The sequence below is a fragment of the Caloenas nicobarica genome, chromosome 1 (assembly GCF_036013445.1).
Source record: "Caloenas nicobarica isolate bCalNic1 chromosome 1, bCalNic1.hap1, whole genome shotgun sequence".
Lineage (NCBI taxonomy): Eukaryota > Metazoa > Chordata > Aves > Columbiformes > Columbidae > Caloenas > Caloenas nicobarica.
The window spans coordinates 214,948,909-215,008,461 of NC_088245.1; the positions used below are offsets into that span (position 1 = coordinate 214,948,909).

General features: G+C 61.9%; 2 protein-coding genes across 4 annotated transcripts; both read right to left on the reverse strand.

Annotated features, from left to right (window-relative positions):
* Positions 1-563: 563 nt before the first annotated feature.
* On the reverse strand, positions 564-35,512 carry ARAP1 (ArfGAP with RhoGAP domain, ankyrin repeat and PH domain 1). 3 transcript variants are annotated; one of them, XM_065629274.1, is made up of 34 exons: positions 34,877-35,512; positions 28,407-28,495; positions 27,155-27,225; positions 26,204-26,301; positions 24,489-24,605; positions 21,799-21,868; positions 21,419-21,539; positions 21,119-21,324; positions 20,582-20,688; positions 20,294-20,493; positions 20,059-20,144; positions 18,924-19,106; positions 17,732-17,906; positions 15,599-15,733; positions 15,359-15,494; positions 13,512-13,614; positions 13,239-13,434; positions 12,496-12,541; positions 12,119-12,282; positions 10,935-11,147; positions 9,971-10,076; positions 9,561-9,708; positions 9,145-9,228; positions 8,916-8,984; positions 8,650-8,767; positions 7,464-7,577; positions 6,491-6,633; positions 5,553-5,585; positions 4,530-4,612; positions 1,902-1,952; positions 1,617-1,680; positions 1,311-1,466; positions 1,096-1,133; positions 564-974 (listed from the first exon to the last, which is right to left on the reverse strand). In XM_065629274.1, the coding sequence occupies exons 1-33, from the start codon at positions 35,506-35,508 to the stop codon at positions 1,116-1,118; spliced, it is 4,335 nt and encodes a 1,444-aa protein (XP_065485346.1). In that variant the 5' UTR covers positions 35,509-35,512; the 3' UTR covers positions 564-974; positions 1,096-1,115. The 3 variants fall into 3 exon arrangements, with proteins under 3 accessions (XP_065485346.1, XP_065485333.1, XP_065485339.1); XM_065629261.1 differs by lacking the exon at positions 34,877-35,512 and having other exon boundaries at positions 28,407-28,427; XM_065629267.1 differs by lacking the exons at positions 5,553-5,585; positions 34,877-35,512 and having other exon boundaries at positions 28,407-28,427.
* Positions 35,513-46,170: 10,658 nt separating this feature from the next.
* STARD10 (StAR related lipid transfer domain containing 10) lies at positions 46,171-56,218 on the reverse strand. Its single transcript, XM_065637771.1, has 6 exons — positions 55,936-56,218; positions 50,386-50,533; positions 49,682-49,785; positions 49,349-49,466; positions 48,317-48,369; positions 46,171-48,231 (listed from the first exon to the last, which is right to left on the reverse strand). The coding sequence occupies exons 1-6, from the start codon at positions 56,095-56,097 to the stop codon at positions 48,004-48,006; spliced, it is 813 nt and encodes a 270-aa protein (XP_065493843.1). The 5' UTR covers positions 56,098-56,218; the 3' UTR covers positions 46,171-48,003.
* Between the last annotated feature and the right edge of the window lie 3,335 nt (positions 56,219-59,553).

Sequence of the window (59,553 nt, forward strand, 5' to 3'; positions counted from 1 at the left end):
CTGTGGGTTTAGGGTGGGTTTAGCATGGATTTGGCTGTCGGTTTAGTGTGAGCTTCACCACGGGTTTAGGGTGGGTTTGGCCATGGGGTCAGCGTGGGTTTGGCCCTGCATTCAGGGTGGGCTTGGTCGTGGATTTAGCCACGGGTTTAGGCTGGGCTTGGCTGTAGGTGTGGCTGTGGCCTTAGGCTGGGCTTGGCTGTAAGCTTAGCCTGGGTTTGGCTGTGCTTTGGGGGTGGATTGGGCCATGGGCGTACCCAGTGCAGCCCCACGGGTGTCCCCACTGTCCCCAGGGCCATTCTCACCCCAGTGACCCACGATGACAATCCCAACCCCCCACCTGGCCCTCCTGCACCCCAACCTTCTCCCTGTGCCCCCCAGCACCCCCTGTGACAGCACCAGCCCCCGTCCAGGGCGCATAATGAGACCAAGGGTGTCACCGCTCTGTCCCCAAAAGCAGCTCGGTGGCACCTGGGGGGTGCACCCAAGGTTGTCCCCCACCCATGGGGTTCCCCACCTCCCGCTGTCGCCCCCACACACAGACCCGGACACCCCCACGCTGTGTCCCCAAGACCTTTAATTTGGGTGACGGGAAGTGGGGGCAGCTCCTGCCACCCCCCACCCTGTGTCCCCCCCTCTCTAGTCCCCAGTTTGGGGGGAGTGCAGAGGCTCTTGCTGCCCTGCCCGGCATGGAGGGGGGGACCCCAGGATGGGGTACCTGGCTGTGACCCCCCCAGCCCTGCGCTGTCACAGCGGGTGGGTGGCCCGGCTGCCGTGTCCCCTCCTGTGGGTCACCCTGGGTGGAGGCGAGAGGGTCCAGAGCCGGCGGGACCCCCAGCGGGTGTCGGGATGCGGGGCTGGCGTGGGTCCCTGAGGGTTGTCCCGTGTCCCCAAGGGCTTCCCAGTGTCCCAGAGGGCTGCCCTGTGTCCCCAAGGGCTGTCCCATGTCCCCAAGGGCTCCCCGCTTGCGGATAAACCTGCGGCACAAGCAGAGCAAAGGGTCAGCATCACCTCTGTCCCCCTCCCACCTTGCAGGGGGACATCCGTGTGCCCATGTCCCCAAGACGGGTTGACACTGGGACAGGCAGGGACACTCACCGGAGTGTCACATCTCCAGCTCAGACGTTGCGCAGGAGCTGGGGACAAAGCACAGACATGTCCTTGGTGTCCCCTCGGTGTCCCCCAGCAGTGCTGGGAAAGGAGGGGACAACCCAGAGCAAGGCGACCCCTGGCACATCCCCAGGATGAGGGGACACCGATGTGTGATGCAGGGGGGACACAGTGTCCCCTCCCCGGCCCGAGGTGTCACTCACGGTCAGCGGGTCGGTGGCGAAGGCCGCCACGCTCTTCCTCATCTCGCTCTCATCCCCCCGCAGCGGGATGAGGGACACGTTGCCCAGCCTGGCGTCCTGCTGCCACCGCGACGCCCGCACCTTGGAGCTCTCTGAGGGCCACAGGCTCCCCCCGTGCTGGGGACACAGGGGACAGGGGCTGGGGATGGGCGCTCTGGTCCTTGGCCACCACGGAGACCTCTTATCCCCATCCCCGGGATGCGGGATATAGGGATGCTCGGGGACCACGAAGGGCTGAGCATCCTTCTGCCCCTGCCTGCTCCCTACCTGCACGTAGAGGAAGGTGGCGAACCACTCCCGCAGGTCGGCCTGGGTGTCACAGCACAAGTACCTGCAGGGACACGGTGTCAGGGGACACCCAGGGACTGTTGGGGACAGTTGGGACACCAGCCGGTGAGGTATGGTAGCCCCCAGCATGGGGGACAAGGGGGCACAGTGACAGCCAGGCTCTGTACACAGAAATCGCCCTCTGCCCGCGCCCCCCAGCAGCGTGTCCCTCTGTCCTAGGCGGGTGTTTATTGTCCCTGTGTCCCCTCCTGCCCCATCCCGTACCATTGCTGCTTCTCGTGCTTCTCGTTCTCGTAGAAAACCGTGAAGCCCCAGCTGGAGGAGGACAAGTGACAAAGTGAAGGTCGATGTCCCCAACTGCCCTGTCCTTGGATCCAGTGATCCAGGTGCCAAAGTGTCTCTGTAACCCCCCTGTCCGCAACCCCCCAGCTCTGCAACCCCCCATCGCTGCAACCCCAATGGCCCTGCAACCCCAATGGCCCTGCAAACCCCATCTCTGCAACCCCCCATCCCTGCAACCCCAATGTCCCTGCAACCCCCTGTCCCTGCAACCCCAATGTCCCTGCAACCCCCCATCCCTGCAACACCCCCGTCCCTGCAACCCCCCCAAAGTCCCTGCAACCCCCACAAAGTCCCTGCAAACCCCCGTCCCTGCAACCCCCCATCTCCACAGACCCTCATCCCTGCAACCCCCCTGTCCATGCAACCCCAATGTCCCCACAACTCCCTGTCCCTGCAAACCCCATCCCTGCAACCCCACACCCCTGCAACGCCTCCATCCCTGCAACCCCGTCGTCCCTGCAAACCCACTGTCCCTGCAACCTCCCGTCCCTGCAACCCCTCCATCCCTGCCTCCCAGCAAACCTGCACGGCTCATCACACGCACTCACGTGCACACAGACATGCACTCGTGTGCACACACATGCACACTCACATGTATGTAAGTACACACATTGCACGCACACACACATGCACACACACAAATGTGCACATATGCACAAATGCACATGCACACTCACGCAAATGCACAGGCATACACAACTCACTGGCATGCCTGCACACACCCACATATGCCCATGAATTTGTGAACACGCACACGCCCACATGCACAGAACTTGCTGACATGCACACACACACATGTTCACACGCACTGCTGTGCACACACACGCTGACATGCATGCACGTGCTCACAGATAGGCACATAAACATGTGCACATGTGCACACACATGCACACAACTGGCTGATATGTGCGCACACACCCACAGGCGCACACGCATATGCCCGTGCACTGATGTACACATGTGCACACAGGCTGACAGGCACAACCCCACACATGCACATATCCATGTGCACACACGTACAGAACTCGCTGACATGCCTGCACACACATGCCCATGAGCTCCTGTCCACACACACACACTTGACATGCACGCACACACATGCACATGCACACACACACATGCACATGCACACACATGTACACAACTGGCTGACATGCCTGCTCATGTTCACATACATGTGTGCACACACATGCCCATGCACTGACATGCACACACACACTGACATGTGTGTACACACACATGCACAACCTGCTGACATGCCTGCACACACATGCACCCGTGGACTCATAAGTACACAAAGACATGCATGCACGCGCTCACACGCATGCATATGTACATATGCACACACACACATCTGTACACAACTTGCTGACACATGCACACATACACGCACGCACCCACGTGCACACACATGCATGCACACACGTGCATACACCCCCCCACATGCACACGCACCCTCTCACATGCCCATGGTTCCCCCCCCAGTGCTGCATCCCCATCAGGCACCAGCACCCCCGGTCCCCCCCAGCCCTGCAGCCCCTCCCTGCGGACAGGGGACGAGAAGGGGACAGGGCTGGGGACAGATCGGTCCCTGTGCTGGCAGCAGGCTGCAGCAGCGTCCTGCGAGGCTGCTCTGACACCTGGTGGCAAGAGGCACGGCCAGCAGGAGATGTGTCCCGGCAGCCAAAACGTCCCTGTCCCTGTCGCCATCCCAGTCCTCGTCCACATCCCCATCCTCATCCCCGTCCCCATTTCTGTCCTTGTCCCCATCCACATCCATCTCCATCCCCATCCTTGTCCCCATCTCCATCCCAATCCACCTCTATTCCTGTCCCCATCCTCATCCCTCTCTTCAACCCTGTCCCCAGCCCTGTCCCTATCCCCATCCATCTCTATCCCCATCCTTATCCTTGTCCCCATCCCTGTCCCCATTCCCATCCATCTCGATCCCCATCCCCATCCCCATCCCTGTCTCCAGCCTTGTCCCCAGCCCTGTCCTTGTCCCCATCCCCATCCTCATACCCATCCCTGTCCCCATCCATCTCCAGCCCCATCTCCATCCCCATCCCTGTCTCCAGCTCTGTCCGCAACCCTGTCCTTGTCCCCAGCCCTGTCCCTATCCCTGTCTCCATCCCCACCTCTGTCTCTGTCCCCATCCCCATCCATCTCCAGCCCTGTCCCCATCCTCATCCTTGTCTCCATCCCTGTCCCCATCCCCATCCATCTCCAGCCCCATCCATCTCCAGTCCCATCTCCATCCCCATCCTCATCCCTGTCCCCAGCCCTGTCCTTGTCCCCATCCCCATCTTCATCCCCGTCTATCTCCAGCCCCATCTCCATCCCCATCTCCATCTTCATCCCCATCCCCATCTTCATCCCCATCTATCTCCAGCCCCATCTCCATCCCCATCCCCAACCCCATCCCCATCTTCATCCCCATCTATCTCCAGCCCCATCCCCATCCCCATCCCCATCCCCATCCTCATCCCTGCCCCCGGCCCTGTCCCTGCCCCCAGCCCTGTCCCCACCAGCCACCCTGTCACCTCTCACCACGTCGGCGGCCGAAGCTTCTTCTTAATGCCCAGATAAACCTTCAGGTTCCTGACAGGCCACTCCTTCTCCGGCTTGTGGCTCTGGGGACAGAGGGACATGACAGTGAGTTGGGGACTGCAGGGCCACCACCAGACCCTTTGTCACCTGTCCCCAACCCCACCGATGGGTTTTGTCCCCAAGGCGGGGAGGGAGGAGAAGCTGTAGGGATGATGGGGACGGGGCTCAGCCCAACCAAGGACAAGGGTGACAAGGATGGATCCAAGGGGACAGGGCAGAGTGGGTGCCCGTCACCCCTGGCAGAGGGGAGGGGACACAGGAGCTCTGTCCCCACAGCGGGGTCCCCCAGAGATGGTGCTGTTTGCCAGGATGGGGTGTCAAGAGCCTGGCACCAGATGTCCCCCATGGGGACACCCATGTCACATCCCTCCTCAGCATCACAGCCATGGCAGCTGTGGCCCCAACCACGTCCCCAAATGTCCCTCCCTGTGACAGGTGATGGGTGTCCCAACCCCCAGTGTCACTTGGGCTGTCCCCTGCTTCCGAGCATCCCTGGGCGTGCTGACACCCACCCCTGCACCGAGTGACATCTTGAGAGGAGCGACAAGGGACAAGTGGGATGTCCCCACAAAGCCAGTGACACCAGCCACGTGTCACCCTTTGCCGGGGACATTTCGAAGTGACAAAGTCCCCCGTCTCACCCAGGACCTCCCCAGTGCCTTGCCATGCACAGGGTGACACAATGGGGATCCGCCCCCCACCCCAATGTCACCCCCCTGCCTTCGTGTGACTTACAAGCGCCCAATCCAATGCCCGCGGGATGGGGGGGGCACTGGCCCCTTCCCCATCTCCCTGATACCAAGGGCAGTGGTGGCCCCAAATCGGGGGACCCTGGATAACAGGGGTGCACGGGGCGGGGTGACGGTGGGGGCACATGGCGGGATTGGATTTGGGGGTGACCCTGGGCAGCCTTGTAAGGGCAGAGGGTGCGGGACCCCCCGCGGCTGCGCCCCCCCTACTCACGTTCTCCGGGGGGGGGCTCCGCTGCTTCAGGCTCTGCGCAACAGAGGACGGGGGTTACAGCGGCCGCGGGGACAGGGATTGGGGGACACGGCCCTGGGGACCCCCCGCTGCCTGCGGGCAGGGGACGGGCAGCGATGGGACAGTGCGGTGACAGAGCGGGGGGGGGCAGCTGCATCCCTGCCTGCACTGCCTGTGCGATCCCTGCCTGCACCGCCAGCCCCATCCCTGCCTGCACTGACAGCCCCATCCCTGCCTGCACTGACAGCCCCATCCCTGCCTGCACTGCCTGCGTGATCCCTGCCTGCACTGCCTCTGTGATCCCTGCCTGCGCTGCCAACCCCATCCCTGCCTGCACTGCCTCTGTGATCCCTGCCTGCGCTGCCAACCCCATCCCTGCCTGCACTGCCTGCACGATCCCTGCCTGCACTGCCAGCCCCACCCCTGCCTGCACTGCCTGCGCGATCCCTGCCTGCACTGCCTGCGCGATCCCTGCCTGCACCGCCAGCCCCATCCCTGCCTGCACTGCCTGCGCGATCCCTGCCTGCACTGACAGCCCCATCCCTGCCTGCACCGCCAGCCCCATCCCTGCCTGCACTGACAGCCCCATCCCTGCCTGCACCACCAGCCCCATCCCTGCCTGCACTGACAGCCCCATCCCTGCCTGCACCACCAGCCCCATCCCTGCCTGCACTGCCCGTGCGATCCCTGCCTGCACTGCCCGTACAATGCCAGCCCCATCCCTGCCTGCACTGCCCGTGCGATGCCACCCTATGTATCCCACATCCTCAAGGACACCCAGCACACTGTCACTGCACAGCTGGGAAGAAAAGCGCAGGCAGGGGCCAGACAGGGGCAGGAAGGAGCGCTGCCAGGCAGCAGGCAGGGAGCAGGCAGGCAGCAGGCAGGCAGCAGGCAGGCAGGCAGCAGGCAGGGCTCACCCGCACTTCCTTGTAGAGGCGCAGGCAGGTGTGGGTGAGGATGAAGTAGCGGTCGTGGAAGCCGGTGCTCAGCCCCAGCCCCAGCAGGTTCCTCTCCTCCCGGAACTTCATCAGCCCATGCTTGCAGTCGCCCACTCTGCTGGCTGGGGGGCACATGCCTCAGTTTCCCCATTCCCTCTCGGAACAACGTGGGGTGCAGAGAGCCCGTCCCGGGGGGCAATAGCAGGGGGAACCCCCCTTTGCCCCCAGCAGATGCTGCCTGGCCCTCCAGTGCTCCTCCCCCAGCCATGACCCCATGCTGGGGGCTGTTGGGGGCTACTGGCCACGTGCTAATGGGCTGGTGCCCCCACAGTATGATGCGGCCCTGGGGTGGTGGAACCTGTGGGGATTCTCTGCAGGGCACAGCTGGCAGGACAGGGAGGTGTCCCCATGCCCATCCCTGTCTCCATCCCATCACCATCCACATCTCCATCCCATCCCTGTCCCCATCTCCATCCCAATTTCACATCCACCCCCATCTATCCCAACCCCATCCCCATTTCCATCCCTATCCCAATCTCATCTCCATCCCCGTCCCCATCTATACCAACCCCATCTCCATCCCCATCTCCACCCAATCCCCATCCTCATCTCAATCCCCACCCCAACCCCATCTCCATCCCCATCCCCATCTCCATCCCCATCTCTGTCTCCACCTCCATCCCAATCCCATCTCCATCCACATCCCAACTTCATCTCCATCTCCATCATCTCCATCTCCATCCCCATACTCATCCCCTTCCCCACCTCCATCCCAATCCCATCTCCATAGTGATCTCCACCTAATCCCCACACCCATCGCAATCCTTTGCCCATCCCCATCTCCATCTCCATCCCAATCCCATCCCCATACCCACCCTCATCTCTATCCCATCCCCATCTCCATCCCATCCCACCGCTCTCCCAGCCAGGACCTCGGCTCCCGGTTCCTCACCGAGGTAGATGAGCATGTTCTCCATGGCCAGCTGCTTCTTCACCACCAGGTAGCTGTCCGTCCCCAGGCCATGCAAGATGGGCAGGACTTTTTCCGAGTAGTGCAAGGGCCGTTCTGTCAGGCAGGGGGACAGGCAGGGCTCAGGCAGCATCCCCAGGGTGGCACCCACCACGTCGGGGGGTCACAGGACCAGGGTCCCATCCTGCCCACATCAAGCTCTTGTCTGCTTGCTGCCCATGGGGACCCCAGGGCCACTCCTGTTGGTGGCCGGGGAGCCCAGACACCCCCCACTCCAAGCTTCAAGGGCATTTGGACCCCCCAAGGATGCAGAGAGATGTCCTGCAGGTGCTGGCCCAAACCACCCACCCTTCTGCAGTGCTTGGCCATGTGCAACCCAGATGTGGCACCACAGGTGCCATCCCCCGAGGGATGGAGCCCAGCTCAGCACTGCTCCATGGTGCTGTCCCTATGGGAGCCTTCTTGTCCCCATCACCATCTCCATCAGTGCCACCATCACTGTCACCATCTCCATCACTGTTGCCATCTCCGTCACCATCACCATCATCACAGTCACCATCACCATCTCCATCGCTATCTCCATCTCCATCTCTGTCACCTTCATCATCTCCATTTCCATATCCATCTCCATCACCATGTCCATCTCCATCTCAGTGTCCACCCCATCACCATGTCCTTCCCCACCTCAGTCTCCACCCCCATCTCTGTCACCATCACCATCTCCATTTCCTTCTCCATCTCTTTCACTATCTCCATCTCCGTCGCCATCTCCATCACGATCTCAATTTCCATTTCCATCTCCATCACCAGCTCCGTCACTGTTACCATCTCCACTCTCATCTCCGTCATCAACTCTGTAATCACTGTCTCCATCATTGTCACCATCTCCATCGCCATCTCCATTTTCATCACCATCTCAATTTCTATTTCCATCTCCATCACTGTTACCATCTCCATCCTCATCTCTGTCACCAACCCTGTCACCATCACTGTCGTCATCATTGTTGCCATCTCCATCACGGTCACCATCTCAACCACCATCATAGTCACCATCTCCATCATCGCCACCTTCACATTCACCATCATTGTTACCATCACCATCTCCATCATCATGTCACCATCTCCATCACCATCCCCAGCCCCACCATCCTCACACCCCCACACCAACCTGCCTCTTCCCTCTCGTTTACTTCAAAGCAGCTCCAATAGTCCTTCTCCTTCATGACGATTTTCCTCCGGTCCAGGATCTCGAAGGTCAGCTCCTCAGCTGTCATCGTGGCCGGGATCTGGGAGGAAAGGACAGAGGGAGGTGACAGTCTCCACCAGCCGGTGTCCAAGGCTGTTCCACCCTCATGCCATAGAGGTGCCAGCTCAGAGCATGTCCCCAGTGCCACCATGGAGGTTTAGGGGTCCCTGTCCCCTTTGTGCCCCCACCTTGACGTGCTGCTCTGCCTCCGTCTTCTTCTCCTCCAGGTAGACAGTGCAGATGAAGTCCCCGGCTTGCTGGAGGGCAACGGGAAAGACCTTCAACCCACGGCTTCCCACATGTGGGCTAAATCTCCCCACACAGCATGGACACCACCCTGGGGCATCCCCAGGAGAAGCTGGAGTGGGTCCCATGTGAAGAGGGTGCTCCAGGAAGGTCCCCATGTCCAGGACTCACCTGCGTCCCACTGGATGCTGCCTCCCGCATCTTCATGATGGCCATGATCTCATCCTGCTGCTTCTTCATCTCCTGGTCATTGACCTGCCAAGGAAGAGGAGCCATCAGGGCTGAGCAGACCACTCTTGGGTGGTGGGTGGAGGGCAGCAGATGTGGGTCCCCAAGCTCCAAGCTTGGGGATCTCCAGGGTTTGCAGGGACATGGACTCCCTTCCCTTCATCACAGAATGGTTGGGGTTGGAAGGCACCTCTGGAGATCATCTAGTCCAACACAAGCAAGGAGTTCCTCTGAAGCAAGGAGATGTCTATAGAATAGATCCAGCTCCCTCCTCCTCCCACCTCTCCATCCCCTGGGAGTATCCACACTGATCCAGCCCCTCACCCTCAGAGCAGTGCGGTGGGGGGTGGTGAACCTACGTTGAAGATCTTCACGTAGTGGCTGATGAGGTCCTCCACCACGCGCCCGGCCTTGTAGTCCTTCCCGTCCGTCTGGAAGAGCGTGGGTCCGAAGACGATGGCCAAGTTGTGCGTGTTCATCTGGTTCTCCCCGGAGAAGCGCTGGACCCTGCGGGGACCCCCATGACAATTCCTGCCCCTGGGAGCCCCACTTTGGTCTCACCAAGGGGAATGTCCCCCATGCCAGCACATGATGCTGAGCTTTGGGCAGATCTTGACCCCGAACCCCCCTTCTTCCCTTCTGTGGAACATGAGCCAAGGGATGAAGGTTCTCATTCGCCCCAGGACCCCACCACGGAGGGCACGATGTGCCCCAGGGGCTCGGAGACCCCAGGCTTGGCCGCACCATGGCCCCGTGGCCCACACCATACCGAAAGAGGTGGTTGATGAGTGCCTTCAGCGTTGCCCGGTTCACCGTGGGGAGGGCACCCAGGAGCCGCCAGTACTCGCCGATCTTCTCCTCCTCGTCCTCCAGTGCTGCCAGAGGGGCAGGAAGGAGAGAATGGCAGGGGGATGAAGGTGAGATTGAGAGTCACAGCCCCATCATCCCCTCTCCAGACCCCACCTCGGAGCCTCCTGCCCCACTGTGGGGATGGAGCATCCCAGCTCCATGGAGCTGGAGCACTCCAGGGCTGGAGCATCCCAGTTCCAAGAGGCTGGGACACCCCAGCTCCATGGGGTCAGAGCATCCCAATACTGGAACATCCCAGCTCCATGGGGTCAGAGCATCCCAATACTGGAGCATCCCAGGGCCAAAGCATCCCAGTCTCATGAGGCTGGAGGACCCCAGCACTGGAGTGTCCCAGCTTCACAGGGCTGGAGCATCCCAGCTCGATGGGGCCAGAGGATCCCAGTACTGAAGCATCCCAGCTCCATGGGGCCAGAGCATCCCAGTACTGAAGAATCCCAGCTCCGTGGGGCCAGAGCATCCCAACACTGGAGCATCTCAGCTCCATGAGATTGGAGCATCCCAGGGCTGGAGCACCACAGCTCCATGGAGCCAGAGCATCCCAGCTCTGCAGGGTTGGAGCATCCCAGCACTGGAATGTCCCAGCTCCATGGGACTGGAGCATCCCAGTTCCATGGGGTCAGAATATCCCAGCTCCATAGGGTCAGAGCATCCGAGCTTGGTGGCTCATGGCTGTTCTGCCACTGGGGGCGTCCATCCCCCATATTCAGTGGCCGGATCCAGAAGCAAAGGGCAAGGGGGGGTCCAGCTCTCTGCCCTGGCTCAGCCCCAGCCCACCAAGCTCCTCACCCACCACCCAAGTCCCCCGCAACACCTGGAGCCCAGATGTGCCCCCCAACCCCCACATCCCCCATCCCAGGGCTCACCCGTCGCTTGCAGCCACTCGGGCCCCCAGCGCGCGGTGAAGAGCCCGTCCCCGAGGTCGCGGAAGAAGCGTTTGAGGGTGTTGGCGACATCGTCCACCTGGTGCTCGCCCTCCTTCAGGCGGACACTGCGGGCGTCCCGGCGCAGCATCTCCAGCAGCCCCGTGGTTTTCGAGTTCTGCCCGCTCTTGCGGTAGATGCCCTCGGACGTCAGCCCTGTGGTGGTGACAGTGGGGGTGAGGCCCCTTGTCCATGGGGGACAGGGACCTGTTCAAGGAGCTGCGGGCTGGAGCAGGGAGCCGGAGCGCTCCCATGGAGCTGGAGCTCAGGGTGGGATGGAAACCTGTCATGAGTGTGTCAGGTCTCAGCCTAATGCGCGACACTGATGTAATGACCCGAATCATAGAAACCCAGACTGGATGGGGTTGCAGGGCCCTCTGTAGATCCCCCAGCCCAACCCACCTGCTCACGCAGGGTCACCAGAGCAGATCACACAGGATCCCAGGCGGGTTTGAATGTCTCAGAGCAGGAGACTCCACAGCCGCTCTGGGCAGCCTGGGCCAGGCTCTGGCACCTCCCAGCAAAGAAGTTTCTCCTCATGTTCACATGGACCCTCCTGTATTCCAGTCTGTGCCCGTTGCCCCTCACCCTGGCGTTGGGCACCACTGAACAGAGTCTGCTCCATCCTCTGACACCCACCCTGGAGATATTGATCCCATTGATCAGAACCCTCTCAGCTTCTCTTCTCCAGCTCAACAGCCCCAGCTCTCTCAGTGTCTCCTCATCACAAAGATGCTCCAGACCCCTCAGCATCTCTGTGTCCCTCCCTGGACTCTCTCCAGTGATTCCTGGTCCTTAAACTGGGGAGCCCAGCACTGGCCCCAGTTCTGCAGATGGGGCCTCCCCAGGGCAGAGCAGAGGGGGAGGAACAACCTCCCTGCCCTGCTGCCCACACTCTTCCTCACACAGCCCAGGTACCGTTGGCCACCGGGCACATTGGTGGCTCATGGTCACCCTGTTGTCCCCCAGGACTCCCAGGTCCTTCTCCACAAAGCCGCTTCCCAGCAGCTCAACCCCAACCTGTGCTGGTGTCGGGGGTCGTTCCTCCCCAGGGACAGGACCCTACATTTGCTTCGGCTGAACTTCATTAGTTTCTAACGCTAATTAGGTGCCGCACCGGCGCGTACCACACTGGGTGATGTAGTCGATGCATCGATCCACCAGCAACGGGACGTCCGACTCCGTCAGCTGCTGCTCCGACAAGGTGTCCCCCGAGGTCCCCGCCGCTTTCTGGATGGCGTGGAGCCAGCCCAGGAAATCCAGTTTCCTCTCCCCCTGGATGTACAGTGTCCTGCCGGCAAGCCTGGCTTTAGCGGCCCAAACCCCACTCCATGGCTGGGACCCACCCTGGGGTGGTCCTGGGGGTCTGGGGGTGGTCCTGACTCCCTTTCGGGGGCCCCATAGGGAGAGTGAAGGCACCTCAGGATGAGGATGGGCTTGGGCAGCGGGTGATAATTTGCTGGGGGGGGTCTAACCCCCTCTCACCCCCGCTTTCTGCTCTTACCTCCGCCTCTCCACAAGCACCAGCACCTCGTTGTCACCCTGGATGGCTGGAAGGGACAGCAGAGAGTCCGTCACCCAGGGGAATTGGGGTAACCCGGGGGGACAGGGGGTCACCCAGGGAATAGGGATTGCCCAGGGGAATTGGGGTCACCCAGGGGGGAGAGGGGATCTACTGAGGGGACAGGTCACCCAGGGGAACAGCAGGTCAGCTGGGGAGACGGGGTTACCCAAGGGGACAGGAGGTCACAGGGGTTCACCTGGGGGGACAGGGGGTCACCCAGGGAACAGTGAATCACCCAGGGGCACAGGGGGTCACCCGGGGGAATTGGGGTCACTGGAGGGGAATGGGGGTCACCCAGGGGGACAGCAGGTCACAGGGGTTCACCCGGGGGGACAGGGGGTCACCCAGGGAACAGTGAATCACCCAGGGGCACAGGGGGTCACCCGGGGGAATTGGGGTCACCTAGGTGGACAGGAGGTCACCCAGGGGGAACCGGAGGTAACTTGGGGGGACAGGGGGATCACCCCGGGGAATGGGGGTCACCCCAGGGCACAGGGGTCACCCAGGGGAAGCAGCAACCCCCCCAACCCCATGGGGTGGCCGTGCCAACAGGTCAACTTCCCAGGCCTGGAGAAGAGGATGATAAGGAGGAAGAGCTCCCGCATCCCACCCAGCGCAAGGACCCCCATCTGGGCAGGATTTGGGGGACACCCCCCATCCCCAAGGTCCCCCCGGACACGCACAGAGCTCCTGGAGCTTGCGGAGCTGCAGTGGCTCCTGATGCTGGTTGTCCTCGGAGGAGACGTGGAGCGCGGAGCCGGCCAGGGCGAACCAGCCCTCCCGGGCTCGCTCCAGGTCCAGCCCCCCCTTGTAATTCAGCCGCCCCACACGCTCGAAATCCAGCGCCAGCAGCTCCTCGGCACGGGGAGGGACGAAGGACTGAGGTGGGGACATGAGGGACGGGTCAGTGTCACCGTAGCGGGTCCCCACGGCCACCCCAAGCCGTCACATCCCACCTTGGCGATGGATTTGAGCCATTCCTGTGCGGAATCGGGGCTCTCGAGCCCAAAGAGGTAAAGCCGCTCTGACTCGGTGTAGAGCTCGAATGTGTTCTCGATCCTGCGGGAAGAGGGGGACAGGGCTGGTTGGGTGACAGGGGTGTTCCAAAGGTGGGAGCATCGTGATGCTGGGGTCCCACCTGCACGTCCCCGGGCTGCGTGGAGGGTCTGATGTGGAGCGTAGGGGCTACAAAGGGGCTACAAAGGGGTTACAAAGGGATTGCAAAAGGGTTACAAAGGGGCTGCAAAACGATTGCAAAGGGGTTGCAAAGCAGCTGCAAAAGGGTTGCAATGGGGGTGCAAAATGGTTGCAAAGGGGCTGCAAACAGGTTGCAAGGTTACAAAAAGGGATTGCAAAAGTGCTGCAAAGGGGTTACAAAGGGGCTGCAAAATGGTTGCAAAGGAGTTGCAAAGGAGCTGCAGAGGGGTTAGAAAGGGTTTACAAAGGGATTGCAAAAGTGCTGCAAAGGAGCTATAGAGGGGTTAGAAAGGGGCTACAAAGGGATTGCAAAGGGGCTGCAGAAGGTTTACAAAGGGGTTGCAAAGGGGCTGCGAACAGGTTGCAACTGGGTTACAAAGAGGTTGGAAAGGGGGTGCAAAGGGGTTACAAAGTGATTGTAAAAGTGCTGCAAAGGGTCTGCAAAAGTGCTACAAAGGGGCTGCAGAGGGGTTACGAAGGGCCTGCAAAGGGGATGGCAAGGGGATTACAAAGGGGCTGCAGAATGGTTACAAAAGGATTCCAAAGGGGCTGCAAAGGCATTGCAAAAGGGTTACAACAGGGCTACAAAGGGTTTGCAAAGGGGACCGCAAGGAAGTTACAAAGGGGTTAACAAAAGGTCTGCAGAGGGGTTACAAAGCGGCTGCAGGGGAGTTGCAAAAGGATTGCAAGGGGGCTGCGAAGGGATTACTAAGGGGTTACAAAAGGGCTGCAAAAGAGGTGCAGAGGGGTTGCAAAGGGGTTGCAAAGGGGTTACAAAGGGGTTACACAGCCTCCTTGCAAAGCCAGCTGGCTCAGGCAGGCCACATGTGCCAGGGGACAGCGGAGGGGTTGGGGACAGCGGAGGGGTTGGGGACAGCAGCCACCTCTCCAATGCCACCCCCCGTGAGTCAGGCAGTGACTGCGCCCAGTGCTGTTGGGTGCTATAGGGTAACAAGGTGCTATATTGGGGTGTTATCAGATATTGGGGTGCTATAGGATATCAGGGGGCTATAGGATATCAGGGTGCTATACTAGGGTGCTATAGGAGATCAGGGTGCTATATCATAGACTCACAGAATGTCCTGAGTTGGAAGGGACCCATAAGGATCATCAAGTCCAACTCAGGGTGCTATAGGATACTGGGGTGCTATAGGAGACCAGGGTGCTACATTGGCGTGCTATAGGATATTGGGGTGCTACATCGGGGTGCTGTAGGATATCAGGGTGCTATATTGTGGTGCTATAGGATGTCGAGGTGCTATAGAATGTTGGGGTGCTATAGGAGATCAGGGTGCTATATTAAGGTGCTACAGGAGATCAGGGTGCTATATCGGGGTGTTATCAAATGTGGGGGTGCTATGGAATATCAGGGTGCTATATTGGGGTGCTATAGGATAGTGGGGGTGCTATAGGAGATCAGGGTGCTATATTAAGGTGCTACAGGAGATCGGGGTGCTATATCGGGGTGTTATCAGATATGGGGGTGCTATGGAATATCAGGGTGCTATATTGGGGTGCTATAGGACAGTGGGGGTGCTATAGGATGTGGGGGTGCTATATCAGGGTGCAATGGGATGTGGGAGTGCTCGGGGGGGTGCAGCCTCACCCGTGGCTGTGGGGGGGGTTGTTGACCAGGCAGACGATCTCCCCCACCTTGATCTCGCCATTGGGGACGGCGTTGCGGTCGTTCTCGTAGTAGCTGAGGACGCCGTCCTGCAGCGTGCACCAGCGCCGGCTGAACTCTGCGCGGCACAGGACGGCGCTGGGAACCCCCGTTTTGGGGCTGCCTCAGCCCCCCCAATCCCTGAACCCCGATTTCCCAGCCCCTCAGACCCACCCCCCGTACCTTCCTGGCCTTTCCGCTCGCTCACAGGCTTGGCCATGGAGGGGGTTTTGTAGAGGAAGCCGTGGTGGGTGACGGAGGGCAGGGACACCGAGTAGGGTTTGTCCTCGCTGCCCCCCACCTCGAAACGCGGCGGCTCTGCGAAAAAATAGGGTGACGAGCTGTCACGGGGGGGCTGCTTGGAGGGCATCCTGCATCCCGCATAGAATCACAGAATCATTTTGGTTGGAAAAGCTCCTCAAGATCAAGTCCAACCGTTCCCCACCCCTGGCACTGCCCCATGTCCTGAGAACCTCATGTCCGTCTGTCCAACCCCTCCAGGGATGGTGACTCCAGCACTGCCCTGGGCAGCCTGTTCCAATGCCCCACAGCCCTTTGGGGAAGAAATTGTTCCCCAGATCCAACCTCAACCTCCCCTGGCGCAACTTGAGGCCGTTTCCTCTGCTCCTGGCGCTTGTTCCTGGGGAGCAGAGCCCGACCCCCCCTGGCTCCAAGCTCCTTTCAGGCAGGTCAGAGATCAGAAGGTCTCCCCTCAGCTCCTGTTCTCCAGCTGAACCCCCAGCTCCCTCAGCCGCTCCCATCACACTTGTGCTCCAGCCCCTTCCCCAGCTCCGTTCCCTTCTCTCAACTCGCTCCAGCACCTCAAGGCCTTTCTTGGTGTGAGGTGATCCCACCACCCCTCTGGCCACCATTTTGAGCCCTGAGGTGATTTTGGTGCCCCTGAGGCCGCCATTTTGTGTTTTGAGGTGATTCTGGTGCCCCTGAGGCCGCCATTTTGTGTTCTGAGGTGATTTTGGTTCTCCTGGGGCCGCCATTTTGAGCCCTGAGCTGAGGGGCCCAGAACCGCCCCCAGGGTTCGCGGTTTGGCCTCCCCAGTGCCCAGCACAGGCCGGTCACTGCCCTGGGCCTGCTGGCCACACCAGTGCTGGTCCCAGCCGGGATGCTGGTGGCCCTTTGTCCAGATCCCTCTGCAGAACCTTCCGACCCTCCAGCAGATCAACACTCCCACCCAACTCGGTGTCGTCTGCAAACTTACTGAGGGTGCAATAAATGCCCTCACCCAGATCACAGATGAAGATATTAAACAGTCCTGCAGCTGGAATAACAGCCCAGGGCTCTGCCACATCCTCCCTGTGTCACCACGGTCGTGTGCCTCAGTTTCCCCACCTTGCCCCCCAACAAGAGGCATCCCTCTGTTTGGTCCAGGGACCAGGCAGAGATGGGGTGCGGGGACACTTCTAAAGGGACAAGGACACTGGTGGGGCTGCCCGTAGCCAGGGAACCCCATGGGGATGCAGCACCCTGCGCCACCCGGCATCGACCTCAGGGAGCCCGGGACTCTGGTGACACCTGCCAGTGCCAGCAGGACAAGCTCAGGGTTTGGTTTTCCCGGCTCACCGGGACGGCCTCGCCGCTCTCCCAGTGCCCTGTTTGTACTGGGCTGACTGGAGCGGCCGTGCCAGCCCCAATCCTGGGTGAATTCCAGCTCCCGTGGGACGGACTTGGCCCCCGCGGCGGTGACGGAGGTGACAGCGCGGCCAGGCCCGGCACACCCTGGCACACCTCCGACCGCAGGGCCACCCCGGGGAAGGGTGGGGATCGGTCCTGGGGGGGCCCTCAGCCCACCCACAGCGGGGTTGGGGGGCACGGGAGAGGGGGGTGCAGGATGGTCAGACCGCCCCAGCCCCACTGGGGACGCTCGGGTGGGGGGACATTCCTGGGGGCTGCGGGGATGCTGGGGTGTGGGGACATTCCCTGGGGACACTTGGGTGGGGGGACATTCCCTGAGGATACGGGAATGGGGAGACATTCCCTGGGGATACTGGAGTGGGGGGACATTCCCTGGGGACACTCAGGTGGGGGGACATTCCCTGGGGACAGCCGCAACGTGCCAGGACGGTGCGGGAGGGCTGTCCCCACCCCTCCCGTTCCCAGTGTCCCCATTGGGGTGCCAAACCACGTCCCCAGTTGGAACAGAACCCCCCTCCCCGTCCCCCCACCCAAAGGTCCCCAAAACCCCCTTCCTGGGGTGCACAGAGCCAGGACGGGCTGCAAACACCCCCCGGGGACACCCCAGATCCAGTGGCTTTAATTCCATGACGGATGGGGGGCCCGGCGGGGGGGTCTACCCCGTACCTGAGGTCCTGTTGTGGAGCAGGAACTCCATCTGCAGCCTCTGCCCGCTCCTCTGGGCCAGCGCCAGCGGCGTGGGGCACCGCGGGTCCCCGGTGTCACACGTCACCGCCGCCCCGCAGAACAGCAGCGCCAGCGTCTCCGCCAGGTCCCCGGTGGTGACAGCGGCACAAAGAGCCTGCGACAGGAGCAGGGTGAGGCCGAAGGCTGGCGAGGAAGAGGAGGAAAAAATCCCCCAAACCACCACGGCGAAAGAAGCCACAGCCGAACAACCAGATCCCCCCAACCGGCGACCCGGGCAGGACAAACAACCAGATCCCCCCAACCGGCGACCCGGGCAGGACAAACAACCGGATCCCCCCAACCGTCGACCCGAGCAGGACAAAGAAGGTTTGGAAGTGGGAGGGAAAAAAAAAAAGAAATAAAAAATAAATCAAAAAGTTTTGGAGGAGCCGGGGTGAAGTCATCGCCGCGGGGCGGGACGCCTTGGCCAGAGCAGAAAAACAAACCAGCCCACATGCGAATTCCCGGCCTCTCCCCCCACCCCGGCTCTTGTGCAAACACGGAGCTGTGGTTTGGGGGGGGGACACACCGAAGCGCCGGGGTGGGGGTCCCAGTGTTGCTTGTGCACAGAATTCCAGCCCAGTAAGCGACTGGGAATGGGTGGCTTAGGTGGGGTGGGGGTGCTGGACAAGCACTTCTGCCCCCCCCTCAACCCTGGGGTGCCCCCCTTTGAACCCCACTCCAGCCCCATGCTGGACCCCAGCCCCATTTCCAAGGAGATGAACCCTGGGGGGGTCTGGTTGTGGTGGGGGGTCTGGCTGTGGGGGGCAGGTCTGGTTGTTGGGGGGCAGGTTGTGGCTGTGGGAGTGGGGTCTGCTTCTGGGAGGGGGGGTCTGGCTATTAGGGGTGTCTGGCTGTGGGGGGGACACCCCGCCTCGGCCCAGGCTCCCCATGCTGGCAATGAAGCTGGTTGTGCCCCAGAGATGTCACCTTGTCCCCACACCCTTTGGCTTCGGCTGGGGGGGGCACAGTGGGGACAGGGGGTGTGCAGTGGGGACTGGGGGGGGTACAGGGGGCATCTTGCTCAGGCACAGCCCTCGCCCCCCCAAGACACCCTGGGGACCCCCACCTTAGCACCCAGGTGGGACCCCCCCAAACCAACACCCAGCCCCGGAGCGGGGGGGTCACTGACCCTGTCCAGCTCCTCCTGGTTGCCGAAAAGGGGGTGGTAGCGCCGGTACTTGCCCTCACGGTATTTGGCGACCAGGAAGCGCCGCCGGTCCCCGCTGGGGCTGCCGGGGCCGATGGCCTCGCTGGGGGGGACGTTGGCGGCCCAGAACTGGTTGGCCACCGCGTTGCCCACCTGCTGGAAGAGCTGCGGGGACAAGGGGGGGCACCATGGGGATGATGGGACGGTGATGGCAGTGGGGGAGGTGGGATGGAGCGGGGTTGGGTATGGGGGCTCTTTGTGCTTATGGGGGGTCACTGATGCCCAGGGGTGCAGGAAAAGGTGCAGGAAAAGCCATGGGTGCTATAGCATCACCCCCCCATTTCGCAGCCGTCCCTCCCCTTCCCACCCTGGAAAATCACATCTGGAAAGCAGCATCCAGCTGCAGGCAAGGGGGGGGGACGCTCGGCATCCACGGGGTGGATTTAAAGGGCTTCATGTGGCCCCTCCAGCGTTAAGAAATGGGAGTTTAGGTGTCTCCCGGATCGTCCCAGTAAGGCCGTGGGGTGCTCACCAGCACCCCAAAGCTTTTTGGGGTGATACGGGGGCCGGGGAGAGGCTGGGGGAGGTTTGGGGGGGGCAAAGTGGAACAGCTGGAAGCGTTTGGGGGCTCGGGGAGCGGGCGATGCCGGAGGCGGGGGTGGGACGCCAGACAGGAATGTGGGATCCAACTGGGAGGAACTGGGAAGAGCTGGGGCCAGCCAGGGGTTGGAAATGGCGGCTGGGGCGGGGGGGTGGGTCCGCGGCATTCCTCCACGCCGGTGGCCCCACGGCTCGCCAGACGTGCCCCCCCCGCCCCGCCACGGACACACAGACGCCGTCTGTCTGCCGCGCGGGGGACACAAGTGCCACTTGTCTTCGCTGGGTGGGCGCCAGGTGGCCGCGGAACGCGGGGACAGGGATGGGGGGGCTGCTGGGGGTCCCCGAGTGAGCCGTGGTGTCACCCCACATCCCGCATCCCACATCCCGCATCCCACATCCCGCACCCCGGCTTGGATGGGGATGGAACAACCTCTGCCATGCTCTGGGTTTGCTGTGGGGAGGAAATGGGGGGTCCCCCCTCCAAAAAAAAGGGGATTTTGGGGTTCTGCGCCGCTACCTGGATCAGCTCCTCCGTCCACACCTTCTTGTCCATCTTCAAGCTCCGCACTTTGGTGACGCCGGGACCCAAACCCCGGTGCTCCCCTGCCAGCGAGACAAGCCCTTGGGGACATATTTTGGGGTCCTTTGCACCCCACATTCCCCCCTCATCCCATGGCAGGGGATGCTCAACACCCCCCATCCCATGGCAGGGGGGTGCTCAGCCCCTTCCATCCCCCCCAGGATGTGGGTACCGGCGCATCGTTTGCAGATGATGACGCAGAGGTTGATGGAGGCCCAGTCGGGGCGGGGGGAGCCGCAGTCGGCGCAGAAGCGGTTGGATTCCACCCCCCAGATCCTCTCGGCCACCTCCGAGTTGGAAAGCGCCTCGGCGATGGATTGTCTCATGGCTTCCACCCATTCCTCCTTCTCCTGCTCCGAATCGGCCGAGAAGCTGCCGCGGCGGGGATGGGGGGGGTGAGGGACGGCTGTGGCGGTGCGGGGGGGACACCACTGGCACCCCCAGCCCTCCCTGGGCTCACCTGAAGATCCGGTATGGCGTGGTGAGGTCGAAGCCCCGGCGATCCACCTCCTTGACGTTCCCCACGTTCATCTCGATGTAGGTGATGCCGATTCCCAGGCGATAGTCCTGGGGGGGGCAAGGGGGTGATGTGGGGGGGGTACAGATGATGCTCTGCCTGCGCTGCTACCTGCACCGGTGCCCATGTCCCCTCCCAGCCCTGGGGGTGCACAAGGGGCTCTGGGGGAGCTGCGGTGGGTGTGATGCTCCCAGGGGACCCCAAATCTTGGAGGAGGGTGAGGGTGCAGCTTGGATGTCCCCAGTTTGGGGGGTGACAGCCCTGGGGTGTCCCTGCTCACTGCTGCTCTGTAGATGTGAAGTGCAGTTAGTCAGGAGACTTCAGCTGAAAGGAAAATTCACTAAAAGAGAAACTTGTCTTGTTTTTAACAAAACCAGGACAAGTGCCCATCGAAGCGGCATCGGGGTCCCCCTCAAAGTAACACCAGGGTCCCCCTCAAAGTGTCACGGTGTCCCTCGTAGCCTCGCCCCAGCCACCCACCTCCGCGTTCTTGTAGAGGAAAACTCTGTCCCCAGCCACGGCCACGAAGAGTTTGTGCTTAAAGCCCCGCAGCTCCAGGAAGCCGCTCTTGTCGGCCGGCTCGATGGCACCGTTGGCGCTCGGCGACATCGATGTCCTCTCCGGAGCTTTGCTCTTCCGCTCCTCCGCCATCTGCTGCAGGGTTCGGATCCACTCGTTCCGATCGGCTGCGGGGACAAGGGGACACACAGGTCAGGATCAGCCCCCTCTTGGGCCAGGGGAGGGGACACTCCGCAGCAGGGACCCCCCCCCGTCACTCACCGTCGCTCTCGGCCCGAAACACGAAGTTACGGTTGTTGGTGACGACCTCGAATTTCTGGTCCCCAACGCTGGCGACGCGGGAGATGGAGGAGACGGGGATGAAGCGTTTGGAATAGGCGTCCTGGAGAGGGGGAAAAGGCGAAGGACAGACAGACACATGGGTCACCTCGGGGCGATGGGATGGGGACCCTCCTGGTGCTCAAAATGCTGAGAGCATCCCTGTCTGGGTGGCTCCGAGCATCCTGCATCCCACCCCAGCACCCGTCCCGGGGATGCTGCCCCTCGGCAAGGACATGGCCCAGAGGGACGTGGCCTCACTGGGGTGGCCCCCCCGCCACCTTCTCACCCTGACCCCGCTCAGATCCTCCCTCCTTGCCCACCTTTTCACTGTCGAAATAGCGGAGGTAGTCGGCGTCCAGCTTCACCCAGCGCTTCTGGTAGATGTAGGACCTGGGGAGGGACCCGGCGGAGGGGACAGGGTGACACAGCTGCACCCTCCGCATGGGACAGGGGCTGCTGGACGCCCCCGGACTGGAGCAGCCCCCTGTCCAGCCCCAGGCTGCACTGTGTGTCCTTGAACTTGAGGGGTGACTCGGCTCGTGCCTTCACGCCCCAGTTGCCAAAAGCCCCAGGTCACCTTTGCCATCGATCCCACACTGTGTCCCCAGCCCTCATGTCACCGCTGGGGACAGCCATGGGGACTCCATGCTTTCCTCCGCCCAGGAAAAGGGGGGGGCTGACCCTAACAGCCCCCCAAAAATCCCTATTTGCAATTCCTGCTCAGGACCTACCATTTGGGGTGGGCTCAATTGTGCCAGGTGGGGTTGGCGGCACCTGGGGCTCCATCGGGGAAGAGGGGGGACCCCAGAGCTCAAGCAGAGCCCCCCCAGGAACCCCCATCCCCTCGCAGCCCATCCATGGTGGTGTCAGGGCTGCAGGAGACACCGAACCAGCCCTGGCGGCGGTTGCTTAAAGGCTTGTTTGCTCAGGAAGGATTTCGCCATCGCCGCATGTGACTCCACGTTTGGCCTTGACGTGGTCGGCAGCAGCAACGGAGGTGAAAAGCGCTCGGTCCTGTCCCCAAGAAGGAGTTTGTCCCTGTCCGAGGGGGTGCAGGGACCCTTGCTCTGAACCCCAGTTTGGGGTTTCTGGTTTTCCTGCCATCGCCTTCCCCAGGCTCCAGTGTCAGAGCAGCTTCTCCAGCTTCCCAGTGTCCTCCCAGTTGCTCCCAGTTCCCCAGCAGCTGGAGCTTCCCCCTTCTCCTCCTCGGGGGGCTGCAGCCTCGGGGCTTCCTCACAGCCCAGATTAAAGGGCCCCCAAATATCCCTCATATTCACATCTCCAGGGGTGGGGCTGCAAAATGGAGGGGGTGTGATTGACGGCTACAAAATGCCAGCATCACCATGGTTGGTGCTGCAAAACACTGGGGTTCAGGGTGAAAAACACCCAGGTTGGGGGCACAAAATGCCAGGGTCGGGGCTGTGAAACACTGGGGTTGGGGCTGTAAAATGCCGGGACTCAGGGTGCAAAATGCCAGAGTTGGGGGCACAAAATGCCAGGATTGGGGATGCAAAACGCCAGGGCTGGGGCTGCGAAACACCATATTTAGGGCCGCAAAATGTTGAGGTCGGAGCTGTAAAACACTGGGGTCGGGGCTGAGAAATGTCAGGGTTGGAGCCACAAAACGCTGGATTTGGGAGCGCAAAACGCCAGGGTTGTGGCTACAAAATGCTGGCATTGGGGGTGCAAAAGGCCCAGGTTGGGGCTGCAAAATGCTGGAGTTTGGGCCATGAAACATCAGGGTTGGGGCTGCGAAACACTGGGGTTAGGGCTGCAAAACTCTGGGGTTGAGGGTGCAAAATGCCAGAGTTGGGGCTGCTGGTTTCAGGGTGCAAAACACCAGGGCTGGGGCTGCAAGACACCTGGGTTAGGGGTGCAAAACACCAGGGCTGGGGCTGCAAAATGCCAGAGTTGGAACTGCAAAATACCTGGGTTGGGGACACAAAACACTGGGGTTGGGGCTGTAAAACACCAGGTTTGGGGCTGTGAAATGCTGGGGTTCAGGGTGCAAAACACCAGGGTTGGGGCTGCAAAATGCCAGGGCTGGGGACACGAAATGCTGGGGTCAGGGCTGCGAAACGCTGGAGTTCAGGGTGCAAAATGCCGGGGTTGGGGCTGCAAAAGTCCCACATCGGAGCTGCAAAAGGTCCACATTGGGGCTGCAAAATACTGGGTTTGGGAGTGCAAAATGCTGGGGTTGGGGCTGCAAAACATCAGGGTTGGAGCTATAAAACACTGGTTTTGGGAGTGCAAAACGCTGGGATTGGAACTGTGAAACACTGGAGTTCAGGCTGCAAAACGCTGGGGTTGGGGCTACAAAATGCCGGAGTCGGGGCTGCAAAACGCTGGGGTTCGGGGTGCAAAATGTCAGAGTTGGGAGTCACGAAACACTGGGTTTGGGAGTGCAAAATGCTGGGGTTGGGGCTACAAAACACCAGAGTTGGGGCTACAAAATGCCTGGGCTGGGGACGCGAAATGCTGGGGTCAGGGCTGCAAAACACCACGGTTGAGGGTGCAAAATGCCCGGCTGGGGCTGCAAAAGGTCCACATTGGGGCTGCAAAATGCTGGGTTTGGGAGTACAAAATGCTGGGGTTGGGGCTGCAAAACATCAGGGTGAAACGCTGCAAGTCATCAACTGTGAAACGCTGGAGTTCAGGCTGCAAAACGCTGGGGTTGGGGCTACAAAATGCTGGAGTCGGAGCTGCAAAACGCTGGAGTTGGGGGTGCAAAATGTCAGGGTTGGGGCCGCAAAACACTGATGTTTGGGGTGCAAAATGCCGGGGTCAGGACTGCAAAATGCTGGGGTTTGGGACACAAAACACCAGGGTTGGGGCTGCAAAACACCGGGGGTCAGGCTGCAAAGCGCTGGGTTTGGGGGTGCAAAATGGGGGGATTAGGGCTGTGAAATGCAAAATTACACCTGGTGAGCAGGAATGACAGGTGGAAAAAAGGGGGGAGCATCTCAGCACCAGGGCGGGGGGTCCGTGTCCCCCCCGGGACGTCACTCACCCCTGCGGCGGGTTCTTGTCCAGCCACCCGGCTTTGACGGTGGGTGAGAGCGGGGCGGTGGCGGCGGTGGCGGTGCTGTCCATGCTGTCCCCAATGTCACCGCAGCCGCTGCCACCACTGGGGACCGGGAGGAGGGTTAAGAGCTGGCGGATCCCGGGGGGGTGGCCGTGTCCCCCCTCCCGCACATTTCGGCCTCCCCTTGCCCTTCCCCGAGGCGCCGGGTGTTTGTGAGCGGGGACTGTGGTGACAGTCCCCTGGAGGGGGTCCCGGTGTGTCCCCCAAGGTCTGGGGACAGCAGAGAGCCTGGGGAGGGGGGACAGGGACACCCCCGGGGTCACAGCCCCAAAGCAGAGACGTGCACACGTGTCCCGTGAAGCCGGATCCGTGCACGTACGTGCACCAGCATCCCTTGCACACGCATCCCCCGCCTACACGTGCAAGCACACACGTGCGTGCAAAATACCACCATCTGTGCGTGTGCGCACGTACGCACAAGCATTCCCCACACAGGGATTTGCATGCGCATCCCTTGCACAAGCATCCCCAGCCGTGCACACCCTTGCACAGGTATCCACAGCTGTGCACACATGCACCCTTGCGTGAGTATCCCCAGAAGTGCACACATGGCCTTGCACAAGCATCCCTGGTTGTGCACACACACACCCCAGCCGTGCATACACACCCCCACACAAGCATTCCCAGTTGTGTATACACGCCCTTGCACAATCGTCTCCAGCTGTGCACACACACCCTTGCACAATCATCTCCAGCTGTGCGCACACACCCTTGCACAAGCAGCCTCAGCCATGCACACACCGCCTTGCACGAGCATCCTCAGCTGTGCATGCACCCTTGCACGAGCATCATCAGCCATGCACACTCACCCTTGCACAAGCATCCCCAGTTGTGCACGCTCTTGCAGGAGCATCCCCATCTGTGCGCACGCACCCCTGCACAAGCCTCCCCAGCTGTGCACACACTCTTGCACAAGCATCCCTCTCTGTGCATGCACACCCTTGCACGAGCATCCCCAGCTGTGCCTGCACACCCTTGCACAAATATCCCCAGACATGCACACATGCCCCTGCATGAACATCCCCAGCTGTGCACACACACCCTTGCAAAAGCCTCCTGAGCTGAGCACACACACTCTTGCACAAGCATCCCCAGCTGTGCATATCCCTGCACGAGCATCCCCAGCCACCCCCACACCCCCTTGCACAAGCATCCTCAGATGTGCACGCACACTGTTGCACAAGTATCTCCAGCTGTGCATGCTCACCTTCGCACGAGCACCCCCAGCTCTGCACGCACATTGTTGCACAAGTGTCTCTAGCTGTGCGCACACCCCTGCACAATTGTCCCCAGCTGTGCATGGACAGTTTTGCACAAGCTTCCTCGGATGTGTGCGCCTTTGCACAAGCGTCCCCACCTGTGCACACACACCCTCACACGAGCATCCCCAGATGTGCACACACACCCTTGCACAAGCATCCTCAGCTGTGCATGCACACCCTCAGCTGTGCACACACCCCCTTGCACAAGCGTCCCCAGCCGTGCACACGCATGCACAGATAACCCCAAGTGCAGACATACAGATCCCCCACCTGTCCATGCACACGCGTGCAAGCGTCCCTGCCCACCCTTGCACACTCGTGTCCCCCCTTGCACACTCGTGTCCCCCCCTTGCACGCCCCCTGGCAGCCCAGCCCTACCCGGCGGGGGGAGCGCGGAAATAATCCTCGACCAGCTCGTCCTCGCTGAACAAGCTGCTGACGCGCAGGGACCGCGGCCGCCCCGGCTCCACGTCCTCCTGCGGGGACAAACGGGGTGACAGGGACACCCCAGCACCACTGACCCCCTCCCTGCACCGGGACGGACGGAGAAACGCAGAAAAAAAGGGTAAAAAAAGCCCAAATCACCGCCCGCGTGTCCTGGGTCTGCTGCTTCCCCCAGTGCCTTGAATTCTGTTTTTTGGGGGTTTTTGCTCTGGGGTTTTTCTTGCTTTATTTTGTTCGGTTGGCTGGTTTGGGTTTTTAAGCTTTGTTTGGGGTTTTTTTACTGTTTTGGGGTTTTTTTTGTGAGTTAACGTGTGCACGCCATAGATGATCCTCATTATTCTCCCACAACAATTTCCCCCACCGGTGCGCCAACCTGCGCCTCACGTTGCCGGAGCGCTAAATAATTTGGATAAAACCCCATTCCTCGTTGGTTTCGTGGCTAAAATGCTCTGGTTAGAATAAAGTTGGGAGTTGGTTTGGTGCTAAAATTGATGTTTTGGGGCGTCTCGGTGACATAGCCTCCCAAAAAATTCAGTTGGGGGATCCTGGGGACCTGTGGGGACCCTCGTTGGCTTCGCGGCTAAAATGCTCTGGTTAGAATAAAGTTGGGAATTTGTTTGGTGCTAAAATGGATTTTTTGGGGTGTCTCGGTGACACAGCCCCCTCCCCCCCAAATTCAGTCGGGGGACCCTGGGGACCCACTGGGGACCTGTGGGGACACAATGGTGACACGGTGGGGACAAAACTCCCTCTCCAGCCACCCCCCAGTGTCATCCGACCCCAAGTCCAAAGCAGCGTCTGTCCCTTGGGGACACTGTGGACCCCCCGACACGTCGCTCCTGCCCACCCCGCAGTGTCCCCAACCGTGTCCCCCATGTCCCCAACCTTGTCCCCCATGTCCCCTGCGGCTCCGGCTAGTTCTTCCTCCCAGGCGGAGTCTTCGTAGTCGGAGTCATCTGGGAAGAGGCAAAAAAAGGAGGAAAACGTTGGGAACTGGGACAGAGGGGGCTTGTCACCCCCCTGTCACCCCCTGTCTGTCCCCGCCACCACGGGGACACCGTCACCACCCTCCTGCCACCACCGGGAGGGGACTTGGTGACATCGGGGTCACAGGGGGGTGTTTTTTGGGGTGTTTTTCCCTCCGTCCCCCTTCATTCCGCAGCTCTGGAGCCTGCGCAGCCGTGGGAAATGTTCGTTAATAATAGAATGAAGGAAATTAATAATGGACGGGTAATGAATCGTGGGGTGATAATGAAAATAAGGAACGTAACAAAAATAGTAATAGGATAATAATAAAAATTAGAACAATAGAAAAAACAAAAATAATGAACAACAAGAATAATAGGATGATAATAATAATAGAATAATAGAATACTAATAATACTAATACTTAATAGATAATAGATGATAGAATACTAATAGAATACTAATAGAATACTAAAAATAAAATAATAATAGAATATTAATAAATACTAGAATGCTAATAGAATAACTAGAAATAATAAAATAATAGAATAATAATAAGTAATAGAATACTAAAAATTATAACAAGTAATAATAGAAGAATGATAAATAATAGAATACTCATATGATAATAAAAAATAACGATAAAATAATAAAAATATAGTTAGTAATAAAATAATAAAAATAATGATGAAATAATTAAATATTATAATAAGTAATAGAATACTGATAGAATAATAAAAAATAATGATAGAATAATAAGAAATAATAATAGAATAATAAGTAATAGAATAATAAAAATAATAATAAATTATAATAGAATAATAATAAATACTAGAATACTAATAGGATAATTAATAATAATAATAAAGTAATAACAGAATGGTAATGAATAATAGAAAGAGAATAGAATAAGAAAAATAATTATAAAATAATAGAATAAAAATAAATACTATGATACTAATAGAACAATTAAAAATAATAATAAAGTAATAATAGAATGGTAATAAATAATAGAAAAATAATAGAATAACAATAAGTAATGGAATACTAATAAAATAATAAAAATAACAATAAAGTAACAATAGGATAATAATAGAATAATTTAATAATAATAGAATAACAACAAATAATAGAATAATAATTGGGGGGGACCCAGACCCCCCGTGCTCACCGAACTCGGGCACGAGGACCTTGGTCGGTGGCTTCGCACGGGGAAGCGCGGCCGGTGGGGACAAGGGGCCACCCTCGGGGACGGGGACACTGCGGAGACAGGAGCCAGCGCTGCCTCATGCCCGCCCCAAAACCCCAACTCCTAACAGCAAAAAAATCACCTTGTCTGGGGTTCTAACGCTGCTGGTTTAGCCCCAAATCATATTTTTTGGTGTCGGCTTCACTTCCCGGCGCTGCCACCGCCACTCGGGTCCCTTATCTGCCACCCAAGGCCACCGAGAGCCACCACAGCCTTGAAACCGCCATCCCGCCTCGGGTTTGTTTTGACTTTTTAATTCTGTTTTGCTATTTTTATTGATATTTTTAATTATTCCTCCAGTCGGAACACGGGGGGGCGGCTCCTCGTGCGGTTTTTTGGTGGCCACGGGGTGTCCCAAGGATGCTGTGTCCCCAAAAAGCTTGGCCAGGGGACAAGAGGGACACTGAGGACCATCGAAGCTGCCACCAGCACCCAGGGGACAGCCAGGGATGTCCCCAGGACGCTGGGGACAGCCAGGGATGCCACCAGCATGCAGGGGACCCTGGGGACAGCTGAGGCTGCCACCAGCACCCAGGGGACAGCCAAGGATGCCACCAGCACCCAGGGGACCCTGGGGACAGTCAAGGATGTCCCCAGCACCCAGGGGATAGCTGAGGTTGCCACCAGCACCCTGGGGACAGCCAGGGATGCCACCAGCACCCTGGGGACAGCCAGTCTCTGTCCCTGTCCCTGTCCCCAGTGACTCCCAGCCCCTCGTCCGGTGCTCGAATGTGTCCCCAGAGCTGGGGGGGGTGACAGGGAGCGCTGGCTCTGGGGGACGGTGACCTCATTTCTAGCAGCCGTTCCCATGGCAACGGCCACAACCATCCATACATTAGGGCCCGCGGGCAGGGATGCAGGCAGGGGGCGGGCAGGGATGCGGGCAGGGGGCGGGCAGGGATGCGGGCAGGGATGCGGGCAGGGATGCGGGCAGGGGGCGGGCAGGGATGCGGGCAGGGGGCGGGCAGGGGGCGGGCAGGGGGCGGGCAGGGGGCGGGCAGGGATGGGGGCAGGGATGCGGGCAGGGGGCGGGCAGGGATGAGGGCAGGGGGTGCGGGTCCCCCGGTTCCCCCCCAGTCCCCTGTTTGGGTGGCACGGCACGATGACAAGGACAACCTCCTCTTTGGGGACATCTCAGCGGGGTTGGGGACAAAACCATTTGTGGCTCAGCCCCCCCAAGCCCCCCCACGGGGGCGGAAGCCACCCCCTGACCCCCCCAGCCCTGTCCCCCCCGCCGCGGGCAGGACGTGGCCGGTGACAAGGGTGACATTAGGGAAGTGACAAGTGTCTTATCTGTTGTGTCCCCCCCCAGCAGTAACGGCTCGGTTGGGCCCCCCGTGCCCAGAGTGGGGGTGATGGGGGGGCGATGTCACCCCAAGCCAAACCTCTGCTGGGGCCACCGCTGTGCCCTCGGGCTGTGCCGCCGACCTCTGGGACACCCCGACTGAGATGTCACTGTCACCTCCTGCGCCTTGGCCCAGGGCTGGGGAAGGACAGTGGGACCCCAGAGAGCTGGGGGGGATCACAGAGACCCCAACGTGGTCAGAGGGGGTCAGTGGGACCCCAAAGGGGTTGGGGGGGTGTGGGACCTCAGAGGGATGGGGAGGATCACAGGGACCCCAAAGTGGTCGGAGAGGGACAGTGGGACCCCAAAAGACTGGGGGAGGGTCAGTGGGACCCCAAAGGATTGGGGAGGGGGTCAGTGGGACCCCAAAAGGTTGGGGAGGGGGGTCACAGGGACCCCAAAGTGCTGGCGGGGATCAGTGGGATCCCAAAATAGTTGGAGGGGGTCAGTGGGACCCCAAAGGACGGGGGGGGACAGTGGGACCCCAAAGTGGTCAGAGGGGGTCAGTGGGACCCCACAGGGCTGGTAGGGGAGAGTGGGACCCCGAAGTGGTTGGGGGGGGTCAGTGTGACCTCAGAAAGCTGGGGGGACACAATGCGACCCCCCCAGCCTGGCCCCAGCAGCTGGAGAAGCACCGGTGACCACGGTGGCACAGCCGGAAGGCGGGGGAGCTGGGGGCTGGGGCATCACCCCAAAAATGCTGCTGTAATGCCCCCCCAGGGGCGCTTGCCCCCGCAGGGCTGCTCCAGCGCTTCCCCAGCCCGGGGTGGGCAAGTGTCCCCATCCCTGTCCCCCCGTCCCCATTCCCCTGTCCCTGTGTCCCCATCCCTGTGTCCCCAACCCCATTCCTGTGTCCTTGTCCCTGTCTCCCTGTCCCTATTCCTGTGTCTCCGTTCCTGTGTCCCCATCCCTGTCTCCATCCCTAAGTCCCCATCCTTGTCCTTCTGTCCCCATCCCTGTGTCCCCGTCCCTTTCTCTCTGTCCCCTTCCCTATCCCCATCCCTATGTCCCCATCCCTGTCCCCTGTCCCCATCCTTATGTCCCCATCCCTGTCCCCCTGTCCCCATCTCTATGTCCCCATCCCCATTCTCCTGTACCTGTGTCCCCATCCCTGTCTACCTGTCCCCATCCTTGTGTCCCCATCCCTGTCTGCATCCCTGTGTCCCCGTTCCTGTCCCCATCCCTATGTCCCTGTCCCTGTCCCCCTGTCCCTGTCCCCATCCCTGTGTCCCTATCCCTGTCCCTGTGTCCCTGTCCCCATCCCTGTGTCCCCATCCTTGTCCCCCTGTTCCCATCCCTGTGTCCCCATCCCTGTGTCCCCTTCCCTTTCTCTCTGTCCCCTTCCCTATCGCCCTGTCCCTGTGTTCCCATCCCTGTCCCCCTGTCCCCATCTCTGTGTGCTCCTCCCTGTCCCCCATCGCCATCCCTATGTCCTCATCCCTGTCCCCCTGTCCCCATCCCTGTGTCCCCATCCTTGTCCCCCTGTTCCCACCCCTGTGTCCCCATCCCTGTGTCCCCTTCCCTTTCTCTCTGTCCCCTTCCCTATCCCCATCCCTATGTCCCCATCCCTGTCCCCCTGTCCCCATCTCTATGTCCCCATCCCCATCCTCCTGTCCCTGTGTCTCCATCCCTGTCTACCTGTCCCCATCCTTGTGTCCCCATCCCTGTCTGCATCCCTGTGTCCCCGCCCCTGTCCCCATCCCTATGTCCCCGTCCCTGTCCCCCTGTCCTTGTCCCCATCCCTATGTTCCCATCCTTGTGCTCCTGTCCCCATCCCTGTGTCCCCATCCCTGTCCCTGTGTCCCTGTCCCCATCCCTGTGTCCCCATCCTTGTCCCCCTGTTCCCATCCCTGTGTCCCCATCCCTGTGTCCCCTTCCCTTTCTCTCTGTCCCCTTCCCTATCCCCATCCCTGTGTCCCCATCCCTGTCCCCCTGTCCCCATCTCTGTGTGCTCCTCCCTGTCCCCCATCGCCATCCCTATGTCCTCATCCCTGTCCCCCTGTCCCCATCCCTGTCTCCCTGTCCCTGTGTCCCCAGCACGTACCTGCTATAGCAATCATGCACCAGCACATACAGCATATTTTTTATATATATATATATATGTGTATACATATATATACACGTATATATATACACGCACACACACACAACTAACCGATTCATCCATACATTCCTGTCTATACCCACAAGAGTGATCAAGCCCTGGCACATATATACCCTATATGTGTACATATATATATGTATATATATTTATATATACACACACATATATACACACACACACACACATATATATAGACAGAGCAAGGTGCACATACTGCTGTGCACACCAGGAGCCAGCCCATAATATTTCTCCATCATCCATAGGTGCAATGTATATGTCACACTGGCCCAGGCGCTGGCACAGGCTGTGGGGTCCCCACGGTGTCCCCAGTGTCCCCCCAGAGCCACCGTGGGGACAAAACACCCCGAAACACATCCCTGTGGCACAGGGGGGCTGCGTGGGTGCCGTGTCCCAGGACATGTCCCTGTTCCTGTCCCCATCTCTGTCCCCCTGTCCCCATCGCCATACCCCTGTCCCTGTGCCCCCAGCCCCCTGTCCCCATGTCCCCACCCCTGTCCCCTGTCCCCTCGTCCCCAGCCCCCTGTCCCCATGTCCCCACCCCTGTCCCCTGTCCCCACCCCTGTCCCCTGTCCCCCCGTCCCTACCCCCATCCCCCTGTCCCCATGTCCCCCCCCGTCCCCTGTCCCCACCCCTGTCCCCTGTCCCCATTCCCATCCCCCTGTCCCCATCCCTGTCCCCTGTCCCCCCGTCCCTACCCCCATCCCCCTGTCCCCATGTCCCCATCCCTGTCCCCTGTCCCCTCATCCCCATCCCTGTCCCTGTGTCCCCATTCCTGTCCCCTCGTCCCCATCCTTGTGTCCCCATCCCTGTCCCCCTGTCCCCATTTCTCCATCCCTTTGTTCCCGTCCCTTTGTTCCCGTCCCTGTGTACCCATCCCTGTCCCCCTGTCCCTGCCCCTGTCCCCGTCCCTGTGTCCCCATTCCCATCCCTGTCCCTGTCCCCCTGCCCCCACCCCTGTGTCCCCATCCCTGTCCCCCTGTCCCCATTTCTCTATCCCTTTGTTCCCGTCCCTGTGTCCCCATGCCTGTCCCCCTGTCCCTGCCCCTGTCCCCGTCCCTGTGTCCCCATTCCCATCCCTGTCCCCCTGTCCCCATCCCTGTCCCTGTCCCCCCCCAGCACTGGACACGTCACCACCAGCTCGAGCTGAGTCAGCGCCTGGCCCGGTGCCACCAACCCCGCTGTGACATCCCCGAACCCCCCAGGGGACAAATCCCCCCCCAGCTCTACTCACCCCCCGCCCAGTGCCATGGGAGGGGACAGGGACCCGGGGGGGGCGACACAAACAACGTCGCCAGCGCCATCCAGCTGCTGCTGGAGCCACCCAAACTTTGAACACCCCGGAGGGGGGTGAGCAGGTCCTGACCTCCCCATGTCCCCCCATGTCCCCCATGGTGGCACCGGTGACATCCCTACCTGGGCGGGTGGCGGGGACACGGCGGGGCCGGGGCTGGTGACAGCGGGGGGGACACACGGGGACCGGAGCTCGTCACCCCCGGCACTTCCTGCGGCCGCCGCCAAAACTTCCTGGGGTGGCCCGAGTGACAGTAAGGCCGGGACGGAACTGCCACCAAAGTGCCACCAAACTGTCACCAAACCGGGCCCGAACCGGCACCAAAGGGTCACCAAACTGGGACTGAACCGGCATCAAAGTGGCACAAAAGTGGTAGCAAACTGGGACAGAACTGTCACCAAAGTGTCACCAAGCTGCCGCCAAAACAGCAGAATCGGCACCGAACCGGCACCAAAGTGTCACCAGACCGGTACCGAACTGGCACCGAAACGGCACCAAACTGGGACTGAACTGGCACCAAATTGCCACCAAACTGGCACAGAACTGGCACGAAACTGGTACCAAACCAGCACCAGGTTGTCACTGTACTGATACCAAACTGTCACCAAACCAGCACCAAACTGGTACCAAACTGGAACCAAACTGGTACCAAACTGATATCCAACTGGCACCAAGCTGGTACCAAACTGGCACCAAATTGTCACCAAACTGGCACCAAAATCAGCACCAAACTGGCATAAAACCAGCACCAAACTGATACCAAACTGTCACCAAAATGTCACCAAACTGGGACAGAACTGTCACCAAACTGGCACCAAATGTGCACTAAGCTGTCACTAAACTGCCATCAAATTGTCACCGAACCGGGGCCACCGGTGTCACTGGTCACCAGTGTCCCCCCGGTCAGAGCAGCCCCAGGGGGGTAGGTTTGGGGACCCCCCTGGTGCAGAAACGCGGTGACAGGGACACTGTCAGTGCCGGGGTGTCCCCTGGGGACAGGAGCTGGGTCACCCCACGGGGGACACAAAGCACAGGAGAGGGGGGTCACCACTGTCCCCCTCAACCCCCAAGGGCAGGGGGGTCTCCCCAAAAACCTGCGGGGGGTGGGGGGGGGGGACCCCCAGAGTGATGTTCTGGGGGGCTGTGGGTACCCCCAGAAGATGCTTTGGGCTGGGGAGAGGTGGGTACCCCCAGGGTGATGTTTTGGGGGGTGGGTACCCCCAGAAAATGCGCTGTGCTCTTTGAGGGGGGGTTACCCTCAAGGGGATGTTTTGGGGGGTTGTGGGTACCCCCAGAAGAAGCTTTGGGCCGGGGGGGGGGCGGGTAACCCCAGAGGGATATTTGTGGGGGGCTGGGGGTGCCCCCAGGTGATGTGCTGGGGTTGGATGGGGGGGTACCCTGAGATGGATGTGCTGGGGGCGTGGGTACCCCCAGGGGGAAGTTTTGGGGGTTGGGGGGGGTAGGTACCCCCAGGGGATGTGTGTGTAGGGGTGGGTACCCCCAGGTGGATTTGGGGAGGGTGGGCACCCCCAAAAGATGTGCTGTGCCCTTGGGGGGAGGTGGGCACCCCCAAGCACCCCTCTCCATCACCACACGCACCCAGTGTCCCACCCCCCAGAACCCCCCCTTACCTCCTGTGGGGCGCAGCCCTGGGGGGCAGCACTGGCGGGGGGGCGGCCGCCGGGGGGGTCTCCGGGAACGCTCCCTTGACTTCCAGCTGGTGCCGCTTGGCCGGCAGCGGGGGCAGCGGGGGGGGTCTCACCCCCACTTCGGCGAGCGGGGGCACCTCCGGGGCCGGGGGGCGGCTTTGGGGCGAGGGTGGGGGCTCCGGGCTGCCCCCCCTTAGCGAGACAGAAAATTTGACTGGGGGTTGACAGCCCACCCTGGGCGGGATGGGTGGGGGCAGCTGGGTGACGCTCGCCCCCCGCTGCGCCACCGGGGGTGTCCCCGACTGCTCCGGCACCACCGCCGGGCGGAAAATGTGGCGTTTGAGGGGGACGGGTTTCCTGGGGGGGGTCCCGGCGGGGTAGGGGGTGTCGGCGAAAGCTTTTTGGAGCCCCAGGAGGATGCGGCGGCGGTGGCCGGGCAGCCGCACCCCCAAAGCGCCCAGCGCCTCGTCCGTCAGCGCCCGGCACTCGCCCACCCGCCGCAGCCCCCGCCGCTCGAAACGCTCCGCGTACTGGTCCAAGTGAAGGGCCCCCAGCCAGGCGGCCACCGGCAGGGACCCCCCCGGCACGGACGCCCCCTCCTCCTCGTCCTCCATAGGGTTTTTTTTGGGGGGGGACGCGGCCGCAGAGACCCCACAGCGCTCAGAGCATCTCAGGCGGCGTCAGGACCTGGGGATGGAGAGGACACGGATAAGCTCAAGGTTGGGATCAGGCTTAAGCTGGTGCAGGGGCCTAAACCCAACATCGCCCTGGGTTTTAGGGGGGTGTCCCCACCCCTGTGTCCCGCCCCGTGTCCCCACCGGGTCACTGGTATGTCCCCTGAAGTGGGGGTGCAAGGATGCGGGAACGACCGAGTGTCCCGCTTGGGGCGTCCGAATGTCCCACTTGAGGTGTCCAAGTGTCTTGGCGTGTCCAAATGTCCTACTTGGGGCATCTGAATGTCCCACTTGGGGTGTCCAAATGTCCCACTTGGGATGTCCAAATGTCACCCCCGCCGTGGGTCCCTGTCCCCAGCTCCTGCTCGAGTGAGCCCAGACGGGGGGACACGGACAGACGGACGGGTCTGGAGGGGGCTGGATGTCACCGAATGTCACCGAGGCTGGACAGAGCCTTTGTGTGGCCATGGGTGATGAGAGGAGCCCCTGTCCCCTCTCCCAGGATGTCCCCAGCCCTGTCCCCTCTCCCATGTTGTCCCCAGCCCCATCAAACCCACAAACCCCACAAACGTCCCCAAGGCACCGAGCGAGCACAAGCTCTCGCTGGCGCTCAACCCGCCAGCTCCTCAGGCTTAAACCTGGGTTTAGGCAGAGCTCACAGCTCTTAAACTTGGCTTTAGGGCGAGCTCACGGCTTCAGGAGAGGGCTCCAATCCCGAGCCCCGCGGGCACACGCTCTCCTTGTCACCCGCTGTCCCCAGCCCTCCCCGCGGCACCGCCGGTGACACGTCTAATTTGGGGTCCACCGGAGGTTTTTTTTAGACCCACCAAATCTGAGCTGGAGGATTTCCTGCTGCCGAAAATACCCAAAATGTCAGGAAATCTGCCCGTGACAGTCACATTTTCTGTGACTCAGGCGGCTCCGGCCCCCCCGGTTGCGGTTTTGGGGACGTTCGCGCGGCCGCTGCTCCCGCCCTGACGTGGGCAGCGCGTGTGACACGTTTGTCCTTGTCACCGCGCTGACCGGGCACAGCCCCCCGGCACCCCCAAACACGGACACCCCGGTATCGTCACCGTCCCCGGCACCGTTTGGCTTCACTTCAGGCTGCAAAAACCATCTCGTGCGCGTGAAGGAGCGACGGGGACACCGGTGACACCAGAGAAACCAGTCGTGCCCAGGACCGTGACACTGGTCCCAGTAAACCCCAAATCCCCGAAATGGGGGGGGAAATGCACCCACCGGGCGCTTGGGCGCAATTCTGGCACTGGAGTGGCCATTGGGGATGGGGACAGGGGACAAAACTCCACTGAGGGACCCGCCGGGCTCATTGTCATTGTCATCGTCACCCTCCAGCCCTCACTGAGTAAATAATCCATCAGGGTCCCCCCCCGCAAATCATTAATCGTTTCGCTTCTGGCCAAAAAGAGATGAGAAAATCCCAGAAACTGGAATTCTCGAGGCAAAAAGCCGCTGTCACCCAGACGGGGACCCGGAGGGGTGACCCCAGCGCTGTCACCCCCCCATATCGGCTCCTAAATCCTCCCCGTGCTGAGCCACCGCATTCCTGCCCGGGATTAGGAAACCGGGTTGTAAGAGACTTAAATGTGGTGAAACGGGGGGGACAGACCCCCCTAAACCCCATCCCGAACCTGCGCTGGGGATGGAGATGCTGGGGGTGACAGGGGACGGTCCCCATTGTCCCCAGAGTGCGGACCGAGGGGCTCGGCCACCCCCTCTGCTCTCAAATGGGGGGGGCTTGATGTCTGGGGGGGGTCCCGCAGCTGCCACGTCCTCACCAGCCCCGCTTGGGCGTCCCCAACTTATTGGGGGACACCCTGCACCAGTGTCCCCAGTAAGGGGGAAAAAACCCGCACCAGTGTCCCCAGCATGGGGGGACACCCTGCGACCAGTGTCCCAAGCATTAGGGAACATCCTACACCCAGTGTCCCCAGCATGGGGGACACCCTGCACCAGTGTCCCCAGCATGGGGGACACCCTGCACCAGTGTCCGCAGTAAGGGGGAAAAAACCCGCACCAGTGTCCCCAGCATGGGGGGACATCCTGTGCCCAGTGTCCCCAGCTTTAGGAGACACCCTGCTCCCAGTGTCCCCAGCATGGGGGACACCCTGCACCAGCATCCCCTGCATTAAGTGACATCCTGCATCCAGTGTCCCCAGCATTGGGGGACACCCTGCACCAATGTCCCCAGCATTGGGGGACATCCTATGCCAGTGTCCCCAGCACTGGGGACACCATGCACCAGTGTCCCCCGCATCGGGGACACCCTGCACCAATGTCCCCCGCATCGGGGGACACCCTGCACCAATGTCCCCCGCATTAGGGGACATCCTATGCCAGCGTCCCCAGCATTGGGGACACCCTGCACCAATGTCCCCAGCATTGGGGACACCCTGCACCAATGTCCCCAGCATCGGGGGACACCCTGCACCAATGTCCCCCACATTAGGGGACACCCTATGCCAGTGTCCCCAGCATTGGGGACACCATGCACCAGTGTCCCCAGCATTGGGGACACCCTGCGCCCAGTGTCCCCAGCATCAGCTACAGGTAGCAGGAGCACGCACGGCAGTAACGAGGGCCGAGCTCGTTAGCTTAATGACCCACGCATGCAATGGGGAGGCCTCCGCCAGCCCCGGCAAAGCCATCGCCACCGCAGAGGTGACACACGCAGCCCCCGCACCCTGTTAAACCATCGCCACCCCAAACGAGGTGCCGGGGGGTTAAGTGACATGACCAGGGCCGCTCGGTGCGTCGGTGGCAGAGCCGTAACCAGCGGCAGCTCCGGCAGCCGAACCGCGGCCGCCCCACAGCTCAGCCCAAGAAAACCAGCATCACCAGTTCTCCCAGCCCCATTCCCAGCCCAGTTCCTCCCCCAGCACCAGCACCCCAGGCCGGCAAACCCTGCCCTTCCTCTTCCCCAGGCCCTTTGGGCTCGTTAATCAAGAAGGGCTAATTAGAGCGGGTACCTTGGACGGGGTGAGGCGGCCGGCGCGGTGCGGGGAGCTTGCGGAGGGGTCTGTGCCCCAACCCCCCAAAGAACTTCCCCAAAACGCCGCCCCGGCAATCGGGAACTTGCCGAAAAGCCGCGACGGGCCGTTGCGAGCGGGACGTGGCGCAATAACCGGTGCGAGAGCGCTCGGCCCCGGCAAAAACCCCCCGGTACCGCGGCACCGAACGCGGCAGAGCGGGGAAGCCGGACCCCGGTGACAACCGGATGGGCCCCGGTGACAACCGGCCGAGCTGTGGTGACGGCGGGATGTGGTGGCGCCTTGGGTGACAGAGGAAGGAAGAAACGGGGAGGGTGGTCCCCGGAAAGTGACACAGTCTGGTGACATGGCCCCGGTGGGGGCTGCGGGGCCGGGGTGGCTTGGGGACAGCGGGGTGGCTGCCGTGTCCCCACCCGGACAAGGGACCACGTGGCTGCCGTGTCCCCAGCGCCCCCACGGTCCCCCTGGGGCGACACCAGGGACACGGTGCGGGGGGACAGTGGGGACATCGGTGGGACGCGGGTCACTCGGCCACCCCACAACCAGCCCCCCACCATGGGGCATTTTCCCCCCCTCCTGCCAAAATTAAGACAGGACCCTCCGCCGCCACCGTTGCCACCCAATGTCCCCAGTGTCCCCGGGGACAGCAGAGGAGCCCAGGACCCACTTGCCTGGTGCTGCCGCAGCCGCCGCTCTGGGCCGGGAGCCGAAGTCTCCGCATCCTCGCACCGAAACTCGCGGAAAAACAGGCAAAAAGCAGAAGCGGGTGCCGGGACGGCGGCTCCCGGCAGCGCCGCGCCCCACGGACCTCCCACCGAAACCGGGTCCCGCTTCGGCAGGACGAAGCTGGTTTGTTTTCGAGATCGCACCGCGAAGCCAAGATGCAAATGGTGCCCGAGGGCCCCGGGGAACGCTCGGAACGCGAGTTTAGATCCCGCCAGCTCAGCAAAACCCGGGGTTTTTTGGAGCCTCTTGCTGCTGCCAGCGATGCAAATCTCCAAGGGGTTCGTGCTGGAGCAGGCGGGACGGTGCCTGGTCCTGCTGGGGGGTTTGGGGTGCAGAGCACCCACACGCCGCATCGCTCCGGGGGGTCCCCGCTGGGGGGTTTGGGGTGCAGAGCACCCACACACACTGCATCGCGCCAGGGGACACCGGTGGCAAAGATCTGCGTGGTGGGAACGGCGCGAAGGCAGCTCTGCAAGGAGGTGTGCGGTGCGAGGACGTGTGGGGTGCGTGGAGATGTGGGTGCGTGGAGTTTTGGGGGGTGTGGAGGTTTGGGCTGCGCGGAGGTGTGGGGTGCATGGAGATGTCGGGTGTACATGGAGAATGTGGGGTGCACAGAGTTGTGGGGTGTGCATGGAGATGTGGGGTGCACAGTGTTGTGGGGTCTGCATGGCGATGCAGGGTGCGTGGAGAATTGGGGTGTGTGGAGATGTGGGGTGTGCGGATATGTGGGGTGTGCATGGAGATGTGGGGTGCACAGTGTTGTGGGGTCTGCATGGAGATGTGGGGTGTGTGGAGATGTGGGGTGAGCGGAGATGTGGGGTGCATGGAGAACGTGGGGTGCACGGAGTTGTGGGGTCTGCATGAAGATGTGGGGTGCATGGAGAATGTGGGGTGTGTGGAGAATGTGGGGTCTGCATGGCGATGCGGGGTGCATGGAGATGTGGGGTGTGCGTGGAGATGTGGGGTGTGCATGCACAGAGTTGTGGGGTCTGCATGAAGATGCTGGGTGCATGGAGATGTGGGGTGCACAGTGTTGTGGGGTCTGCATGGAGATGCGGGGTGCGTGGAGATTTGGAGTGTGCATGGAGATGTGGGGTGTGCAGGGAGGTGTGGGGTGCAAGGAGATGTGGGGGTGCACGTGGAGGTTGTGGGGTGTGCACGGAGGTGTGGGGTGTGCGGAATGTGTAGGGTGCATTGAGATGTGGGGTGTGCACGGAGATGTGGGGTGCATGGAGATGTGGGAAGCGTGGAGATGTGGGGTGTGCACGGAGATGTGGGGCACACAAAGATGTGGGGCGTGCACAGAGGCCCCGCTCACTGAGCCTCGGAAGAATAATGTTAATTAACTTATATGCAAATATTGCGACTAATCAGCCCCACAGGACAGGCCTGAGGGTGTGGGTGGGGTAATGAGGTTTTGTACCAATTAGCCAGCAAAAAACGGGGCAAATCCAGAAAAAAAAAAAGGGGAAATCTGGTAAAAAAGGGACAAATCCAACAAAATAATTGGAAGTCCAGGGAAAAAAGAAGGGGGAGTAATCCGGCAAAAAAAGGGGCAAATCCATAAAAATGGGGATAAAGGTGGCAAAAAAGGGGAGTTCTAGGAAAAAAAAAAGAAAAAGGAAATCCAATAAAAAAAGGGGCAAAGGCAGCAATAGAAGGGGAAATCCAGCAAAAAAGAAAAAGGGGGATCCACCCAGAAAAAGGACAAATGCAGCGAAAAAATGGAAATGCAGGGAAAAAATGGGCAAATCCAGGACAAAAAAAAAAGGGGGGCAAATCCAACAAAAAAGGGGCAAATCCAGATAAAAATAAAAGGGCCAAATGCAGGGGGAGGAAGGATAAAATAAAATAATAAAGGAAATCCAACCCCTAAAAAAGGGGTAAGTGCAGAAAGAAAAGGCGGGGGGGTGAGCCAAAAAAGGAGGGAAATCCAGGAAAAAAATAATTAAAGGAAATCCAGAAAATAAATGATGGCAAACTGAGCAAAAATATTCGAGTCTAGCAAAAAAAATGGGGCAAATACAGGAAAAAAATTGGAAATCCAGCCACGAAATATGGGAAATCTGGACAGAAAAGGGAGGGATGAGAAAAATCCAAGATTGCTATGAATAAATCAAAAATGCTATAAATAGGTGTATAAATATATATATATAAATATATAAAAATATTGCCATAAATAAATCCAATATTGCTATAAATAGATATATATAAAAATATACAGTATATATATATACACACTATAAGATACATTAAAATTATATTTAAAATATAATATGAATCCAAGGGATCCTGGCAGGGATGCTGGAATTGAGCTGGAGCATACTGGGATTGAACTGGGCTGTACTGGGATTGAACTGGGCTGTACTGGGATTGAACTGGAGATGAGCTGGGGTGAACTGGGATTGAGCTGGGGTTGAGCTGGAGTGTGCTGGGAGTGAACTGGGGTCTGCTGGGGGGGAACTGGGGTATACTGGAATTGAGCTGGGGAGAACTGGGGTGTACTGAGGTTGGGCTAAAATGTACTGGGATTGAGCTGGGGCATACGGGGGTTGAGCTGGGGAGCACTGGATTTGAACTGGGCTTGAGCTGGAGTATACTGGAGTTGAGCTGGGGGTGAACTGGGGTTGAGCTGGGATGTGCTGGGAGTGAACTGGGGCATACTGGAATTGAGCTGGGGAGTACTGGGGTTGAGTCAGGGAGAACTGGGGTGAACTGGGATTGAGCTGGGGTGTGCCGGGTTTGAACTGGGGTCTGCTGGGAGGAAGCTGGGGTATACTGGAGTTGAGCTAAAATGTGCTGGGATTGAGCTGGGGCATACTGGGGTTGAGCTGGGGAGTACTGGGATTGAACTGGGGTCTGCTGGGAGGAAGCTGGGGCATACCGGGGTTGACCTGCGGCATACTGGGGCTGAACTGGGGTGTGCTGGGATATACTGGATTTGAGCTGGGGTGTGCTGGGAGTGAACTGGGGTCTGCTGGGGGGGAACTGGGGCATACTGGAATTGAGCTGGGGCATACTGGGGTTGAGCTAGGGAGAATTGGGGTGTACTGGGGTTGAGCTGGGGTATACTGGAGTTGAGCTAAAATGTGCTGGGACATACTGGAATTGAGCTGGGGCATACTGGGGTTGAGCTGGGGCATACTGGGGTTGAACTGGAGTATATTGGATTTGAGCTGGGGATGAACTGGGGTTGAGCTGGGATGTGCTGGGAGTGAACTGGGGTCTGCCTGGGGGAAGCTGGGGAATGCTGGGGTTGAACTGGGAAATGCTGGGGTTGAGAAGGGGAATACTGGGGTTGAACTGGGGAGTACTGGAGTATACTGGATATGAGCTGGGGATGAGCTGGGGTGAACTGGGATGTGCTGGGAGTGAACTGGGTTCTGCTGGGAGGAAGCTGGGGCATACTAGGATTGATCTGGGGAGTGCTGGGGTTGAACTGGGCTGAACTGGGGCTGAACTGGGGTGTAATGGGGTTGAGCTGGGTTATACTGGGAGTGAACTGGAGTCTGCTGGGGGGAGCTGGGGTAGACTGGAATTGAGCTGGGGATTACTGGGGTTGAACTGGAGTGAACTGAGGTTGAACTGGGGAGTACTGGGATTGAACTGGGGTGACGGGGGTAAACTGGGGTTGAGCTGGCGTGAGCTGGAGTATACTGGAGTCGAGCTGGGGAGCACTGGGGTGAACTGGGGCTGAGGTGGTGCCTGCTGGGGATGAGCTGGGGCAAACTGGCGTGTACTGGGGTCGTGAACTGGGGTTAATCGGGGACATGCTGGGGGTGCATCCAGCTGGGGGGGGCAGACCTGGCGTAGCTCAGAGATTTTGAAACATGAACCCGGTTGCCCCCCCAGCAGCTCAATGTCCCCCCCAGTGCCTCCCAGCAGATCAATGTCCCTCCCAGTACATCCCAGTGCCCCCAGCAGCTCAATGTCCCCCCCATAACTCGATGTCCCCCCCAGGGCTGCCCCAGCAGCACAGGGGGGGCACAGCGGCAGCATGACCCCCCCAGGAAAGAAACCACCACCCCCAGTGTGTGTCCCCCCCAGGCTGGGGTTTTTCCCTGGATTTGCCACATTTTTTACTGGATTTCCCCTCCTCCTTTTTTTTGGATTTCCTCCCACTGTTTTTCTGGATTTCCTTTTTCTTCCTCCCTCCTCCCCTCTTTTTTTTTTTTTCTGGACTTGTCCATTTTTTCCCCCCTTTTTCTTTTTTCTCCTGTATTTGCCCCGTTTTTTTCTGGATTTTTTTTCCCCCTGGATTTCTTTTTTCTTTTTTGCTGGATTTCCCCTTTCCCCCTCAATCCCCCCCCTTTTTTGCATGGATTTCCTTTTCTTTTTTTTCCCTGGACTTCTCCCTTTTCCCCGCCCCCCCTGGGATTTCCCACATTTTTTACTGGATTTCCCCCCACTTTTTTGCCAGATTTCTTTTTCTTTTTTTTTTTTTTTTAATGGACTTATTTTTTTTTCTTTTTCCTGTATTTGCCCCATTTTTTTTCTGAATTCCCCCCCCTTTTTTCCCTGCACTTACCCCCTCTCCCCCTTTACTTTCCCCGTTTTTTCCTGGATTTGCCCCATTTTTTCCTGTATTCGCCCCATTTTTTCCTGGATCCCCCCCCTCTTTTTTTCCCTGCACTTACCCCCTCTCCCCCTTTACATCCCCGCCGTTTTTTCCCTGGATTCGCCCCCTTTTTGACGCCTAATTCCTCAGTTCCGCCCAGATCCGCCGCTCCCCCCGCCCCGTCCCGGCCGCGTCCCCGCAGGTTCGGCCGCCTCGTGGGAACGGGACCCGCGGGGGGTTCCCATTAAAACCGGTTTTAAATACGGTTTTAATTCTTTTTTTTCCCCCCTCCCCACCCCGTTCCCAAGGCCTTGGGGGGGGGGGGGGTGGTTTGGGGGTGCGGGGGGGGACACACACAACGAGCCGCTGTCCCGGACAAAGCGCCTTTCATGATGGGGACAGTGACACGGTCCCCACGGGGGGGGGACGCGACACAACCCCAAGCGGGTGTTTAAGGGATGATGCTCTGAACCGCCCCCCCCCCCCCCCCCCAAAAAAAATAAGCTCGTCTGCTGCGCCCCGCCCCCCGTGTGCTCCCACTTGGCTCCGATATTTCCCCCCCCCCCACGTGGAGTTCTAATTTTAATGCCGGTTTGCGAGAGTTATGAGGCGGGTGCGGGGGGGGGGGATCGGAATTAATTGGAAAGGGGGTCCCCGATGTGGCAGCGACACGAGGTGACACCTGGGGATGGGGGTGACCCCCCCCGAGTGTCCCCATTGTCCCCCTGACCCCCCCCCCCGCCCCAGTGCTCTGTGCACCCCAAAACCTCGCGGTCCGCGAGGTTTTGGGGTGCACAGAGCACTGGGGCGGGGGGGGGGCACCTTGTCCCCCCGCCCCGGTCACCGCACCCCCCCGACCCCCCCATCATACTCCGGCCACCCCAACCCCCTCTTTGCACCCCAAAACCTGGAGGGGGGGGGAACGCACACGGGACCCCCCGCTCCGGCCGCTTCCCGAAGTTTGCGGAGAAGCGAAAACGGGGCGGGGGGGGGACACACACACACACACACACACAGTGGGGACCCCCCCGTGTGTCCCCCCACCCGTCGCATCCCAGCACTGACCTCACTCCGCCGGCGGCTCCGGGCTGGGAATGGGGGCGGAGAATTGGGAAGGGGGGGGGGGGGGGGCGGAGGGAAAATCCCTTCCCAGAATTAATTAATTAAAGACTTAATTAAGGAGCTGCCTGGTCTTGCCCGCGGCTGCTCGCTCAGGGCCGCCCCCCCCCCCCGCCATCATCATCCTCCTCCTCTTCATCATCTTCATCACCCCCCACATTGTTCAGCAACCCCCCCATCCTCATCCTCCTCTTCACCATCTTCATCACCCCCCCCATTTCTCAGCACCCCCCCATCCTCATCCTCCTCTTCATCACCCCCCCATTGCTCAGTATCCCCCTCCCTAGTGTCCCCCCCCGTCCACTCCCCCATCCCCATCCTCCTCTTCATCATCTTCATCAACCCCCCCCATTGCTCAGCGGCCCCCCCGCCATCCTCATCCTCCTCTTCGTCACCCCCTCATTGCTCAGCGTCCCCCCCCAGGGTGTCCCCTCCCCCCATCCTCATCCTCCTCATCACACCCCAATGCTCAGCCCCCCCCGCCATCCTCATCCTCCTCTTCATCATCTTCATCACCCTCCCCCCCCCATTTCTCAGCCCCGCCCCGCCATCCTCATCCTCCTCTTCATCACCCCCCATTGCTCAGCGCCCCCCTCCGGGGTGTCCCCCCCACCATCCTCATCTTCATCCCCCCCCACTGCTCAACACCCCCTCGGGGTGTCCCCCCCAGTCCCCTCCCCACCATCCTCATCCTCCTCTTCATCATCTTCATCACCCCCCCATTTCTCAGCGGCCCCCACCCAGGGTGTTCCCCCCCCCATCCTCCTCTTCATCACCCCCCCATTGCTCAACACCCCTCGGGGTGTCCCGCCCCCCCATCCCCATCCTCCTCTTCATCATCTTTATCACCCCCCCACCCATTTCTCAGCCCCCCCCCGCCATCCTCATCCTCTTCTTCATTACCCCCCCGCATTGATCCGCCCCCCGCACCGGGATGTCCCCCCCACCATCCTCATCTTCATCCCCCCCATTGCTCAGCACCCCCCAGGGTGTCCCCCCGCTCCACGCAGGACAAATCCGGGGGGGTTTCACTGGGGGGGACCCCAGCACCCAGCAGCACCCACCACAACAGGGACACCCCCAGGACCCCCCCCGGCCGAACCCACTGGGGGACACGGTGTGGGGGGGGGCAGGACAGAGAGCTCACCCCCCCCCGCCGCGCACCAGATTTATTTGGTTTTATTCCGAAATAATGAGCTGCGGTACAAGGTACAAAATCTCCCTCCTCCCCCCTCCCCGTTACTGCCCCCCCCGCAATGCAAAGTTGAGCCGGGGGGGGGACGGGAGCGCGGCCAAGGAACAAACTCCAAAAATCCCGATTCAAAGGCCTCGAATTCCAGCGCGGAAAGTGCTCGGACAGCGGGGCCCCCCCGCCTGGAAACGGGGGGGCGGGAGACCCCGAGACCCCCCCAAAAAACATCTGGAGGGGCCGGGAACCCCCCCAAACATGCCTGAAAACGCTGGGAGCCCCCGGAATATCTGAAAGTGCTGGGAGCCCCCCCCAACGTGCATGGAGGTGCCGGGACCCCCCCAAAAAACATCTGGAGGTGCTGGGAGCCCCCCCAAACATGCCTGAAGATACTGGGAACCCCCCAGCACATCTGGGGGTGCCAGGAGCCCCCCCAACATGCATGGAGGTGCCAGGAGCCCCCCAAGACCCCCCAGCACATCTAGGGGTGCCAGGAGCCCCCCAACATGCATGGGAGTGCTGGGAACCCCCCGAGACCCCCCCAGAATATTTCGGGGTGCTGGGTGCCCCCCCCGGTCCCCCCAGCACATCTGGGGGTGCCAGGAGCCCCCAGGACCCCCCCAGAATATTTGGGGGTGTCGGGAGCCCCTCCAGGTCCCCCCAATATTCATGGGGGTGCTGGAGCCCCCCAAGACACCCCCAGAATATTTGGGGGTGCCATGGGGGGGCAGCAATTCTGTTAAAGCACAACAGGGGAGATGGTGGGGGGGCACGGGGTTGGGGGGAGCAGGGGTAGGCCCCCCCTTTCCTTCGTGCCCCCCACCCGGGGTGACAACTGAAGGACACTTTGGGTTTGGGGACAACGTGGTGCCCCACGGTGGCTGTGAAGGGACTGGACACCCCCTGGGGGGGCAGTGGGGGCAGCCACCGGTTACGGGGGGGGTGGCATGACCCCACTGTCCCCAAATAGGGTGACGCAAGGGGGGGTGCCCCAAAATGAAAAGTGTGGGTGCATGTGGACACAGAGTGATGTGGGGACACGGGGAGTTGTGTCCCCAACCTGCATGGATTGGGGGGGACACAGGGACAAAACATCCTGGGGGGGTCATTAATTAACCCTTGTCCCCAAACAGGGTGACAGCAGTTGGGGGGGTCCTCCCTAAATGAAAAGTGTGGGTTCAAGTGACACCACCTGCGTGGATGGGGGGGACACAGGGACCCATGTCCCCAACCTGCATGGACGGGGGGACACCGGGACAAACCAACTGCTGGGGGGGGCCCGGGGGGGTTAATTGACGCTTGTCCCCAAACAGGGTGACAGCAGTGGGGGGGTCCCCCAAGCCAAAACTGTGGGTGCAAGAGACACAAAGTGATGTTGGGGATACTGGGACTCGTGTCCCCAACCTGCATGGATGGGGGGACACTGGGTCAAACCAACCCCTGGGGGAGCACCGGGGGGGTCAATTAATGCTTGTCCCCAAACAAGGTGACAGCAGTGGGGGGGGGTCCCCCAAGCCTTGGTGCAAGAGACACCAAGTGATGTGGTAGTACAGGGACTCACGTCCCCAACCTGCATTGATGGGGGGACATCGGGACAAACCAACCGCTGGGGGGGCCCCAGGGGGGTTAATTAACACTTGTCCTCAGAGAGCGACAGCAGTGGGGGGGGTCCCCCAACCCAAAAGCGTTGGTGCAAGAGACACGAAGTGCCGTGGGACTCACGTCCCCAACCCGCACGGACAACACGGGGACACGGCCTCACGTCCCCAACCCGCATTGACGGGGGGGGGGACACCAGACCAACCCAACCCCGCGGCGGGGGGGCCCGGGGGGCGCTAATTGACGCTGTCCTCATCGCTGGCGTCGCCGCGCTCGTCCCTGCCCTCGGCCAGGGCGCTCTCGTCGATGTTCTCCAGGGAGTCGGCGTGCTGCAGGGACAGCTCGGCCAGCGGCAGCGGCGGCAGGCGGCTCTGCTCGGGGTACAGCCACGGCTTGAACTGCGGCTCGTGCTTCGCCTTCCACTCCGGGTACTTCAGACACGCCTTGTACATCTTCTTCATCGCCTGCGAGGGACGGTTTGGGGGCGCTGGGGGGGACGCGCGCGCCGCCCGCCCGCCTGGGGACGCGCGCGTGGGGACGCGGACTCACCTTAGGGGCCAGGAACTGCGAGGATTTGTTCACCACCCACTTGGGGAGGGAGCCTGGGGACACAAGAGGTGACGGGCTGGGGACAGCCCCGGTGCCCCCTCCGTACCCCCCCCTTTTCCCGGGTCACCCTCCCTGGGGACAGTCCTGGGAGACGGGGGTTGGGCCCAAACAGCCGACTCAGCTTTGCTTCCAAAAAAAGCTGTTTCGGCCGCCTCGTCTACCCCAAAATAGAAGTGTGTGAAGAGAACCGGGCCCAAAATGTTCCCTCCTGGAGTCACTCCAGCATCCCTGCCCGCTGCTGCCTGTCCCTGCCTGTCCCTGCCCGTTCCTGCCTGTCCCTGCCTGTCCCTGCCTGTCCCTGCCCACTGCTGCCTGTCCCTGCCCGCTGCTGCCTGTCCCTGCCTGTCCCTGCCCACTGCTGCCTGTCCCTGCCCGCTGCTGCCTGTCCCTGCCTGTCCCTGCCCGTCCCTGCCCGCTGCTGCCTGTTCCTGCCCACTGCTGCCTGTCCCTGCCTGCTGCTGCCTGTCCCTGCCCTCTGCTGCCTGTCCCTGCCTGTCCCTGCCCACTGCTGCCTGTCCCTGCCTGTCCCTGCCTGCTGCTGCCTGTCCCTGCCCGTTCCTGCCCGTTCCTGCCTGTCCCTGCCCGCTGCTGCCTGTTCCTGCCTGTCCCTGCCTGTTCCTGCCCTCTGCTGCCTGCTGCTGCCTCCCTGCCTGCTCCTGGGTCTCCCTGCATGCTGCTGCCTGCTCCTGCCCTCTGCTGCCTCCCTGCCCTCTCCTGCCTGTTCCTGGCCCTCCCTGCCTGTCCCTGCCTGCTCCTGCCTGCTCCTGCCCGCTCCTGGGTCTCCCTGCATGCTGCTGCCTGCTCCTGGCCGTTCCTGCCTGTCCCTGCCCGCTCCTGCCCGCCCAAGCCCACCCGCACCCACCCACCCCTCCAGGCTCCGGCAAACATCCAGCCCCATTTATCACCCCATTGCGGGGTGGGGGGGTGACTGTCCCACCAAGATGGGGGAGCTGAATGTGTCCCCCCTGTTACCTTTGGGGTCCACCTGGGCCAGGTAGGTGATGGTGCAGCTGTTGGCACCCGTGCCCTCGATCAGATAACCCGTCTGGATGGAGACCGCACGCACCATGTCCTTGCGGGGGGGGTACTTCTGCGGGGGGACACACGGTGACAATTGATGGGGGGGACAAGTCAGTGACAAGCACCGAGCACAGGTAGGGCTGCCCAGACCCCCCAAAACCCATCTGGGTGACCATGGGACAAACCCAGCCGCATTTTGGGGGAGGCCAGCTCCCCCTGCCACCCCCCCAGACCCATTTTGGCTGGGGGGGCAGCACCCCCTGTCACCCCCACCAGGGGACTCACCGGGTGCTTGACGGAATAATTCATGATGATGTAGTCGGTGCCCATGGGCAGCCAGGAGCGCAGCGTGATGACATCCCGGTTCTTCAGGGGCTTGGGACACCTCCCTGGGGATAATGTGGGGGACACAGGGGTGTGACACCCCCCCCCAGCATAGACACCCCCGTCCTGTCCCCAAAATCCCTTCCAAAGTGGCACCCGGGTTTTTCCCAGGGATGCTGGACGTGTGGATGCTGGAGCTGGGGATGCTGGACCAGGGATGCTGGACCTGGGGGTGCTGGACCTGGGGATGCAGGACCAGGGATGCTGGACCAGGGATGCAGGACCGGGGATGCTGGACCGGGGATGCTGGACCTGGGGATGCTGGACCAGGGATGCTGGACCAGGGATGCCGGACCTGGGGATGCCGGACCAGGGATGCCGGACCAGGGATGCCGGACCAGGGGATGCCGGACCAGGGATGCCGGACCAGGGATGCCGGACCAGGGATGCCGGACCAGGGGATGCTGGACTGGGGATGCAGGACCAGGGATGCTGGACCTGTGGATGCCGGACCAGGGATGCCAGACCAGGGGATGCCGGACCAGGGGATGCTGGACCTGGGGATGCTGGACCAGGGATTCTGGACCAGGGGATGCTGCAGTGACAGTGACAACCCCAAGGCTCGGGTGTCCCCCCCACCGCCCCGAGTGTCCCCCTCTCCTCACAGGCATAGTAGCCCACGTCAGAGTTGACCGTGAGCCTCCCGATGTCGAAGGTCTCGATGACGTTGCTGTCCCATTTCTTGCGGTACTCGATGTCGTGCAGCACGTCGTACAGCGTGGCGGCTGGCACGTCCTTGCACTCCATCCTGCACTGCAGGGGGTGGGCGGCTCAGAAACCAGGGGGTTAGGAGCAGTTTTAGGGGTTTAGGAGCAGCTCTAGTGGTTTAGGAGTGGTTTTAGGGGGTTAGGAGCAGTTTTGGAGGTTTAGGAGCAGCTCTAGGGGTTTAGGAGCAGTTTTAGGGGTTTAGGAGCAGCTCTAGTGGTTTAGGAGTGGTTTTAGGGGGTTAGGAGCAGTCTTGGAGGTTTAGGAGCAGTTTTAGGGGTTTAGGAGCGGCTCTAGGGGTTTAGGAGAGGCTCTAGGGAGTTAGGAGTGGTTTTATGGGTTTAGGAGTGCCATTGTCTGGCACTGTGCCCTCAGCAGCGAGTGCCAAATCCTGCACCCACAGAGCCCGTCCCTGGCCCATGGAGCCTGTCCCCAAGTCCATTGAGTCTGTCCCCAACCCACAGAGCCTGTTGCCAGCCCCATTGAGTCTGTCCTCAACCCCACAGAGCCCATCCCAGCCCCACGGAGCCTGTCCCCAGTCCCACAGTCCCTGTCCCCAACCCAACGGAGCCCATTCCCAGCCCCACAGAGTCCGTCCCCATCCCACAGAGCCTGTTCCCAATGCCATGGGACTTGTCCCCAACCCCACAGAGCCCATCCCTGTCCCACAGTGCCTGTCCCAGCCCCACAAGAGCCTGTCCCCATCTCACAGAGCCTGTCCCCAGTGCCACCCAGCCTGTTCCTGCCCCACTGGAGCCCATCTCTGATCCCACGGACCGTGTTCCTACCCCACAGACCCCATCCTCAACCCCCCAGTCCCTGTCCCCAACCCAGTGGAGCCCATTCCCAGCCCCACGGAGTCTGTCCCCATCCCACAGAACCTGTCCCAAACCCCATGGAGCTCATCCCCATCCCATGGAGTCTGGCCCAGCCCCACAGAGCCCGTCTCCATCGCATGGAGCCTGTTCCCAACCCTATGAAGCCTGTTCCTGCCCCATGGACCCTGTCCCAAACTCCAAAGAGCCCATTCCCAGCCCCACAGAGCCCATCCCAGCCCCACAGAGCCTGTCCCATCCCAATGGAGCCTGCCCCCAACCCCATAGAGCTTGTCCCCAACCCCACAGAGTCCATCTCCAGCCCCATGAATTCTCTCCCCAGCCCCACAGAGCCTGTCCCAGCCCCATGGAGTCTGTCCCCAACCCCACAGAGCCTGTCCCCATCCCACAGAGCCTGTCCCAGCCCCATGGAGTCTGTCCCCAACCCCACAGAGCCTGTCCCATCCCAATGGAGCCTGCCCCCAACCCCATAGAGCTTGTCCCCAACCCCACAGAGTCCATCTCCAGCCCCATGAATTCTCTCCCCAGCCCCACAGAGCCTGTCCCCATCCCACAGAGCCTGTCCCCATCCCACAGAACGTGTCCCCGTCCCACGGACCCCACCTGTCCCCAGTGCCACAGAGCCTGTTCCTGCCCCACTGAACCCATTCCCAACCCCACAGCGCCTGTCCCCATCCCGCAGACCCCGTCCCATGTCACCGCTGCTCGTCCCTGTCCTTCACATCACCCCCCCCCGCCCCATTCTGCCAAAAACTCGTTTGGGGACATCCCAGCGCGGCGGTGTCACACAGCCCCAGGTGACGCCCTTGGGGACCCCCGGTTGTCCCCAAGCGGGCAGGCAGGTCGGGCAGCGCTGCCCACGCAGGCAGCGGGTGACTCAGGCCCTGCCTGTACCGGGGGGGGGTGACTCATGTCACCGGGAGCGGGTGTCACCAGGACAGGGGACGGCGGCAGCCGGGAAGCACCAGCCCTGAGTCAATATTGACTCTGACGTCTGGGGCGCGAGGAGGAAAAACCAACAGGAATAAACGTCCCCTGGGGTGTGGGGTGGGGACAACTCACCCCCCTGCCCCACATCCCGGGTCGGGGGGTGGCAGTGTCACCAGGCGCTGGTGACGTCCCCTCCTGCCCGCGGCCACGGGGTCATTAATTAAAGAGCAGATCCCCCCCGCGGCCTGGATGTTCGTCGGGATCATTAGCGACCGGACGCCGCGTCTCAAGGTGACCTGGCGATGAATAATTAACGAGCGGAGCCGGGGTGCAATAATTAACGAGCGGAGCCGGGGTCTGGCCAGGGATGGGGACAATCGAACCTCCGGCCCCTTCCCCATGTGTCCCACGCGATGGCTTCGCTCCATTCGGAGCATCATCCCCAGGGGACGCGTGTCCCCAAGTGCCACCGGTGTGAATGGGGGGGTCCCGGTTGGTGTCCCCCCCCCCACAGCCACTTTGGGGACAGTGACAATTAACCAGGAGCCCCAAAGGCCACCGAATCTCATGTCCCAAGCGCTGCTGATTAATCAACCCTGGGTTGTGTCAGTTCCCCCAGCGCATCTTTACCAGGGTCCCCAAGTGCCACCGGTGTGAATGGGGGGGTCTCAGTTGGTGTCCCCCACCCCACAGCCACTTTGGGGACAGTGACGGTTGCCGAGGAGTCCCCGAGGCCACCGAATCCCAAGCGCTGCTGCTGAATCAGCCCTGGGTTGTGTCAGGTCCTGGTGGCACAAACTTATTTCCAGACTCCCGAAAACAGGTTAGACGAGACCTGCATCCCTAATGGGGCGAGGGGGGGGACCCGGCGGGGGGGTGGCAGCCGCCACAACAGGGAGAGACCTTCGGGTTTCGTTTGATTACGACACCAAAGCGGGAGCAAGAAAAGCCGCGAGAAAACAGCTCCCGGGGGCTGCGGGCGCCGCCGCGGTCCCCAGCCCCTCCGCAAGGCTGGGGGGACGAACCCCCCGCTTTGTCCCCGTGGGGCCACGTCAGCGACGCCACGTGCAGCGCGAAACCCCGCGGGGACGTCCTGGGGGCTGCTGGGGACCTGCGGGGGTGGCACAGGGACTGTGTGTCCCCCCCACGGTCCCCAGCACCTTGGGGTTTTGGGGACAAAGTGACGTCTTGATGGGGTTGCGCCGAGCAGCGTCACGAACCTGGGGGACGCCCCAAAACGGAGAGCGAAGGACCACGCAGCCTTGCGGGGGGCTGCTATGGCCCTGGGGGGGCTGTCACAGCTCTGGGGGGGCTGTGACGCCCTTGGGGACGCCCAGGGCGAGGGGCGGCTCCGAGGTGGCAGCGTGCCGCCCCAGGACCAGGACATCCTGGTGCGCGTCCGGGTCCCCGCCACGCCGGTGGCCGCGGGCAGACGTGGCACGGCGGGGTTGCCGGGGACACTCGCCCCGTCACGTGTGCGCACGTGTGCGCAGCAGCACCCAGCCCCGCCGGTGACACTGTGGGGTGCAGCAACCCCCCCAGAGCAAGCGGCAGGGCTGGGGGACACAGTGACAATTAACGAGGAGCCCCCGAGGCCACCGAACCCCATGTCCCAAGCGCTGCTGATTAATCAACCCGCGGTTGCGTCAGGTCCCCCGGAGCATCTTTCCCGGGGTCCCCAAGTGCCACCAGTGTGAACTGGGAGGGTCCCCGTTGGTGTCCCCCACCCCACAGCCACTTTGGGGACAGTGACGGCTGACAAGGAGCCCTCGAGGCCACCGAATCCCGTGTCCCAGCGCTGGCGATGAATCAGCCAAGGGCAGGGGGGCTGGGACACGCTCCCCCCACATCAGGGGGGACACCCAGACCCCACGTCTGGTCCCCATGTCCCTGTGCGGGGTCGGGCTCACACCCCCGGCAGCACGCCAGGGACTGTCCCCGCCATGGGACTCGCTGCCACCGGGGCACGGTGGGGACCCGTCCCCGGGGCACGGCGACCCAACCGCGCAGCCAGGGCTCCGCCGCGCGCCAGCAAACAGAGGCGGGTTCCCGGCACTGCCGCCGTCACCGCTGTCACCACCCCAGGGACAGGTTTCCCCGGCGCTGCCGGAGCTGCTTGTTTGCGCGGCGGCTGCAGAGCCGGGAGCGAGCAGGCCGCGCCGCCACCACCGCCACTGTCACCGACACCGCCGGGTTGTCACCGGTCCCTGCCGGGCCCCGGCACGGCCGTGACAGCGATCCAGGCCCCGGCGGGGACGGGGACACCGCCAGCCCTGCGGAGGCTCCAGCGTGGCACGGTGGCCCGTGGCCACCAGCGACCCCAGCCTGACGCTGCTCCTGTCCCCAAGTTTTCCCGCTGACGCTGCCCGTGTCCCCGCGGTGCCGGGGGGACGTGCCAGCATGAGCCCGTGCCAGCATGAGCCCGTGCCAGCATGAGCCCGTGCCAGCCCAGCAAAGCGGCACCAGGGACAGAAGACCCGCCGGGGGACACTGGGGACCCGCAGAGCCGTGGAAGCTCCCGTGTCCCCTCCGGTGAGGGGACAGCCCAGAAGCGGACAGCCCCGGTGCCCGGCAGGCCCCCCAGGCCCCCCAGCGACATCTCGGTGCCGTGAGCGCTGGGGACATTCCTGGGACTGGAGGGGACAAGTAGCACGGAGGCCCCGCGGCCACACACCCCCAGGGGTCCCTGTTTGCCCCCAGGTGAGTCCCCAGTCGCCTCCATGCACCCCCCTTGTCCCCAGGGGTCCCTACTTGTCCCTGCTCACCCCAGGGGTCCCCACGCACTCCCAGAGTCCCCGCTTGTCCTGGGGTGCCAGCTCACCCCTGGGTCCCCACGTATCCTGGGGTCCCTTTTTACAACAGGGCGCCAGCTCCCCACTCGCCGTGTCACCCCAGGGTCCCCACTAACCCCTGTGGTCCCCATCCACCCCAGGGTGCTGGCTCATCCCAGGTCCCTTTTTGCCCCAGGGTCCCCCAAAACCCCTGGGGTCCCTGCTCACCCCAGGGTGCCTCATCACCCCAGGGTGCTGGTTCAACCCCTAAGTCCCCACTTGCTGTGAGGTCCCCACTTGCCCCCAAATCCCCACTCACCGTGGGGTCCCTGCTCACCCCAGGGTGCTGCACCACCCCCCAGGTCCCCACTAACCCCTGCGGTCCCCACTCACCCCAGGGTGCTGGTTCACCCCACAAGTCCCCAGTCACCCCAGGGTCCCCACTCACCCCGGGGTCCCCACTCGCTGTGGGGTCCCTGCACACCCCAGGGTGCTGGTTCACCCCCAAAAGTCCCCACACACCCCAGGGTGCCTCATCACCCCAGGGTGCTGGATCACCCCCCAAGTCCCCACTCGCTGTGTGGTCCCCACTCACCTCCAAAATCCCCACTCACCGTGGGGTCCCTGCTCACCCTTGGGTGCTGCATCACCCCCAGGTCCCCACTCACCCCAGGGTGCTGGATCACCCCCCAAGTCCCCAGTCACCCCAGGGTCCCCACTCACCCCGGGGTCCCCACTCGCTGTGGGGTCCCCGCTCACCCCAGGGTGCCGCGTCATCCCAGTGTCCCCACTTCCCTCCAGCTGCCCCCAGGACCCCTCACTGCCCCCCAGTCCCCACCACCACCCAGCTCCCTGCCCGTCCCCAGGCGCTGGGTCCCCCCGGTCCCCGGGGCAGGGCGGGGGGGGGTCTCACCTTGATCTTATGGAGGGAGCGCTCGGGCTCCAGCAGCTGCACCCAGACCGCGACCCCCCCCTTGCTGTAGGTCAAGCTCCAGCCGCGCTCCGACTCGCACTCCGCCCGGAACGCCCCGAAGTCCCGGTCGTCGGGGATCTGGACGCTGTCGCGCCCCGACATAGCCCCGGGACACCCCCTTTTTGTTGTGGTGGTTTTTTGGTTTTTTTTTTACCTTCTTCCTCCCCCCCCCTCACCGCCGGTGCCGCGTTACGGCGGCGGCGGCATCGCCGGTGCGCGGTGCGCGATGGGCCGGGGCGGGGCCCGGGGCGGGGACCGGGAGGGGAGGGAGACAGTGAGCCCGGGGGCGGCACCGGCTCCGGCACCGGGGCGCGGGGACAGCAGGGGGGCACCGGCACCGGCACCGGGGGGGATGAAAGGCTGGGGGCGGCCCCGGGAGAACCGGGAGGGGGGCGGCCCGGGGGGGGTGTGCAGGGAGCACTGCGGGGGGAAACGGCAGCTCGGGGGCGGCACCGGGGGGCGGGCGGGGGGAGCACTGGGGGGGGTTGCAGAAAGAACCGGGGAGGGAAGAGACCGGGGTGGGGGGGGCACCGGGAGCACCGGGCGGGGGAGAGACCGGGAGGGACCGGGAGCGGAGAGACTCATCTCGGGGGGGTACCGGGGGTCGGGGTGCAGGGAGCGCCGGGGGACCCTGGGGGGTTAGATCGGGGGCAGCAGCGGGGAGGGGGAGAGCCCGGGGGGCACCGGCAGCACTGGGGGGGCGGGGAGAACCGGGGGGTGCGGGGAGAACCGGGGGGAGCGGAGAGAACCGGGGGGGTGCGGGGAGAACCGGGGGGGTGCGGGGAGAACCGGGGGGAGCGGGGAGAACCGGGGGGTGCAGGGAGAACCGGGGGGGTGCGGGGAGAACCGGGGGGGTGCGGGGAGAACCGGGGGGTGCAGGGAGAACCGGCGGGTGCGGGGAGAACCGGGGGGGTGCGGGGAGAACCGGGGGGAGCGGGGAGAACCGGGGGGGTGCGGGGAGAACCGGGGGGAGCGGGGAGAACCGGGGGGAGCGGGGAGAACCGGGGGGGTGCGGAGAGAACCGGGGGGAGCGGCCGCTCGGAGGCAGCACCGGGGGGGCCGTGGGGGGAGCACTGGGGGTCGCAGAGAGAACCGGGGAGGGAAGAGACCCGGGGGAACACCGGGAGGGGGGGAGAGTCATTTCGGGGGGGGCACCGGGGTACCGGGGGTCGGGGTGCAGGGAGCACCGGGGTGGGGAGAGACCAGGGGGGCAGCGGGAGCACCGGGCGGGGGACCCGGGGACCGGAGTGGGGACAGCGGGGGGACAGCGGGGGACTGGGGCGGGGAGCGGAGGGGGCAGAGCGGGGGGAGGAAAGGCTGGGGGCGGCCCCGGGAGCACCGGGAGCGGAGAGACCGGGGGGCATGGGGAGCACTGGGGGGGCGGGAGACCGGGGGGGTTGCGGGGAGCAGCGGGAGGGGGGAGACCGGGGGGGGGCACCGGGGGGCCAAAGGGGAAGCGGGGGGGGTGCAGGGAGCAGCGGGAGCGGAGAGACTGGGGGGGCATCGGGAGCAGGGGGCGGGACCGGGGGGGGAGGCCCGGACTGGCAGCTCGGGGGTGGCACCGGGAGAGCGAGCGGGGGGAGACCGGGGGGGCGGAGAGGCTGGGGGCGGCCCCGCGAGCACCGGGGGGCGAGGGGACCCCCTGGGGAGGTGGGACAGGCTGGGGGCGGCCCCGGGAGCACCGGGTGGGGGGAAAGCCCGGGGGGTCACCGGGAGGCGGAGTGGGAGACAGATGCACCCAGGGGTTGTGCTTGCACAGACACCCCCCCGTGCACCCCCCTGCACCCCCAGACTGCCTGTGCACACGGACAGGGGTGTGCGCTGCCTGCACACGCACCCCCTGCCTGCACACGGGCACGGGCGCACACACACGGGTGCACACGCGTGTCCTTCGCCTGCACACACACGTCCCCACGTGCACACGGGTGCACACGCGTGTCCTTCGCCTGCACACACACGTCCCCACGTGCACACGGGTGCACACGCGTGTCCTTCGCCTGCACACACACAGGTGCATACACACGTCCCTCACCTGCACGCAGACACAGGTGTGCACACCCTGGTGCACACGTACAGGTGCACACACGTCCCCTGCCTGCACACACATGTCCGCCACCTGCACACAGACACGGGTGCACACACACAGGTGCACACGTGTGTCCTTCGCCTGCACACAGACACGGGTGGACACGCATGTGTGCACACATCCCCGCCTGCACACTCATGTCCCTCCCTGCACACACACTCGGGTGCACACACACGGGTGCACGCACAGGTGCGCACGCGTCCCTGCCTGCACACACGTGGGTGCACACACCCCCAGACACACTCACCCCATCCTGCCCGGCACCCCAGCGTCACCCCAGGGCCCCCTTCTCCCCAGTTTCAAAGGCTTTCCTTTGCAAGCGGGATGGAGGGGCCGGGATGCCGATGGTGCAGGAGCGGGACCCTCGCCCTGATCCCGTGCTCGGTGGCTGCGCTGCCACCGTCTCCCCGTGCAGCCACCAGCATTGTCCCCGTGGTGTGACCAGGGACATGGCAGGTCCCTGCTGAGCGGGTTCCTGCCGAGCATGACCCCCTGTGTGACCACGAGCATCATCCCTCTCGTGTCATTTGGGACATAGGTGATTGGTGCCTGGTGACCACAGTCCCCTGTGCAGCCACGAGCATCGTCCCCTTAGCATGACTGGGGACACAGGTGATCAGTGCCCGGTGAGCAGGTCCCCTGCACAGCCACGAGCATCATCCCTCTGCTGTGACCAGGGACACAGTGGGTTGGTGGCTAGTGACCATGTCCCCTTGTGCAGCCACAAGCATCGTCCCCCTGGTGTGCTTGGGGACACAGAGCCCCTTCCCAGGATGTGGTGACAAGGGGCATGGGGGTGTCACTGTGCTCTGTCCGTGCGGACCTCTGGGCTCCCCGACCCTGACATGGAAAAACGAACCAAGCGGGACTTGGATGGTCCCGTGGAAAACCCCCCCCCGGGAACCTCAGTGGGTGACAGCAGGGCTGGGGACAAGGTGGGTGCCCGGCCACGGGAGCTCCAGCCGCTGGGCTTTGCTGTGGCTGGTGCAGGGGGACCTGTCCCCTCCTGTCCCCCCAGCCCTTCCCGACACCCCCGTGGGAGAACAGGAGCTGAGGGGAGACCTTCTGATCTCTGAGCTGCCTGAAAGGAGCTTGGAGCCAGGGGGGGTCGGGCTCTGCTCCCCAGGAACAAGCGCCAGGACCAGAGGAAACGGCCTCAAGTTGCGCCAGGGGAGGTTGAGGTTGGATCTGGGGAACAATTTCTTCCCCAAAGGGCTGTGGGGCATTGGAACAGGCTGCCCAGGGCAGTGCTGGAGTCACCATCCCTGGAGGGGTTGGACAGACGGACATGAGGTTCTCAGGACATGGGGCAATGCCAGGGCTGGGGAGCGGTTGGACTTGATCTTGAGGAGCTTTTCCAACCCAAATGATTGTGATTCTGTGGCGCAGGGTGATCCTGTCCCCTTGTCCCCCCAGCCCTTCCCAACACCCCCATGTCTGCTCCACCCTCAAAACCTGTTTTTCCCCCACCC

Excerpts from the sequence above, each read along its gene's own strand:
- ARAP1 (XM_065629274.1), bottom strand. The coding sequence starts at position 35,508 with ATGGAGGACGAGGAGGAGGGGGCGTCCGTGCCGGGGGGGTCCCTGCCG. Across the intron at positions 21,325-21,418 it reads GTTTCGGGCCGAGAGCGACG|CCGATCGGAACGAGTGGATC; the intron begins GTGAGTGACGGG and ends TTGTCCCCGCAG. Across the intron at positions 15,734-17,731 it reads GCTCCACAACAGGACCTCAG|AGCCGCCGCGTTTCGAGGTG; the intron begins GTACGGGGTAGA and ends ATTTTTTCGCAG.
- STARD10 (XM_065637771.1), bottom strand. The coding sequence starts at position 56,097 with ATGTCGGGGCGCGACAGCGTCCAGATCCCCGACGACCGGGACTTCGGG. Across the intron at positions 50,534-55,935 it reads GCTCCCTCCATAAGATCAAG|TGCAGGATGGAGTGCAAGGA; the intron begins GTGAGACCCCCC and ends CACCCCCTGCAG. Across the intron at positions 49,467-49,681 it reads ATTATTCCGTCAAGCACCCG|AAGTACCCCCCCCGCAAGGA; the intron begins GTGAGTCCCCTG and ends GTCCCCCCGCAG.